The sequence below is a fragment of the Polyergus mexicanus genome, unplaced genomic scaffold (assembly GCF_030449975.1).
Source record: "Polyergus mexicanus isolate NDT 795.1 unplaced genomic scaffold, iyPolMexi1.0 SCAF_9, whole genome shotgun sequence".
Classification (NCBI taxonomy): domain Eukaryota; kingdom Metazoa; phylum Arthropoda; class Insecta; order Hymenoptera; family Formicidae; genus Polyergus; species Polyergus mexicanus.
This window is the reverse complement of record NW_027223329.1, coordinates 5173659-5234606: the sequence shown is the minus strand read 5'-3', so window position 1 is coordinate 5234606 and position 60948 is coordinate 5173659. Positions and strand designations below refer to the sequence as shown.

At 34.0% G+C, this 60948-nt stretch overlaps 3 protein-coding genes and 2 long non-coding RNA genes across 7 annotated transcripts; 4 read left to right on the top strand and 1 right to left on the bottom strand.

Annotated features, from left to right (window-relative positions):
* The first annotated feature begins 12679 nt into the window (after positions 1 to 12679).
* Positions 12680 to 13362, top strand: LOC138936584 (uncharacterized). Its single transcript, XR_011447388.1, has 3 exons — positions 12680 to 12795; positions 12935 to 13082; positions 13187 to 13362. It is a non-coding gene; the product is annotated as an uncharacterized lncRNA (long non-coding RNA).
* A 2237-nt stretch (positions 13363 to 15599) lies between these two features.
* On the bottom strand, positions 15600 to 16440 carry LOC138936630 (uncharacterized). 2 transcript variants are annotated; one of them, XR_011447410.1, is made up of 4 exons: positions 16326 to 16440; positions 16061 to 16184; positions 15775 to 15924; positions 15600 to 15668 (listed from the first exon to the last, which is right to left on the bottom strand). It is a non-coding gene; the product is annotated as an uncharacterized lncRNA (long non-coding RNA). The 2 variants fall into 2 exon arrangements; XR_011447409.1 differs by lacking the exon at positions 16326 to 16440 and having other exon boundaries at positions 16061 to 16302.
* Positions 16441 to 24063: 7623 nt separating this feature from the next.
* LOC138936506 (uncharacterized) lies at positions 24064 to 25599 on the top strand. Its single transcript, XM_070301944.1, has 4 exons — positions 24064 to 24076; positions 24251 to 24618; positions 25225 to 25366; positions 25442 to 25599. The coding sequence occupies exons 1-4, from the start codon at positions 24064 to 24066 to the stop codon at positions 25597 to 25599; spliced, it is 681 nt and encodes a 226-aa protein (XP_070158045.1).
* A 15724-nt stretch (positions 25600 to 41323) lies between these two features.
* Positions 41324 to 45027, top strand: LOC138936095 (uncharacterized). 2 transcript variants are annotated; one of them, XM_070301185.1, is made up of 5 exons: positions 41324 to 41555; positions 41643 to 42311; positions 42933 to 43817; positions 43913 to 44114; positions 44218 to 45027. In XM_070301185.1, the coding sequence occupies exons 2-5, from the start codon at positions 41745 to 41747 to the stop codon at positions 44472 to 44474; spliced, it is 1911 nt and encodes a 636-aa protein (XP_070157286.1). In that variant the 5' UTR covers positions 41324 to 41555; positions 41643 to 41744; the 3' UTR covers positions 44475 to 45027. The 2 variants fall into 2 exon arrangements, with proteins under 2 accessions (XP_070157286.1, XP_070157285.1); XM_070301184.1 differs by having other exon boundaries at positions 41643 to 42617.
* A 3533-nt stretch (positions 45028 to 48560) lies between these two features.
* LOC138936411 (uncharacterized) lies at positions 48561 to 51672 on the top strand. Its single transcript, XM_070301819.1, has 9 exons — positions 48561 to 48715; positions 48890 to 48994; positions 49081 to 49301; positions 49398 to 49427; positions 49502 to 49576; positions 49652 to 49726; positions 49802 to 49876; positions 49945 to 50366; positions 51536 to 51672. The coding sequence occupies exons 2-9, from the start codon at positions 48924 to 48926 to the stop codon at positions 51569 to 51571; spliced, it is 1005 nt and encodes a 334-aa protein (XP_070157920.1). The 5' UTR covers positions 48561 to 48715; positions 48890 to 48923; the 3' UTR covers positions 51572 to 51672.
* Positions 51673 to 60948: the final 9276 nt, after the last annotated feature.

Here is a 60948-nt window from a genome sequence, read left to right as displayed (position 1 = left end):
TGTCTTTCTCTTTTACACCCATCGCGTGTAGCAAACAGCTGATCGCACATACGCACTCTCTCTCTCTGTCTCTCTCTCTCTCTGTCTGTCTCTCTCTCTCTTTCTCTCTCTCTCTCACTGATTCTTACCTTTTATGTAGTAATTCGTTCAACTCATACAACTCAATAAATAATACTTCCGTGTAACACAACGAGTAACTAGCAAACTTTTTTCACTCACAAATTGTATCACTTATCGAACTTTTACGAATTAATCCACGCACTTTATCGATAAATTGAATTTATTAACGATTATAACGGTTAATCACAATCTACCGATTACTACCGATTAATTATTAAAATAACTCGAAGGAAGAAACGCGTTATTCGATTCGAAGACTGCGCAATGACAATATGCAAGTTATGTCGGTACTAGCGTTACCAGCTGCCGGCTGCCGAACGACTGAACGTATCACATTACGCGTGAGACGCTATCATGTGTCCTGTGATCGGCTAAAGCCTCTGACATTGTAGATTCGATAGTTTCGAAAAACAGGAAACTATAAAAAATGAAAATATAATGATATCGTCGAAAGTATAACATCGTTTTTTTTAATAAATTCAGTTTATCGATAAAGTGCGTGGATTAATTCGTAAAAGTTCGATAAGTGGTACAATTTGTGAGTGAAAAAAAGTTTGCTAGTTACTCGTTGTATCACACGGAAATATTACTTATTGAGTCGTATGAGGGCAACGAATCTCTACATATAAGGTAAGAGTCAGTAAGTGAGTGAGTGAGAGAGAGAAAGAGAAAAAGAAAGAGAGAATGTGTATGTGTGTGCATACGCGTATACGTTCTCTCTCACGCGTACACCCCATTGCATGTAGCAAATAGTTGATCGCAGCGAGCGCCTCACGTAATCACCAGCATGGGACAGTGAGTTGCGCCGCTCCTGCCTGCCTCGCGTACGCGGCTCGTAATTCGTTAACTATTTTGGCTTATAATTTAAAAACTAAGCCCCGGAAAAAATTTTGGCAAAGGAAAAATCGTCTTAGAATTGAGTCAAGTGTATGACAGAATGTTAGACAGAAGGTTGTTTTAAATCACCCTGTATATATATATATATATATATGTATATATTTTTTATAACCTTATATGTTTATCTTACACGTAAAATGCTGTTGAAAATATAACCTTAAGACATAATGCATAAGTTTAAAGATACGATGAATACGATTAAAAAATTGAAATTGGAAAGATATTAATGATATCATATGTATGTATGTATATATATATATATATATACAGGGTGTCCCATTTTAAAGGACCCACTCAAATATCTCAGAAACACTGCGTCAAATCGAAAAATGTTTCAAACAAAAGTTGTGTGGCTTCAAGGGAGCCATAAGATGGTGACAATAATTTGACCTTGGAGAATCATTTGAAGGTCATGTGAAAGTCAACTTTAAAATCTTAAATGGAAATCCACATTTTTTATTCAGTATTCTTATAGCTAACATCGAGAGCTTTCCAAAACACTATAATAAAGTATTTTTTTATTAAGTACTTTTTAAGTTATTTTATATTTTAATCTGACATATTTTGATATAAAAAATTAAATATCTCGTAAACTATTTAGTTTTTGATAATCTTACCGTAATACTTCTATGTACAGAATAATAAGACAAATTAATTAGTGCCAAAAAAACAAATAATTGTTTAAAAAAATACATTGTAAATAATTTTCTTAAAAACAATTTTTTTTATATTAATTGATTTGACTCATTATTCTGTACATAGAAGTATTACGGTAAGATTATCAAAAACTAAATATTTTACGAGATATTTAATTTTTTATATCAAAATATGTCAGATTAAAATATAAAATAACTCAAAAAGTACTTAATAAAAAAATACTTTATTATAATGGTTTGGAAAGCTCTCGATGTCAGCTATAAGAATATTGAATAAAAAAAGTGGACTTCCATTTAAGATTTTAAAGTTGACCTTCATATGACCTTCAAATGATTCTCCAAGGTCAAATTATTGTCACCATCTTATGGCTCCCTTGAAGCCACATAACTTTTGTTTGAAACATTTTTCGATTAAACGTATTGTTTCTGAGATATTTGAGTGAGTCCGTTAAAATGGGTCACCCTGTATATATATAGAGTGGCCTTCACTTGGACACAGTACAATTGGACACGGGGCAAATGGACACGTTACAAATGGACACGAGATTGTGCACACGGTTCAATTGGACACAGTGCATTTGGACACAGTAATTTTGGATACAGTAGCTTTTGGACACATAAGAAAATACGCATCGTTTACTTGGACACCGCTCAATTGGACACTGTTCATTTGGACACCGTTCGTTTGGACACAGAAAGATGCGCACCGTTCATTTGGACACCGTTCGTTTGGACATCGTTATTTGCCCACCGTTCGTTTGGACATCGTTCATTTGCCCACCGTTCGTTTGGACACCGTTCATTTGCCCACTGTTCGTTTGGACACCGTTCATTTGCCCACCGTTCGTTTGGACACCGTTCATTTGCCCACCGTTCGTTTGGACACCGTTCATTTGTACACAGAAACATGCGCACTGTTTGTTTGAATATGTAACAGATGGAGAGAAATAAAAATCATTTTGGGAAAATATAATCAGTATTCTTATAACACTTTATACTGGTAAATCTATGTAAAATATGAAATCGTGAAAAGGAGATACATTTGAAGGTTATAATATCTGTCAAAATAAAATATATTCATACTTGTATATCTCTGATACTGATGTCATTAATTTTACATTGCTTTTAGCACTTTGTTTAGCCTTTCGCATATTTGGATGTCATGCATGGATACAGTGGGTTCCGCCCCCCCTGCGGGGGGGCTCCACTTCCGGAAGATATAACCTAATCCAAACCTATTTCTTATTTAAAACAAAAATTTGGTGTGGATTACGTCGTATAATTTAAATCAAATTTTGGTGTCCAAACGAACGGTGGGCAAATGAACGGTGTCCAAACGAACGGTGGGCAAATGAACGGTGTCCAAACGAACAGTGGGCAAATGAACGGTGTCCAAACGAACGGTGGGCAAATGAACGGTGTCCAAACGAACGGTGGGCAAATAACGGTGTCCAAACGAACGGTGTCCAAATGAACGGTGCGCATCTTTCTGTGTCCAAACGAACGGTGTCCAAATGAACAGTGTCCAATTGAGCGGTGTCCAAGTAAACGATGCGTATTTTCTTATGTGTCCAAAAGCTACTGTATCCAAAATTACTGTGTCCAAATGCACTGTGTCCAATTGAACCGTGTGCAAAATCTCGTGTCCATTTGTAACGTGTCCATTTGCACCGTGTCCAATTGTACTGTGTCCAAGTGCACCACTCCCATATATATACAGGGTGTTTCAGAACAACCTTCCATCATTAAAATTACGTATTCCTGATACGATTCTAAGACGATTTTTCCTTTATCAAAATTTGAATTGAAGCGTAATTTTTTAGTTATAAACAAAAATAGTTAGCAAATCACGCGTCGAGTACAGAAGGCAGGCAGGAGCAACACAGCGCGCCGCAGTTGACCGTCCAATTACCACCACATGAGTCGCTAACTATTTTATCTTATAACATAAAATTATGCTTTAAATAAAATTTTGGAAGAAAATGTCTTAGAATTATGTCAGGAATACGTATTTCTTAAAATAACGTCACTTTAGCGAAAGTTGTTTCGGATCGCCGCTCGTCGGATGCTGCAATCAGCTGATTGCTACACGCGATGTGTGTATAGCGGAGTGTGTGCGTAAAAGAAAGGAAGAGACAGATAGAGAGAGAGAGAGGAAGAGAAAGAGAAGGAGCGAATGAGGGAGAGACGTTTATACACACGCACGCACGTACGCATACACTTTTTTTCTCGCTCTCTTTCTCTCTTTTACACAACACTCATACACTCTTTCATTCGGTCACTCATTCACGCACTCACTCACTCACCTGCTCACTCACAGCGTAGCGAATCTTCATGCTACGTATTGTCTTTAACTGCTGCACGATTATTATTTAGCGACGGACCGCGGAGACTGCGCGATCACATTGTTACGTTGCCTGGCCATGCGAGAAACGCGACACGTACCGTGCAAGTTGCGACATGCGTGTGGCGCGTGGCGCGTGATTGACGCGAGATAAAACGATTTTCTAAAACCTTCGCATTACGAATGCGGTAGAAAACATGAAACGTATAATAACGTATTTAAAAAAATTAATTATTTATCATAATTAATAACTATATATTTCTAATTATAATAAATAATTATTATTTTAAAAAGGATGTATTATAGGTTATTACGTTTTCGAAATTATTGCATTCACGATGCGAAAGTTTCAGTCAATCGCAAGATCGCAAGAATAATGTAATAATGTAATAAGTTACACTTGGGAAAATTAATTTTTATTCTGCTCAAATCAGATATTCCAACATTAAAATGTATTGGTCGCTCTGAAAAAAGCGAATCGAGTAAAAAAAATTTTTAGAGCATATGCTCGAAATGCCCGCCATCCATTCTAATGCAAGCTCTCATGCGTTTTAATACATACAATACACCAATACATACGATCAATGCATTTTAACGTTGGAACATCTGATTTGAGTAGAATAAAAATTAATTTTCCCAAGTGTAACTTATTACATTATTACATTATTCTTGCGATCTTGCGATTGACTGAAACTTTCGCATCGTGAATGCAATAATTTCGAAAACGTAATAAAGTATAATACATCCTTTTTAAAATAATAATTATTTATTATAATTAGAAATATATAGTTATTAATTATGATAAATAATTAATTTTTTTAAATACGTCATTATACGTTTCATGTTTTCTACTGCATTTGTAATGCGAAGGTTTTAGAAGATCGTTCGTTTTATCTCGCATCAATCACGCGCCACGCGCCACGCGCTCGTCGCAACTTGCACGGTACATGTCGCGTTTTTCGCATCGCTAGGCAACGTAACAATGTGATGCGCAGTCTCCGCGGTCTGTCCCTGAATAATAAATAGTATGAAGATTCGCTACGCTGTGAGTGAGCAGGTGAGTGAGTGAGTGCGTGAATGAGTGACCGAATGAGAGAGTGTATGAGTGTTGTGTAAAAGAGACAAAGAGAGCGAGAAAAAAAGTGTATGCGTACATGCGTGCGTGTGTATAAACGTTTTTCCCTCATTCCCTCCTTCCCTTCCTCTTCCCCCCTCTCTCTCACTCTCTCTCTTTCTCTCTCTCTCTCTCTCTCTCTCTCTCTCTTTCTATCTGTTTCTTCCTTCCTTTTACGCACACACTCCGCCATACACACATCGCGTGTAGCAATCAGCTGATTGCAGCATCCGACGAGCGGCGATCCGGAACAACTTCCGCTAAAGTGACGTTATTTTAAAAAATACGTACTCCTGACGTAATTCTAAGACATTTTCTTCTTTACCAAAATTTTATTTAAAGCATAATTGTATGTTATAAGATAAAATATTTAGCGACTCATGCGGTGGTAGTCACGCGTCGGACGGTCAGCTGCGGCACGTTGCGCCGCTCCTGCCTACCTTCTGTACTCAACGCGTGATTTGCTAACTATTTTTGCTTATAACTCAAAAATTACGCTTCAATTCAAATTTTGGTAAAGGAAAAATCGTCTTAGAATCGTATCAGGAATACGTCATTTTAAGGATGGAAAGTTGTTCTGAAATACCCTGTATATATATTGTTGCGTCCGCGGATCGAAATCGATATTACTCGAATACGCGCGACACAACCGGCACTCGCGTACCGCGATATAAATAAAGGACACGTATTAAAAAGAACGAAAGGAACTTTAATATAACAACACAGAACACTATTATACAAGGAACACAGAACAATAACGGTTATCGTAATCTCAAATACGTCCGCCCGGAATGACATCCGTCGCGAGACTCCAAGATGGCCGATCTCCTTCCAGATGTCCGCTGTTGTTTAACAACAACCCTTAGCAACGTTCTCCCGGAGACGTGTACAGCAGATTCAGGAATAACGGCCATAGACGACCCGTAGGGACGCAACACTACTCCCCCTCTTCAAAATTGTCGTCCCGACAATCAATGGTAGAAGGGCTCTTCTAAATTAAATGGATTGATCGTTATCCTCTTCGTCCAAGGCGTTGACTCCAGGGTGCCTTAATGACTTCCTGCTATACCCTGAGCTGCTGCTACAGGTTACCGAGCGCCATTATAAATCGGCCCCAATCACACACCCTTCAGGTATATACAGGATACTGCCATCGAACCCGCTTGACAAGAATATCCAATGTCGACTCCAGGATACAAAAACGGTTTTCTGCCCTACCCCGAACTGCTGCTGCAGGTTACCGAGCACCGTCAAAATCCAGAACCCAATACTTCGATAAATCTTGAAATTGCAGTAGCTGTCCCCCGTTCTTCGCCTGATTTTCAGAAATATCCAATGCTGCCGCATCTCAGCATCTCAACATAAAGGAGCGAATCTTCGGACAAGAGGGGGGTATCCACCGTCCTTCTAAGAGGACACCTCAAGTCCCTGTCTCGGCATTCGCCCTTCGTCCCACGGGAAAACCACGGTCAAAAACCGGGGAGAGACAGAGTCTTCAATGATGGTCTTTGAAGAACAAATTTCGAAAGAAGATTCTATATAAAACATCTTCTTCAATTCCTTAAAATAAAAGAAAGAAAATTAACAAATATCAAGTAACATAAACCATTAATCGGGTTTCGGATGTGATTTAAATCTGCCTTTTATGATACGAAGCTAATCGATCTAAATGAACTATTTTATTTCTATGCCTTCCGGATACAATAAACAACATCATTAAGCTTCTTAATTATTTCATAAGGACTTTCCCAATTGCTTTGTAACTTGGGAGACCTACCAACAATCCTACGAGGATTAAACAACCAGACTTTCTGTCCACACTCAAAATGAATTTGACGAGCCTTTCGATCATAGTAAGCTTTTGCTCTTGAAAACTTCATATTTAAGCGTTGCCTAACCCTATCATGAATTCTATTCAATTTTTCTTTTAGTTCCGTCATATAACTTTCTTCCGAAACATCCACTCCAACTTCTGGAGGACTACCACGAAGAAGATCTAAAGGTAGTTTCAAATCTTGACCAAAACATGATTCGGCTGGAGAAATCCCTGTAGTCTCGTGTTTAGCTGACCTATAAGCTAATAAACACATTCCTATCCAACGATCCCAATCTCGTTGATTTTCCGCAACAAACTTAGTCAAATAATTTATAATTGTTTGATGCTGACGTTTGACCAAACCATTGGACTGAGGATGAAATGGAGTAGTTCTGGTCTTTTTAATTCCCAATAAACTCGACAATTCGTGGAAAATACGAGAATCAAAATTCCTCCCTTGATCGGTGTGTAATTCTGAAGGTACACCGTATCTTGAAATTACTTGATTTACGAAGACTTCCGCAACAGTATTCGCCCTGAAATTCTTCAATGGAAAAGCTTCGACTGGATTAGAATTAATGGATTAGAATTATTCACATTAATTTCATGCGCCACCCCATCACAATTTCCAGCCACTATTTCCTCCGAAAATATGTCCTGAAAATCTACCAAAAATCGAGTAAAAATATCCTTCTGTTTACTTGAAAAAATCTTGAGATTCCTTCTGAAAGAGTTCTTTCAAAAATGGAGGAACTTCATCACAATCTTTAATGCGTGAACATAAAAACTTTTCTTTTTTCCCCACACTAGGATTGCCAAAGATTGGCTCAAAAATATTTTCCAAATTAACAATGGACAGAAAATCATTTCCCAATAAACAATCTTCAACTATATCAGCGACAAAAACCGGAAGTTCTACAGAACATTTTCCCAAACTAATTATCACGATTACCTTGAATTTTACGGGGACTTCTTCCCCCGTGGGATATTTCAAAAGAATTATCAAGAGGGATTCGCCGCTTAGGCATTCTAACAAAATTACTCCTGATAAGAAACACATCCGAACCCGTATCAATTTTAAAATTACACAACTGTTCATCAATAAACCCTTCAAAATTAAACAATTTCTTATTATTAGTGCCAGTATTATTGCTAACATTTTTACAATTACATAAATAACTCTGTAATTCTATTAGGGTTCTTTGTTCTCGCGTCGAGCCTGCCCCGAACAGCTCGATAAAATTCAGTTTCCCCCTTTCTTTAGGAATGGACACTCCGCTCGAAAATGGCCTGAGCCTCCACATTGCCAACATTCTTTCACAAATGTTTTATTATTATTTGTGTTAGAACTTTTGTAAAAATTTTTATGTTGTTCCTGTTTCTTTTCTTTAGCTTTATCGCCAAAATTTCCAGAATTTCTTTTATTGTCAAATTTGTTAAAAATATTTCTATTCCCGAAATCAAAATTGTTGAATCTCCTTCCTTTAGCAAAATTATTTTTATCATTATTATTATTGCCGAAATTGAAATTATTATTCCGTCTTTCATAATCACTTTCCTGTATAACCTTCACTGCCATGGCCCTTTGTATGGCCATTTTCAAGGAAGTGATTCCTTCCAACTGCAGAGTCCTTCTCACAAATCTATTAGATAAAGCGGTAACAAATTGCGCGCAAGCAATTTTATCTCGAACTTCGTACGTACATTCGGGATACGCTAACTGCGCTAACTTTCAGAGCCCAAGGTAGCCTCATCTTCCCCCAACTTTTGCCTTCTGTTCGTAAATTGGGAATAATATGACTGTGACAAAAATCCTTCCCCAAACCGCAATTTTAATTTCGATTTCAATTCCGCGTAATCGAGATTTTCAATATTAACGACACACTCCAATACCGCACGCGCCTTTCCTCTAAGACATGATACGAGAGCGACGCTTTTTGCAGCCTCACTCCACCTATTTGCTCGCGCGATTAACTCGAACTGTGAGAAGAACTCCCTTAGCGGAACAGTCCCGTCAAAAATATCCGGCTTTAATTTAAAGCCTAATTCTGTATTAATATTAATTGAATCGCGCGCGTCTCTTTCAAAATTAGGCGTAACATTAGGCATAAAATTTCTGTTAATAGAGCGACTTAGCTGATTGTTATTATCCAGCAGACGAATCCTCTGTTCCATTCCACGTAACGCTTCGTCGCGTTGGCGCAGTTGTGCCTCAAATATAGCTCGCTGCTCATCGTGTTGGCGCAATTGCGTCTCAAAATCGACTCGCTGCTGCAATCGCCCCTCGCGTAGCTCACGGATCTCACGCATCGCTGACTGAAGCGTAACCGTTTCCAATGATGGTCCTGATGTCGTAGCCGCCGTTGAAGTTAAACGACTCCTCTTTCTCGTCGTAACTCCTGCCGGCAGCGAATTTTCCTGTTCCATTTTTATAGACGAAAAAACACACAATTCTCCTGAAAATCGTCCACTCCGTTGTATCCCAGACGAGCCCTCAAAATGTTGCGATATTACTCGAATACGCGCGACACAACCGGCACTCGCATACCGCGATGTAAATAAAGAACACGTATTAAAAAGAACGAAAGGAACTTTAATATAACAACACAGAACACTATTATACAAGGAACACAGAACAATAACGGTTATCGTAATCTCAAATACATCCGCCCGGAATGACATCCGTCGCGAGACTCCAAGATGGCCGATCTCCCTCCAGATGTCCGCCGTTGTTTAACAACAACCCTTAGCAACGTTCTCCCGGAGACGGGTACAGCAGATTCAGGAATTCATCCTATCTTTAAACTTACTTTAGGATTATATCTCAAAGTTATATTTTTAACAGAGTTTGACAGCATTTTACGTGTATAAAAAGATAAACATATAAGGTTATAAAATAAAGACATAACATATATAATATTAAATTAATTAATAAAAAATAATGTGGTGTTTTTTAATTAAGAATTATAATATATAAATATTCAGACATGATGCATTCGATTATGCATGGCTAAACTGAGATTGAAAGATATCAATGATATTATATTATAGATATCAATGATAATATATATATTCATGGTTTTTCAAATCAAATTATATTCATGTTTTTTATAAATTAAATTTTACATTTATTTCTAACAAATTCTTATATTTATGTCTTTATTAGATGGAGGTGTGAGAAGTGGACAAATAACAAATGGAATCCTATATATGATTGCAAAAGATAACTTTTAATACTTTAATACTGTATATATAATACCTTTTAATACTGTAGAGAAAGAAAGTTTCCAGTATCTCATGAAAATGACTATGCCTTTATATATAGTTCCGGAAAGAAAAACAATAACAATGTTAATGGAAGAGAAATATGATTTTCTTACAAATATAATGAAAACTAAGTTATTTACTGTTAAGCATTTGTGCATTACAACAAATGTTTGGACGGATACTCTAAATACCAGAAGTTTGGGGCTGATAACTCATTTTGCTTCAAATGGAAAACTTACTTTTATAGTTATTGAATTGACTGTATTACCGAATTGAGTAAAAGATGCACTTCAAATTATCTTGGACAATGGCTTTCACAAATATGTATTGAATGCATATAGAAAAAGATAATTGTAGCTATCGTAACAGAGCAAAATATGGAACAAATATTGTAAAAGACATTTATGATATATTTGGAAAGAACAAACATTTACCTTGTTTTGCTCACACATTAAACTTAGTTGCAACAACATTATTAAAAAATAATGATGAAGTTGAAACTATCTGCGAAAAGATAAAGACACTAGTTACATTTTTTAAACAATTTGTTACTGCTGCAGATGAATTATGAAACAAAAATATGAAACAAAGAAACTAATTCAATGTGTTCCTACATGATGGAATTCTGTATATTATATGTTAGAACAATTTATCGAATTATCCGAAGGTGTTAGTTTAGCATTATTAAAATTTCCGAAAGCACCTCCAATGTTATTAGCCTCAGAATTACAACTTGCTAAAGAGATAATTCAAGTAATGAGTCCTATTGAAGCTGCTACAAAGGAGATCTATGGCGAAAATTATGTTATAGGAAGTAAAGTAATACCATTGATCAATTGCTTAAAAAAAAATTGATAGTTTAAGTACTGACTTGACCTCATCTGTGGCTCTAAAGTTACTTCAATCATTTTCTGCCAACATTAATATACGATTTGGAGCTATAGAATATGTCACTATTTTGGCCAGATCAACTATTCTACATCCTCGGTTAAAAAAATTACATTTCAACAATTATATTGCCTATTCACATGCGATTAACAGAATAGCTCGGCAGATGGAGAGTTTAAATACTAATGTATTAATAAAAGAAAATGCGGTGCCAACAGAGAATGCAAGTCTTTCGAATAATATATGGTCATTTCATGAAGATCTCGCTAAAACTCAGCTTACTCATGATAAATCTGACGATATTCCAACTGACCTAAAGCATTATCTCAATCAACCAACGATTGGGTTAAATGAAGATCCAATGGATTATTGGATTAATGTTAAATTAATATACCCATCTTTGAGAATTATTGCAAAACAATATTTGCCAATTGTAGCTACATCTGTGCCGTCGGAGAGATTACTTTCTAAAGCATGCAATATTATAACTAAAAACCGAAATAGATTATCGCCGAAACATTTACAGCATTTATTATTTCTAAATTCGTTGTTTTTACATGAATGGAAAATAAAGGAATAATTTAAATTTTGCAACTACAGGACACTTATTGTAATTGTTATTATTGTACACAGTAGTAACAGTTGCGATAAATGATCTGCAATTGCAAAATATAAGTTATTTATTTATTTAAAATTAAGCTAGTTCAGAGATTAAATTAGTTAAGATATCACTAATATAATTTAAGGTAATAAAAAGTTATTTTTTTTTTTTTTAAGTTCGTTAATCATTAAGAAAAATAATGCGATAAGCTCCTAACGCCATAAGGTTTAACTGCTATTTATCATATTAAAAAACATTGTACAATCTATTAAAATTCTATTTATTTTTAAACCTGTTAAGTAATTGATAGCATTAGAACACGTTATGATCCGCTGAAATTCAATACAGCATTACGTATAAGCCAATAAAATACAATTTACATTAATATTCTCTTTTACTTCCTTATTTTAAAATATCATAGCAAAATAATAATATATTAAATTAAATATAAATAACTATATATGAATACAAAATAACTTTGTAAAAATCAATAAATTTTCAAAAATTAAAATAACTAATACGATGCATGTATTTATAGAATATGCATATATATAAATAGAGCAAGAGATAAAAGATATTAAACTTTCTCTCTCTATCAACTCGGTTACCGGATTTTAGTAATAGCGTAACAAGACGTATTCAAATATATAAAATCTATGCTTTAATTGAATCGATTTTCGATAAATCGATCTTTTTAATTCAATTTTTTAAGTAAATCGATTTTAACTAAACCGATTCAAATTCGATTTAGAAATCAATTTTATTATAAGAATCAAACATCCCTACCACGACTCTGATTTTCGGAAAAAATAAAGCTCTCATTGGATATCGTGCGTCGCATCATCGCGCTAATCTGCGAGAGCCATTACACAACGAAGACACGCGCAGGCGCAGGATCAGTGCACATGGTTTTATAATCGTAGTAGCCTAATAATTAACTACCAAACATTGTAATTAAACTACAAATCACCACCAAACGATTGTGGAATCGTTTGGAGTATTTTGTATGACAATGCCGTGACATATATGTGAAATTTTAAGTGTGAGAAAATACAGTACAATTATTGTTTACGGACAGCATGAAAAACACAGGTATGCAACAAAAAATCTGTATATAAATAATAAGGATATTCTAATAGTTTTCTACATTGCCTACTGCACATACGAGAGATTTCCTAATCTCTCGTATGTCACTGTCTTAATCTCTTAATATCTTATAATCATGTTTTAGTATCAAACATATCTGTAAATTTTCGAGATTTTACTCATTCTACAATAACATTGGATAAGTATTCTTTGCTAATATGAAAGAGCTTGGGTACTTTAGCAATGTGGAACAAGTTCTTAGATATATGTAACAAGACACATTACAATTGAAGGCGAGTAATTTTTGTTATATCTTTAATACAAGAATATGTATATGCAACATCAGCGTATGTGTCTAATAATTGTCAAGAAATTAATCGTTCTCTTTTATTTACAGTGGGATCTTTACATTACAAATAATCGATTTGTGTACGCAACATATACCAGTGCTGGGATAACTATTGTGCAATTACAATATGAAATAATGTATTTAAGTATTGTGGACTTATTCAACCTAAAGGAATACTGTCAAAATTGTAATGATGATAATTATACTGGTAAGGTTGCTGTACAAACGATATTATACTGCCTATTAACATCATATCATGTTTATTTTTATTTCAAGCATACGAAATAGATAGATACTAATAGATAAATACTAATTCGCAAACCAGTAGATTACATCGATTGTGGAATACATTTACAAAGGAATACATTTACAAAGCACGAGAACCTTTTAAGCGAGAGTTAAATATTATAGTCTCCGCTAATAGAATCTCGTGATCTGTAATGGAATGATCAATGCTTATTCATTAACTTGCAGTGTTAGAAGATTAAGTACATATGTGCATTACTATTTAGTTAATACATCAAGGAAGACAGTGTTTTAGTATTATTTCAAGCAATTATACTTGTAAGATTGTTGTATAAACGAGAATTTAATGTTATGTTATTAATATTATATCATGTTTTATTTTTATTTTAAGTAGGCGAAAGAGTAATAGATGGGTATTAATTTGCAAATCACAGATCCAGCTTGCATCGAGGGAAAGGAAGAAATCCATTTACAAAGCACCAGAATCTTTTAAGCGAGAGTTAAATATTATAGCCTCTTCTAATAGAATCTTGTGATCTGTAATGGACTGATCAAAGCTCATTCATAACCTTTTGTAGTGTCTATTGAAACTAAATGATTTTGTACTATTGATGTTAAAAAATTGAGTAAACAGTTGTATTGCTATTCAAGTAGTGAATACATCAGTGAAGACAGTGGTTTAGCATGCTATACTCAGCAAATGCAGTATGTTGTATATTATCTGTATTACAAAAGAAAAATCTTATATTTTATTTTTAATTTTTGATTTATTATTATCTTTGTAATTATATTAAAGTGTATATATAAACGCATTATTTTTTAGAAAAATAATCTTGTATCAATATGATAATTATATTTGAAGATCTATATTTATATCTTGTTTTACATAAATGCTCATGCACACTGCATATACATATATTTAAATATGATATTAAAATAAATATATTCATATATTTGTATATTAATATAACTGTGTTTTTCATGGTATAAAATTTTCATATAAAATCACATATGTCAAGGTATTGTACCATATAAAATTTTTTCAAGTACAATTTTCAATACAATTTATAATTGTTTACGGACAGCATACGAAATATACTGATATACAAATATATAAATATATCTATCCTAACCCAGCAAGCAAAATGATGCAAACTTTGCACAAAGTTGCCTTGTCGCAAAGCTTTGGCAAAACGTGATTTTAACATTCTTGGCTATCTGGGAATACTATATTTGAATATATGTATATGTATATTAAGTGAGACAGTACATAAATATAAAAACCTTCAAGTATTATTATTATAAATATATAATTATCATATTGAAACAGGATTATTTCTCTGAAAAATAGTGTTCGTATATTTAATGTAATTACAATGGTAATAAATCGGTTAAGAATAAAATACATGATTTTTCTATTATGAAACAGATAATATACAATATACTGCATTTAAGTATAATACTAACTCCCTGATGTATTAACTAACTGAATAGCAATGCACATGTTTACTTAATATTCTAACACTGCAAGTTAACAAATGAGTGATGTTGATCATTCCATTACAGATCACAAGATTCTATTAGCAGAGGCTATAATATTTAACTCTCGCTTAAAAGATTCTGGTGCTTTGTAAATAGATTTCTTCCTTTCCCTCGATGCAAGCTGGATCTGTGATTTGCAAATTAATACCCATCTATTACTCTTTCGCCTACTTAAAATAAAAATAAAAAATTGATATAATAGTAATAGCATAACATTAAGTTCTCGTTTGTACAACAATCTTACAAATATAATTGTTTGAAAACATGCTAAAACACTTCCTCCGTCTTCCTTGATGTATTAACAAACTAAATAGTAATGCACAAATTTACTGAATTTTCTAACACTGCAAGTTAATGAATAAGCGTTATTCATTCCATTACAGATCACAAGATTCTATTAGCGGAGACTATAATATTTAACTCTTGCTTAAAAGGTTCTCGTGTTTTGTAAATGGATTCGTGACAATTGATGTAATCCACTGGTTTGCGAATTAGTATCTATCTATTTCGTCTGCTTGAAATAAAAATAAACATGACATGATGTTAATAGCCAGCATAATATCGTTTGTACAGCAATCTTATCAGTGTAATTGTCATCATTACAATTTTGACACTCTTTCTTTAGGTTAAATAAATCCACAATACTTAAAAACATTATTTCATATTGTAATTGCACAATAGTTATTCCAGCACTAGTATATGTTGCGTATATAAATACATTATTTGTAACGTAAAGATCTCACTGTAAATAAAAGAGATTGATTAATTTCTTGACAATTATTAGACACATACGCTTATGTTGCATATACATATTCTTGCATTATAAAGATATAACAAAAATTACTCGCCTTTAATAGTAACGTGTCTTATTACATATATCTAAGAACTCGTCCCACATTGCTAAAGTATCCAAGTTCTTTCATATTAGCAAAGAATACTTATCCAATGTCACTTCGTAGCATGAGCAAAATCTCGAAAATTTACAGATATGTTTGATACTAAAACATGATAATAAGATATTAAGAGATTAAGACAGTGACATACGAGAGGTTAGGAAATCTCTCGTATGTGCAGTAGGCAATGTAGAAAACTATTTGAATATCATTATTTATATACAAATTTATTGTTGTATACCTGTGTTTTTCATGGTGTCCGCTAAAACAATTAATAATTGTACTGTATCTTCTCGCACTTAAAATTTCACATATATGTCACGGCATCGTTATATGAAATACTCCAAACGACTCCTTTCTTCCCTCTATCAGAGTGCATTAGTTTTTTTTGTTTTTCAAGGCAAATATGAACCAACAAACGTTTTAATTAGTTTTTCCGTAACCAACAAACGATTGCGCATCGATTAAACTAAGTTTGAAACACAAATAATATATTTCCGACTTACTTCACACAAAATTTTGTTTTCGTATTTTCAAAAAAAATATTAACCAACAAACGTTGTAATTAGGCCAACAATCACCAACAAACGATTCGTAAAAAAAAAATTATAAAAGTGAATGTTGACCGTCTAACTTTATAGAGATCCGCGCGAGGTCTCCAATATTAATCGGAGTTTGGCCGTCACTCCTGTGGACCCTTAGCCCGGATTCACAACTTGATAGAAAAGCAGAAAGCAGAATATCAGAGGCCAATTAGAACTCGCGCTAAAAAAGCAGAATGTACTGCTTATTTTTGCGCGAGTTCTGATTGGCTCCTGCTTTTCTAGTACGAGTTCTGATTAACTTCTGCTTTTTTAGTACGAGTTCTGATTGGCTTCTGCTTTTCTGCTTTCTGCTTTTCTGCCAAGGTGTGAATCCGGCCTTAATGAACAAAAACATATTTTTATATTTTCTATATTCTCGAAATTTAATTCTGAATAATCGTGGTCCATAATATCACTTTGTACAGTATCATTTTTGTCTGTATAGTCTATGGTTATCAGCTATTGCACATCGCGAACGACGAAAGTAGAAACTTGACCAACCTCTTGAGCGACGTCATGCTGAGCCTCGCGACGGATGTGACATTCGGAAAAGTAGAGCTTTTATTGGATATTGCCCATCGCTTATCACTCATCGTACCCAATGTGCGAGGGCCATTAAGCCCATATCAGACTATCCATTGAGATTGAAATTTGACCAATCAGGACAAGGAAATTTTAGCTTCTTTCATCGCGATTGGTCAAATTTCAATCTTCAATACGTAGTCTGATACGGGCTATCGCATACAAATTGACATAGCTGCATATATATAGCATAATGCCCGTATCAGACTACGCATCAAAAATTAAAGATTGAAGATTAAAGATTGGAATTTAACTAATCAAAAAGGACGAAAATTTTTTTGTCCTGATTGGTCAACTTTCAATTTAATCTTCAATCTTAATCTTCAATGCGTAGTTTGACACGAGCTTAACACCATCTGGACCATCGATATACAGAATGGACTGCTGATTGCAGTGGAAGTGGTAACTGTACGAATAGAGTGAGAGGCAGATAACATGAAGTGACATTGCATCTCTTTCTAATAAAGCCTGATCGGATCAGCAGTACTGCTGGTTTCTTGGCAACCAATCAGGCTTCTTTAAAAAGAGACGGAACGTGATCTCTGTGGCAGCTTATTTTAGGTGAAATTACAGGACCAATGAGAAAGACCACCTATGACACCAGCGCCACCGGATTTCCTCTCTCGACAAAAGGAGTTTTCGACGGAATCATTCTTCCGATCTTGGTCTAGGAGACATCACGTTATTAACAACTGTAATAAAGATTTGATTAGTATATAATAAAGGATTAAATAAATTACGAAAGATTCCTGTGCTAGTTATTGAGAAACCCACAGGAATATTATTGATGATCCCGACGTGATCCGTGAGTACGGATTGCGTAAAAACAGGAATTTCTCTCGAGGCTATATTCATGTCACGTACATCATCGCCCGGTCGGTCGCATGAGACGGCCAATCTTTTGTCAGGAACTTCATCCGAGGAAAAGGCGACTCACGAGGAGATGATGGTCTGTGCTACTAAAATGATAAAATTACCGCCATTTTGGAGAGATGATCCAGCACTTTGATTCCTATAAGTAGAGGCTTTTTCGCTATTTGGTGTATAACGAGTGATAAAAGCAAATATTGCTACGTATTAGTCAATCTAGACTTTTCAATACTCCCGTTCATATCAGACATTTAACTGCATATCTGGGTAACTGCATAACTGCGTAACTGCACCATCTATAGCAGGCAAGTATGACGCCTTGAAGAAGAGGATACTTGATTCTTTCGATGAAACAAGTGAGACGAAATTGCGGAAGTTACTAAAAGGTCACGAGCTCATAAACGAAAAGCCATCCAATCTCCTTCAAAAATTGCGGAATATGGCGGGAGGCCAATGCAATGACACCCAGCAAGCAAAATGATGCAAACTTTGCAGCAAACCCAAGCATGCCTTTACAGCAAAATTGTAACAAAGTGTGTCCGGAAAAAGCTTAGCTTTTGCTGGCAAGGCTTGTCGCAATAGTGTGATGCACATTTTACGCAAATAATAGAGCAAACCTTGCTGTGCACGGCATGATAACAAATTTATAGCAAGAATAGAGCAAACCTTACCGTGCACGGGATGACAGCAAATTTGTGACAAGAATAGGGCAAACCTTGCCGTGTACGGCATGATAGTAAATTTGTGATAATTCTCTGTATAGAATGATTCAGAAACTCTGCGACAAACTCTGAGGAACGATAAATCTCGCAGAGAAGAATATTTTTTGTGAAGCAATCCATCATGTTTTCTGGCGCGTCGTTTAAGAATATGCGACCGAGCAGACAAGAGTCTTAGGTTGCATTTATTATAATTATGAGATGATGATAATATATGAATAATTGAAAATGAATTCATAAAATATAATGAATATATGAATTTTATATATATATATATATTTACATTTTAAGTAAACAATAAACGGATGATTTAAACTTTTTTAGACATTTATCTGCCCGATCTAAGAGAGACAATCAGTTCAATATCTTAATTCCCTATGTTTGGGATTGTATCAGTAATAGAACTGATAGAAATAATTATATTTTTAATCTTCTGTCAGTTGCTTTTTGCAAGCTTTATATACTTCTCATGACTAAAAATCAAATACGAGATGGATGCATATAGCGCGTCGCATAACGATGAACAAACGAACTATCGGCTGAATACTATATTTTTGTAAAGTTTGTAATAAAGTAAAGTTATAAATTTGCTGTCATGCCATGCATGACAAGGTTTGCTCTGTTATTTGCGTGAATTTTGCATCTCGTTGTGCCAGAGTATACTTTGTTCTGTTCTTTTCGTAAATATGTTATCATATTGTGTACAATAAGGTTTGCTCTGTTCTTGTCGTAAATTTGCTATTATAGCGTGTATAATAAAATTTGCTACTAATTGATGTAAAGTTTGTGTTACATCGTGAATAGCATCATACATGTTCTTCTTTGCGTAAAATTTACGAGCAAACCTTTTTCTATTATTTACAGCATCGTGAGACAAAAAATTTTGCCGTCAATTTGCGTCAAACTTTTTGACAAACCAAAACAAGACAAATGTTTACTAGACAATTGTTGTCAAAATTAAAGCATACCTTGTCGCAAAGCTTTGGCAAAATGTGATTTTAACATTCTTGGCTATCTGGGCATGGTCCTTCGTTATTCTTGGAACAGCTACCAGATAACGTACGTACCCAGTAAGCAAAATGCGCGCAATATCCCAGCAGATTGTCAACAGATTTCCTCAGCTCTTGCTAGTAATTTGGCATCTGTTATGGCCTCCGCATTAGGCTAATGATCTGGCAGCAGAGCCTGCTCACAGAATTTAAAAGCAGATTGGCAGCAGAAACCAAGCAGGATCTGTTAACATGATTTGACGTCAGATTCATGGCAGAAATCGAGCAGGATTTGTGCGCACACAATCTGACGACAGATTGGTAGCTGAAACCGAACAAAATTTGCAGCTTTTGGCCATTCATATAAAATAGTGCATTTAAATGAATTTAAAGGATCTCAATCCCAAGTGGTGGGACGGTGAATTTTGATCACAAAAATGACGGTGAATTTTGATCACAAAATGAACAATTAGATGTCCTAAGCTAGGTTTCATGAAACCCGAAAATGACGTTAATAGTTGATATGTCACATTTACGAGACGTTATTTTCTAACATTTGTATTAATAACATAAATATATAATATTAATAACATATTAATGTAATATATATAAAAAAATGTAAATAATTTATAAAATTAAAGATTTGTATATCGAATTTAATTTTTATTTTATATCTAAGTAGATAATAACGATTTTCATTTATTCGGACAATTTCTATCCGAATAAATGAAAAACGGACATTTATCTGTCCGATTTTCCAAAAATCAGTTTAATATCTGAATTCCCCTGTATGGGAATCATATCAGAAATTAAACTGATAGAAATAATTACAACATCATTAATCGTATTTTGCAAGCTTCATATACGCTTTATGTACGCTCATGACAAGAACTTGAATACGGGAATAAAAAGTAAATAATGCGCCGCATAGCGGTAAGCAAATAAACTATACCATCTCAATAAATGGGTAAAAGCTGTAAATTCTGCTCGGTTTTTGCCTGCTCGATTTCTGCTACCAATCTGCCGTAAAATTGCACGCGCGCAGATCCTGCTCAGTTTTTGCTATCAATCTGCCATCAGATTGCGCGCGCGCAGATCTTGCTTGGTTTTTGCCACCAATCTGACGTCAAGTCATGTTAGCAAATCCTGCTCGTTTTCTGCTGTCAGATTCTGTGAGCATACTCTGCTTTGTTTTTGGCACCAGTCTGACAATTTAATCCGTAATATCAACTTTTGTATCAAATTTGTATTTTTTTGCTAACGATAATTAATAGCAGGTACTTGGCATGATCTGTTTTTGATAGACTTGGCTATCTGGGGTATCATCTTAGCTATTAGTGAAGTAATTGATTTATCTAAATTAACTCTACAAACAGATAAAATATTTGAGATGTCAAATACTAATATAAATCAAGTCTGTTTAAGCACACGGAGTAATAAGCAGATAATTCAGACAATATCAAGACAGAAATTAATGAACTGAAGGCTACTACAGAAGTTCTAATAGGACAGTTTAAAGAGCTACGTAGTGAACAACGTAGAGTTAGAAACAGATCCAGAAGCAGATCCAGAAATAAATTCGACAGACGCAATATATCTCCAGCACTGATACAGCAGGAAGAGTCAGGAGTTTGTTACTATCATCGCAGATTTGGGAAAGAAGCTTAGCGTTGTCTACTATCATGTAACTTGAATGAAAATTCGGAAAACTAGTCGCATCATGCGGAACGATGGGTATCGGCGACGCGCATTTATCCCGTCTAGTCATTTGCGACAGAGCCAGCCATATACGGTACCTCGTCGATACGGGATCGTCCCGATTACGCACATTATCGATTGGACACGACAATATTTCCCGATCGGACACAGACCCGATCGGACACATATGGTTGCAATCGGACACAGCCCCGATCGGACACAGTATATCAGAAATATATAGGTTTGGGTTAAGTAATATCTTCCGGAAGTGGAGCCTCCCCGTAGGGGAGGCGGAACATACTGCCTGCACGCATATACTTTTTAATGCGTAGTAAGGTTCCACATAGGTTTACAACTTTCCACGCGAAGCGAGGTTCGCGATGAGGACTGTGTCCGATTAAGCCTGTGTCCGATTGGTTCTGTGTCCGATCGCGACTGTGTCCGACCGAGCCTGTGTCCGATTGGGTCTGTATCCGATTGGGAAATATTGTCGTGTCCGATCGGTAATGTGCCCAATCGAAACTCACTCGTCGATACGGGAGCCGACGTTTCAAAAGAGCTTACCAAAAGAAAGGTCATAGCGAATGGATTCAAATTATATGTAGGTAACCATACACTTATTACGACCTATGGAACTAAAGTAGTCAAAGTTGATCTAGATTTACGATGAAAATTAAACTGGACATTTTTCATAGCGGATATAAGACAACCCATTCTAGGAGCGGATTTTTTAACCCTTTACGGTTTATTAGTAAACCTCAAACGAAAAACATTACATGATGCGACGACTCGATTCAAAGCTGCGGGCAGTCTAGCAAACATTGAAGTAGGAGAAATTACTACTACTTCAAGCCCTGTTTCCGAACTTTTATGAGAATACCAAGTGATTACCAATCCGTAAGTCGTAAAGAAACTAAACATAAAGTAATGCATCACATTGTTACAGGACCACCTGTCGCAGAACCTGCATACAGATTGTCTGGTCAAAAACTAAAAACGGCAAGGCAACAATTCCAACACATATTAGAAACTGGCATGATTCAACCCAGTAGCAGTCCGTGGGCCAATCCTCTACACTTAGTACCTAAAAAGAATGGAGAATGAAGAATCTGTGGAGATTACAGGCGCCTCAACAGAATAACCGTTCCTGATAAATATCCAATATCACACTTTTATGACTTTGCACACCGTTTGGCAGGATATAAAATTTTCACAATTCTGAATTTATTGTAGTTCAAGCGTATCATCAAATTCCAATTACAAAAGAAGATCGCGCCAAAACAACGATGATAACACCCTTTGGATTTTACGAATACACGGCTATGTCTTTCGGTTTGAGAAACGCTGCTCAATCATTTCAAAGATTAATGGACTGCATACTTAGCGGATTAGAGTGCTGCCGTTGTTATATAGATGACATCCTTATCGCTTTCCCAGACATTAATACGCATCGGAGGCACCTATGTCAAATTTTTGAGATTACGCCAAAATGGACTCTATAAAAATGTAACCAAATGTAATTTTGCCAAAGAAAAAATTAATTATTTAGGATATACAATTGATAAATATGCTACCCTTATAAGACAGAGTGAAAGCCATCAAGAAATATGAAAACCCGTTGACTAACATCAACGAACTTCGTTGTTTCTTAGGAATTATAAATTTCTATAGACGACTCATCCCAAATGCAGCAGAAGTACAAGCATCACTGCACGAATATCTTTACGACGCAAAGAAAAGAGACAAACCTCCCCCCCCCCCGCCATCTTGTGGAACACGAGATCTGATAAAGCTTTCGAAGAGACCAAAGCAATTGGTTGATGCAATCTTATTGGCCAAATGCTGACGCTACTTTAGCTTTAAAATCTGACGCTTCAGATACAGCTATGGGAGCAGTATTAGAACAGCTCAACCAAGGCGTTTGGGAACCTCTCGACTTTTTCTCCAGAAAATCCAGCTCTGCTCAGAAAAACTATAGCACCTACGACAAGGAATTGCAAGCAATTTATAGTGGACTCAAATTCTTCCATCAATTCATAGAAGAACGGAAGTTATTAATTAAAGATCATAAACCATTTACCTACGCATTTTTCCAGAGATTTTCAAAAAATCTACACCAAGGCAAACAAGACAGTTGAATTACATTGGCCAATTTTCAAGTGAGATAATCTATATTAAAGGAAACAACAACATAGTAGCCAATGCTTTATCACGCATAAATAACATCGTTATGCCCATAATTATTACGACCGAAGAGCTAGCCCAAGAACAAAGCATCGATGAAGAACTCAGAAAAATTCTACAGAATGGAACACATTCTTTACAATTAAAAAAACTTCGTTTGGACAACACAGATACTTCAATCTATCACAATATATCCTAAGATGAAGTACGACTGTACGTTCCTCGAACTTTACGGAAACAGATCTTTGACACAACGCATGGTTTGGCACACCCCAGTGGGCGTACAACAAAACGAATGATAAATCAACGATTCGTCTGGTCGGAGATGAATAAAGACATCGTCGAATGGCGAGACTTACCATGCCAAAGAAATAAAATTCACAGACACAATAGAATTGCCCTTGAACATTTTCCAGTTCCGGACGCCAGATTCGATCATGTACACTTGGGTGTTATTGGACATTACCCAACATACAAGGTCACCGTTGTTGCGTCACAATGATTGACCGATTTACGAGATGGCCGGAGACAGTACCAGTTAAAAACGTAACCGCCGACAGTGTCATCCAAGCCTTTTTCAACGGATAGATTTCCCGTTTTGGCGCACCAAAAACCATCATGACAGACCAAGGTACACAATTCGAATCTTACTTGTTTAAAGCTTTAACTAGTTTGATTGGCAGCCAGCGAGGATATTCGCTTATCATCCTGCTTCGAACGGGATACTCGAACGATGGCATCGTTCATTAAAAGCAATAATCCATTTGTTGCCATGAATCAAAAAATTGGTTGGACGCACTGCCAGTGGTACTCTTAGGATTACATTGCAGTTTGAAAGAAGACATTAAAACCTCAGCAACTGAAATGGTCTACGGCACTGCACACCGACTTCCAGCAAAATACTTCTACGACGAGCAGACACAAATCGATCCACATATCTTTATAAAGCGTTTTTGTGAGCAAATGCGAAACGTCAGACCTATGATGACAGCTCATCATGTCAAACGGCGACACTTGCACGCATGTTTTTTGCGAGTAGATAGAGTAAGAGGAGCTCTAGAAGCTTCATATGAGGGCCCCTTTGAGATAATACAAAGACTAACTGACCGTTTGTTAAAAGTGAGGATCAAAGGCGAAGCAGTAAATGTTCCTATAAAAAGACTGAAACCAGGGGTGCGTTCCGTTTCACGCATGATGCGCATAAGAGCATGGAAATTCGTTCCGTTTCTCTTCATGCGCACTCGCTGCATGCATAGTCCAACCTACTGTTAACTGTGTTGCCCCGCCTCTTCCGGTGCATGAGACTGCATGAAGTACCTCACCTCGCAAACTGAGGCAGCTTATGCAGTTCATGCATTTACGCGCGAAATACATAGATTTCAAGTTGGTCCCGGATCTGCATACTTATCTGTCGTGTGTGCTTGAAAAAAATTGCAGAAAATACTCTGCAAGTAATACTCGATCCTCTTGTTTCTCCCACCATAAATATAACATACAGAGTGGAAATTTTATTTTCTTCATCACTTGAAAAATCACTTTCAGATGAATCATTACTGCTGCTTGAAGAATATAAGTCTTCTTCCGTGTTCATCACGAAAGTAGATGTAATACCAATTATTAAATTCGTCTGTGATTTGGTTAACCTCAAATTTCTGTCCATGTTTATTTAATATATTGCATGAACTGCACAAAAACTGTTCCGTTATTAAAAGCGCATGATCAGTGCATGAAGTGCAGTAGAAAAACGGAACGATTTCTGCACTCCATGCCCTGCATCAGTACCCTATGCGCATCATGCGTGAAACGGAACGCACCCCAGCATTCACGGAGATTCAGGATACTGAAGACGAACCATCAGGACATCAAGAGATAATTAACACGCAAGCTCCAAGAGCCCAAACCCCGAAACCAACCGGCCACCGTAAGAAGGTCACATTTGCAACTCAATCATTAGGCTGAGTCATTCGGCAGATAGCACTGTGGGAGCTTATTCCAGGGGAAATTACAGGACCAATGACAAAGACCACCAATGACACCAGCGCCACCGGATTACTCATCGGATTTCCTCTCTCGACAGGAGTTATTCGACGGGATCATTCTTCCGGTCTTGATCTAGGAGACATCACGTTATTAACGACTGTGATAAAGATTTGATTAGTATACAATAAAAGATTAAATAAATTATAAAATATTCCTGTGTTAGTTATTGAGAAACCCATAATTCATATTATCTGCTTCTCACTGTACTCGTGCGTCTCTCCTTCCACTGCCATCAGCAGTCCATTCTATATGTCGATGGTCTGGACCAATGAGCATGCTATGTAAATCAATATTTTGATTTGCGATTTTATGTTCGATGCTCATTGGTCCAGACGGTCTTAACCACGTATCAAACCACGCATTGAAGATTGATAGCGAATTCGATCATTTGCACTGCGTCGCACTGGTACATATTAAAGACTACTATACATGTGAAGTTCTAAATCTAATAAAAAAGAATAATATAAACATTTTAAGTAATTAAAATCTAATCATAATAAATTGTCATTTTATTTAACGAAACATACATTATTTTTTCATCATCAAAATGTTTAAATATTATATCATTGCATTCATATACTTCATAAATAGCAGCCTTTAATGTGCACTGGTGTGATGTAGCGCACATGACCGATTCGCTATGAGATTCAAGATTCAAGATTGAAATTTGACCAATCAAGACAAAGAAATTTTAGTCTTGATTAGTCAAATTCCAATCTTTAATCTTCAATTTTCAATGCGTAGTCTGATACGGGCTTTATGCTATGCATGTGCAGCTGTATCAATTTGTATACGATAGTCCTTTCACCTGTGTTATTACATCATGATAGTGAGAGAAAAAGAGAATCAATGGTCTAGTTTCCACCGAAGTCGTCAATCCGATTCTGTTTTGGTGCGCATCGAATTTAATGAACTATTTCCATTAAAAGTAGAATAGAAGCGAGAAAAATTGAGTAGAGCCAACTTAACTTTTGCTTGTGAATGTAAATAAACATAATCCTTGACTTTTTTTGTTAATTTTCCGTTTTGATAATTAATACGAACAAACGATAACTGTTACGAACATCGATATATAGATTATATATCAATTATATATTGATGGTTACAAAATAATGAAAAGTAAAAGTTGGCACCATCTACTCTCAACCGTTTCCGCCATGAAGGAGAAGTAAGGAGAGTTATCTCGATAATGTAAAAAAAAAAAGTTGGTCACGAAAAATGTTCCCTATGTGGTCAGGTTTGCCAAATAGAATAATTTGGACCATTTTGTCGCCATCTTGAATATTCGTATACGTATAGTGTTACGTTTAGTTGTGGTAGTAATTAATAAGTAGTGTGTCATCCAACACATTTACTGATCACTAATACAATTAAACATAAAACTATATATGTACGAATACTCAAGATGGCGACGAATTGGTTCAAGTTATTCCATTTGGCAAACCTGGCCACATACGGAACATTTTTCGTGACCATTTCCAATCTAGCTAGATAATTCTCCTTACTCTTTCTTCATGGTTTCCACCGACTAAATTTCGTGTCAATTCGCTGCCACTCCGACAAAGCTTGTAAAACGAAGTGGGAGTGAAATGAACGCAGTCAGTCGTGTTTCCATTGACTTAAATTTGATTCTATGCCACACTAGATGCGAATTAATATTTCGGTGGAAACTAGACCAATGACTACGTTTACACGTCACGCCTAATCGGATTTAATAACAACCGTAGTTCTAAAGCTGGCCAATCACAGTCATTTCATTCTTCAGAGGAATAGCTGTGATTGGCCAGTTTTACAAGTACGGATGTTATTAAATCCGATTAAGGGTGCCGTGTAAGGCTGCGTTCGGAAACATTATCCGTGTGCACACGAGTGTTGTTCTATCTTTTATCGTTCAACTTTTAGTAAATAACAAAGATAAACGACACTCGTGTGCACACGGATGATGTTTCCGAACGCAGCCTAATGCGGGGTCTAGAATGCAGTCGCAGTGTCCTTCAGTTAGGTCGCAGTCTTAAAATCGCAAAGTCGCGTGTCATGATGCTTGTCTACAATAGTTTGTCGCAAGTTGCTAGGTTGTAACATAATAACCAATCAGGGAACAGAATGTTCGTGAAATGAATGATAGTGTTCATGGTAATGAACATAACCTTTTTCCCTTCTTCATGCTATTTTTCTGCTAATCTGTTAAATGCGTAATACATGATGCTTTCTTCTGATAGGTTCGTCGCAGCGACATATTGTAGTCGTAGTCGTTGGAATAGGAATTGAACCAATTCGAGCGACTACGAATACGATTGTCCTACGACCGTTCTCGCGATTTCAAGACTCGCATTGTAGATCTCGCATAACAGAGCTCAATGATTGTGAAAAGCATGGACATAGCATATCTAGAAAGAGCGTTTGCCTTTATTTAATGAATGGGGGTAAAGATGCACGTAGAAAAGGACATACTCTGTTTCGTATCTCTTGCGTTTTCTCTCGCTCGCACATAGCATAGCGTAATCTTTCGCTCAATGAGTAAAGAATCACAGGAGAGAGCATATCGGTGGTGGGGGTAGGTTTATCGCGAACGGTAGCACAGATTAATAGACAGATAGCCAAAGGCTCGGATGAAGACGAGACCGGCATTTCCATGCAACACACTTTGCCCCTTACCGACCCATTTTGCCCCTGGTTTGAGTCTGAGCTAAATTCCGTTGACTTTACCAAAAGACTTTGCCCCTGGTTCGAGTCCCGGCTAAATTCCTTTGATTTTATTAACAGACTTTGCCCCTGGTGCGAGTCCAGGCTAATTCATCATAAGATGAATGAAATGTGAGAGAGGCTTGCCTCTTATTGTTTCACTCGCTCCTGAGATAATGATAAAAGTGAGCGAGACAACGACAATGTCTCATTCCTATACTGTCTTACTCGCATTCATATATTCGTCTTGCTCACTTTCAATGCTCATCTCGTTCGCTACAAGCTTGTTGCCGACAAGCGGCCGATGAGAAACTATGAAAATTTGTAAAAGAGAGATAAATATATTATTAAACAATAAAAGTATTATTGTATTATTATTTTTAAGTGATATATTTACACATATAAAAGAAATTACACACATTTAAAGCGCCCGTATCAGCAGTTTTTTGAGGAACCAACGCATTTTTGTGAAAAATGTTTCGTGCAAAAGTTGTAGAGCTCTAAGTGGCGCATTACATAATAATATTAGTATAACCTTGAATAGCACCGTCAAGGTCATATAAAAATCACTTTGAATTTTTTAAATGGAACCCCCTATTTTTCATTACATATTCTTATAGCTTACCTCAAGAGCTTTCCAAAACATTATAATAAAGTATTTTTTCATGAAGTACTTTTTGAGTAATTTTAATGTGACATATTTTGATATAAAAAATAAAATATTTCGTAAAATATTCAGTTTTCGATAATCTTACCGTACTACTTTTATGTACAGAATAATGAAACAAATCAATTAGTGCAAAAAAAATAAATAATTGTTTAAAAAAATACATTGTAAATAATTTTTTTAAAAACAATTGTTTTTTATACTAATTGATTTGTCTCATTATTCTGTACATAAAAGTATTACGGTAAGGTTATCAAAAACTAATTATTTTAGGAGATATTTAATTTTTTATATCAAAATATGTCAGATTAAAATATAAAATAACTTAAAAGGTACTTTTAATGAAAAAAATACTTTATAGTGTTTTGGAAAGCTCTCGAGATAAGCTACAAGAATATGTTATGAAAAATAGGGGGTCCCATTTAAAAAAATCAATGATATTTTTATATGACCTTGACGGTGCTATTCAAGATCATACTAATATTATTATATAATGCGCTACTTAGAGTTCTACAAATTGCATGAAACATTTTTCACGAAAATACGTTGTTTCCTCAAAAAACTGCTGATACGGGCGCTCTGTGTATATAGGGTGGCTCCGAACGTTCCAGCCAGACTTCGAGATCTTATAGGAAATTTAATTCTGAACGAAAAATTTCCTATAAACATAGGTCGAAAAATGTTTCCTTAAGAAGTTATCACTCAAAAACTTCTGATGCAAAGGAAGAGCAAAAGATGAAAAGGACATGAAATAAAAAGAAAATAAAACTTAATAAATTTCTTGAAAAAACAATAGAAATAAAAAATAAAAATCTTTTTCTTTTATGAAAATAAAATAAATTTTTTAAAACTAAAACAGCACGTAATAGTAGAAAATGAATAAAGACGTGAAAAAAACTAACTGTTCTCAAAATGTCCCCCCTTAGTTCCAATACACTTTTGGTATCGAGAAAAACAACTTTTGTTTCGGTACTTTTTGTTAAAAGACGCACATTTTCCATGATATTTGGAAAAATGTATAAAATAATCACGATTTCAGAGGTTTTGAGCGATAACTTCTTAAGAAAGCATTTTGTTTCGGTACTTTTTGTTAAAAGACGCACATTTTCCATGATATTTGAAAAAAATTATAAAATAATCACGATTTCAGAGGTTTTGAGCAATAACTTCTTAAGAAAGCATTTTCCGACTCATGTTTATACGAATTTTTTTGTTCAGAATTAAATTTCCTATAAGATCTTAAAGTCTGGATGGAATCGGGGCCACCCTGTATAATAAAAAAGTTGTGTAAAATTATAATTATAGTGGCTTTTGACTCACTATAAATTTTATACTTTTTTATTTATTGTTCTTGGTGGTCTTTGTAATGTTTATTCTTGAAAATCGATATATATGAATATCGACTTTCATTGGAGTGTAATTTTGATCATCTGAGTGATTTATCATTTTCTTCACAATTTTTTTACTAACTCTTTTTACTTTTTTTGCAATATTTTTGACATTATCTTTGACAAGATAAGAAATTCTAGTATTTTTTGGAATGTATGATATGAGAGTTTTATCTAATATGCAACTTTGTAAATCTTCTTTTTTTTAATATGGCTTGCACATAATATCCTGCTTTCTGAAGTAATGCCAGAAACTACTTAATAAAGTAAATTTTCATTATTTGTTTTGTGACGTGACGTTTTTGGGACGTCCGTCACAAGGGCCGAATGGCCCGATCGGGGGCGGTTTTTCGGGGGCCTGCGTCTTCCTAATTTAGGGAGAGAGCGGCCCGATGGTCAGATCAGCGGGATCTGACTTTCGGTTAGAAAAATCGAAAGGGTAAGCTCGAGATGAGCCCGCGAATTGGTTGTCGGCACAAGGTCGAGCGGCGGGATCCCATCCGGCGGAAGGGGAGGAAGAGAGAAGAGCGGGAGTCCAGGACACCAAGGACACAGGAGACGTCAGGTCGTAATTGTTAACTATTAAAAGACACTTTTGGTGGCTAGTAAACATCGCTGCCGGTAATGTATATTTCTTACGGCAGGAAAGGAGAGCGGAGGGCCGGAATAATCCGGCCAAAGGGGAGGCCATTCCACCCGCACGAAGCGAGGGAGTCCCAAGGACGGGGCGACGAGCGGACTCTCAATCCGGAACCTATTCCATTAAATAGGGAAGAGAGCCGATCGGGTGCAGCCGTAAGCCCGCACCTTTAAGCCGAACAAGAAAATCTGGGAAACTCCGGGGTGATGAAACCACCAACATGGCCGTGATGACAACAAGGATCGCGAGGACCGCAGGACGGCCCTGCGTAACGCGAAAGCGCCACAAGTGGCGCGATAGCGATTTATCCCGCCGGCGTGTCTCCTGCAGGACTCTCGCTCGGCATTGTTCGGCGAGCTGTACGTGAAGACGCAGGTTTTCCGAGGAGCGAGCGGATCTTAAACCGATTAACGGAAGCACGGAGAACTTCCTGTCAGTGGGACGAGCGTCGTCGACCGATTTTGTTGCCAAATAATTGTAGGTAATTAATTCGGATGAGTCGCGCCCTTAATAGTTGTCGAGCCACGCGTTTTGGTGGATTAACTTGGTGAATATTTTTGGTAGATTAAGTCGCACGGCCGACGGGCACATGTTGCTCATCCGAATTAGGTAAAATATCTCTCTCTATTCACTTCGCCGCCGCCGACAGTCATTAGTGTTATTTTCGCGTTTGTCTGTATAATATGTTGTGAATTATCGGGATTTTTGCGTTCACGCGATCGATATTCCGACTCGCGCAAAGTATTGCGCCGCGCGACTCATACACCACAGTCGTTATCGATAGTTTTCGTATTGTTTCTGTGTATTGTTAGCGCGTGTTTTGTGAGTATTGTAAGAAATTAGAGTCAGGAGGAAGCGAAATCCTAAAAATTCGTACAATAAATCTATCGGGTGTCTTTGAGCCCACTATTAGTTTCCGCGAGTCATTCGAGCTAGAGATTAGGCATTTCAACGCAAAGGTCACCGTCATTGTTATTGAGACGTATATCGGCTTACCGCGAGCCGGACCAACGGACCGATTTGAGTCGTGCAATCTAGTATTTTCTATTATATCGAAGCGGATTCACGAGCGTGCGTAAAGTAGTTACCGGCGTATTCGAGAGATTTCTTTAGCTGTCGCGGCCTAATTAAGTCTCGTACGGCGGAAATCCTCGCGGCCGAAAAGTCGAGTTAAAGCGCGTAAGACGCCCGGTAATTTGATACTGTTGCGCACGGTCGTGCCGATCTCCGCGGAAATAATATATCTTATTCGCCTGTAAAATAATTACTGTCATCCAAGGCTATTATTTATACGAACTGCTCTATACTCTTGTTTCTTTCGTTTTAAATATATTATTGTTATCTTTGTTTTAACCGACCGAATGCTCATTTTGGCTCCCGTGTTCTCGACTCTCAAGATTTCTCCCGTCTCCCCCGAACCCCCCCCCCTCTACCATTTCGGGTATACTGAATGGGAGTGGTGCACTTGGACACAGTATAATTGGACACGGTGCAAATGGACACGTTGCAAATGGACACGAGATTTTGCACACGGTTCAATTGGACACAGTGCATTTGGACACAGTAATTTTGGATACAGTAGCTTTTGGACACATAAGAAAATACGCATCGTTTACTTGGACACCGCTCAATTGGACACTGTTCATTTGGACACCGTTCGTTTGGACACAGTAAGATGCGCACCGTTCATTTGGACACCATTCGTTTGGACACCGTTATTTGCCCACCGTTCGTTTGGACACCGTTCATTTGCCCACCGTTCGTTTGGACACCGTTCATTTGCCCACTGTTCGTTTGGACACCGTTCATTTGCCCACCGTTCGTTTGGACACCGTTCATTTGCCCACCGTTCGTTTGGACACCGTTCGTTTGGACACCAATATTTGATTTAAGTTATACGACGTAATCCACACCAAATTTTTGTTTTAAATAAGAAATAGGTTTGGGTTAGGTTATATCTTCCGGAAGTGGAGCCCCCCCGCAGGGGGGGCGGAACCCACTGTATCCATGCATGACATCCAAATATGCGAAAGGCTAAACAAAGTGCTAAAAGCAATGTAAAATTAATGACATCAGTATCAGAGATATATAAGTATGAATATATTTTATTTTGACAGATATTATAACCTTCAAATGTATCTCCTTTTCACGATTTCATATTTTACATAGATTTACCAGTATAAAGTGTTATAAGAATACTGATTATATTTTCCCAAAATGATTTTTATTTCTCTCCATCTGTTACATATTCAAACAAACAGTGCGCATGTTTCTGTGTACAAATGAACAGTGTCCAAACGAACGGTGGGCAAATGAACGGTGTCCAAACGAACGGTGGGCAAATGAACGGTGTCCAAACGAACAGTGGGCAAATGAACGGTGTCCAAACGAGCGGTGGGCAAATGAACGGTGTCCAAACGAACGGTGGTCAAATAACGGTGTCCAAACGAACGGTGTCCAAATGAACGGTGCGCATCTTTCTGCGTCCAAACAAACGGTGTCCAAATGAACAGTGTCCAATTGAGCGGTGTCCAAGTAAACGATGCGTATTTTCTTATGTGTCCAAAAACTACTGTATCCAAAATTACTGTGTCCAAATGCACTGTGTCCAATTGAACCGTGTGCACAATCTCGTGTCCATTTGTAACGTGTCCATTTGCACCGTGTCCAATTGTACTGTGTCCAAGTGAAGGCCACTCATACTGAATAGCCGCGGAATTTTGCCGTCGCGTTAATTATCGGTCGCGCGATTATCTTTTGGTGTTGCGTTTTTCGTGAATGGTGCGGCCTGCCGTACCTGGCGCCCAACTTGGTTTATTTGTGATTCCGGGAAAGAGTGACCCCAAAAATCGCCTATTTTTGGTCCCGCGATATTGGAACTGAATTGTGTGCCAAATGATACCTTATGACAAGATATCAATCACAAATAATTTTTAAGTTGAGGTGAGCATTGGTTCCAGAGATATGGGAAGTCAAAGTAATTAAAATTCACTAACGCGTCAGCCCATACTTTAAAGCATGAATTTTTATGCTTGAGGGGATGTGTTGGCACATGGAAGGGATGTGCTAGCAGCGCTCGGACGGTAGAAGAGCGCAGCATACAATCTTGTTACAATACATACAATCTGGTTACAATCTTACTTGCTACAATCTGCTGTTCTTTTGAGAGAGCGCAGACATACAATCTTGTTACAATACATACAATATTGTTACAGTCTTACTTACTACAATCTGCTGTTCTTTTGAGAACTACTTCCCGAATTAGGATCTTTTTCAGGATTACTGTTATAATCAGTTCTTTTCAGAACTACTTTCGCAGTTTTCTTCAATTCTGATTTCATCTTTTGATATTTTTAACGTTCTCCATTACATAATGTCTTCAGCCACTTGCTTAGGCTGCAAAGAGCAAAAACGAAGAAAAGGTGAAAAGTTTTACTTTGTTGACAACATTCCAAATTCATTGCTTGTTATTAACAACTTGCGACAAACTTATAACGCGAAAAAACGAAAATTAGTTGAAGTAAGCAATATTCCACCAAAAAGCAGAGTCTGCCACAAATGTTATAAACTGAGTAAAAAATCATGCTTGTCAATGTCCCACTCTGATCCAAATGTACCTAACTTATCTATTTATCGAAAAGGAAACAACTGTCATCTAGGATGTACATTTGGCTGCAAAGATATTGAAAACTTGATTTCAGTTCCAAACATGATTCGTCATGAGCTACTTATGAATTATAAATTCTTAGCTAAACGCGATGCCCGTATGTGTAGTAAGCATTACTAATTATTGGCCACTTGTCAAGCAAGTTTCACAAAAAGTAAGTGCTGAAGAGCAGAAAATAGTCAGTGATCTCATGTATGAATACTATCAACAATTGAAAAATAACGACAAACTTGTATTCAATATTGACAAAATTGATTCTATTGATGATGAGACATTTAAAACATGGTTTTCTTACGATAAAGAGGAATTCCATCAAATCTGTAGTTTCACCAAAACTTGTGAGCCAAAGCATGTTGCTGTTTTCTTATGCAAGTTACGTACTGCCCTTTCTAATACCCAACTAGCTTTTTTATTTGGAGTGTGCGAGCAAACGATTGCCAATCACATGAATTTAGCAAGAAAGGATCTTCATAATAATTTAGTTCCGAACTTCATTAATTACAACGATCGCTCAGTATTGATCGCTCATAATACTCCAATGGCAAAAACACTATTTGATATTCCCGATGATAAAGCGTGTAGTATATTTGATGCCACCTACCGTCTTACACAAAAATCAAAGAATTATGCGGGACAAAAGCAATTGTGGAGTGAGCAGAAAAAAATGCCACTTGTCAAACCTATGGTGGGTTGTTCACCTGACGGTTGGGTACTTTTTGTTCTTGGACCATTTGACGCAACTCACAATGATGCAACTATATTAAAAGATTGTTTCAGCAGATATTCAGATGAAATGAGCATCATTCATGAAAACGACATCGTTTTACTCGACAGAGGTTTTCGTGATGTTGTGAATTTCTTAACTACCAATAAGAAATTACATGTTTATTGTCCCGGGCTTGGTCAACTTGATACCATTGAAGCAAATTCCTCAAGATTTATCACAAAATGTCGCTGGGTAATCGAACAAGTTTTTGGTCGACTTAAAAAGAAATTCAAAATCTTTTCTGTGCCAGCTCATAATGCTACTTTGGCGGACGATTATGAATCTCTTCTGATTGCTTTTGCTCTTCTAAACATGTTCCACATACCAATTCTAAGTGACAAAAGTCATGAAGACATTGCGCATATAATGAAATCTCGATTAAACGTTCCTAATCGTTTGAAAGTCGTTGCTCAGGAATTCAATCTTTCTCAAGTCAAATCACCATATCTTGAGCTTCAATATAGAGCAATTGATAATGAGGAAAATAATCGACAACTTCAATTCCCTCAGCTCACAATGGATGATTTATATTACCTCAGTCTCGGCCCATACCAAATAAGAAATGCGATCTCGTATTATGCAGAGCATCAAAAAGAGGGGACTTTTCTAGTGCGGAAGTTTGAACCAAACCCTAGACATCCAACTGCAGCCTTAGTCTATGCAAGGTATGAGATTTCAGTTGAGAATCCCTTGCTAGTCAAAGCATACATGAAATCTCGATACCGTAGTGGAAAACACCATCACATTTTTGTACTCATAGATAAAACTAAAACAGGACGAGATTCAATTACAGAATATTATTGTACATGTGAAAGTGGTGCTCGAACTGTCGGCTGTTGCAGTCATGTTATGACAATTGTGTGGTTCCTTGGATATGGCCAATATCATGGGATACATGTACCTAATCCTGATATATGTAATATATCCATAACCATTTCCAAGGAACAAAATCAAGGAAACTAAATCTTAGTATGTGTTTTCGCACATACATGTGGATCGATTTCCTTAACAAGTAAAGAAATTAAAACATTTTTTAAATACATAGTCCGCCATATTAAATCGGCCATTATGAATTTTACAAATCTGACTTCAAATTCATTGTCAGCATCTAGGAAAATCTCCGGGTACGAAATTTTAAATTATCGGACTGAAAGAAAAATTCGTGCTTTAAAGCGTACGGGCTGACGAGTTAATGAATTTTGACAACTTTGACTTCCCATATCTCTGGAATCAATTCTCACCTCAACTTAAAAACTTTTTATAATTGATATCTTGTCATAAGGTATCATTTGACACACATTTCAGTTTCAATATCGCGGGACCAAAAATAGGCGAAAAAACCACTGATTTTGGGGTCACTCTTTTGTGGATCGCGAGATCGATATTCAAAATACGCGCCGAAGGTGTACCGTGGACATCGGAGAACCGCCCGCCGAATAAATAATTATTAATTAAATAATTTTAAAAGAAATATACGGTTACAGTTTATACATTAATCTACAATCTACCGAAAAAACGACATACGTTCCAATAACACTAAAAAGTAAACAAATACTTTTAAAAATGTTTTGGAAAAAGTTTGGAAAACATTTTTAAAAATATTAAAATAGTGAGTTAAATCACTTTTTATTTATTGAAAAAGACCTAAATTTTAACATTTAAAAAATGTTTTTTAGATGTATATAAATGCGTTATACAAATAATTATTTTTTATTTTTAAAAAATTTATTTTATATTTAAAACTCATATTTTTTTTAATAAAAAGATATTTATATTAAAAAATATATTTTTAATATATAATAATTTCATACATATAAAATTTTATCACACAGATACGCATGCATTCGCTCACGCGTGTGTAAGACAAATATAAACTGTTACATATATTAAATCATTAAATATTAAATATTAAAATTACATTTTTTAAACATAAAAAAATCATGAGTTTTAAATGTGAAATAAACCTTTTCAGATATTTTGCACATATTACATATTTCTTATTTTATTATTTAATACGGTGTACTTTAAAAATTTTTAATTAAATTTTATTTAAAAAAATTATTTAAAATTTTTAAAACTTAACCATTTCTTTAATTTTTACAAAATTCAACTTATTTATTCGTAAAATCATTTTGACATTTTCAAGAATCCGATTTATGTCGTATTTGATATTATTTCAATCGCAAAAATCTTATGAATCCATTAAAATTATTTTTAAACGGATAAAATGTAAAATATAAAAGTTTTTAATGATTTATATGAATTTAAATATCTTCTCATACAGCACAGAACATTGCAATTACATTGCAGTAATATTACAATCTTGCAAGTTGCAATGTATTGTAATATTGTTGAGACATTATTGGAACATATAATTGTAATATTTTATGAGAATGTTACAGCAACATTTCAAAAACATTACAAAAAACAGTTTTCGGTAATCGCAAGTTTGTTTGTTTACCGCTATGCGGCGCGCGTTGCGTTATCTATCCCGCATTTAAGTTTCAGTCACGATGATTACATAAAGCTTGCAAAGAGCGGCTAATAAGATTAAAGATATAACTATTTTTATCAGTTTAATTTATCCGATACAATCCCAACACAGGAAATTCAAATATTGAACTGATTGTTCAGTAATCGGATACATAAATATCCAAAAAAGTTAAAATTATTCTACTTTTTATTATTTGTCTACTTAAGATGTAAAATAGAGTTTAATATCTATATAAGTAAAATTTTAACTTTTATGAATGAAATTATTTAATCATTACTATTTTCTTAAACTTGTAAATTATTTATAAAATAGCGATGTTAACTAGATAACAGGAAATTGTTAAACAGTTTCCATTCCTATATAAAACCAAAAATTTCATAATAATTTTTTAATATGCACGATATTGCAGATTTTAATAAATAAACTTCGTGAATATATAAAGACATCCAAGAGAGAAAAAACTCATAATTGCGTAAATTCACAATCTTTTTTTCTTATTTCTCTTGGATGTCTTTATATATTTTCAAAGTTTATCTATCAAATTTAAAACGTTCTGCATATTTGTAGCAACGCATTTTAATATTACAAATACATTGCACCGTAACATTACTGTAATACTATGTAACGGGGTCACTTTTCGCGAGTGCGTGGATGAGCTCGGTCGGGATCAGGGTTCGTGAAAAGGTGAGACACACGAAAGATTTAGTTAACAGATATCGTCTTTATTTGCCTCGTTCGGCAATGGTCGATTTACAATAGTGAGCGCGCGGCGGATGATGCAACGCGCTAGATGCAATGCGCGTTCGTTATTCGGTGCGCGATGTTCGATATATCGAACCGCTTATAATATTCGTAAAACCGTGTTTATTTTGACGGCACGAGAAACGCGCAAGAAATCGGGCGCGGTCGGTCGGCGCGTGTACGGCAAGGCCGTGTTTTATTTTGACGGCGCGCGAGACGCGCAAGAAATTGGGCGCGGTCGGTCGGCGCATGTACGGCAAGGCCGTGTTTATTTTGACGGCGCGCGGAATATAATGAAATATTAGGTGATAGGTCAAATTGCTGGAGCTCGAATAGCCAGCGAGCGAGTCGTCCCGTCGGGGTTTCGAGCTTTTGCAACCACCGTAAAGACTGATGGTCTGTGATGACGGTGAAGGCGTACCCTTCCAGGTAATTTCGCATTTTCCGTATGCCCCAGACGACCGCCAGACATTCGAGCTCCGTGGCGCTATAATTTTTCTCGGCGCCGGATAATGTGCGACTCGCGTAGGCGATGACGCGTTCGCCGTCCTCGTGATATTGCGTGAGGACGGCTCCGAGCCCGCTGGTACTCGCGTCTGTTTGTAAGAAGACCCGGCGGCTAAAGTCCGGGCATGCGAGTACGGGCGCGGTGGTTAACGCATGTTGCAGTTGTTGAAACGCGGCGGCTTCTTCCGCTCCCCATGCCCAGCGGGCGTTCTTCTTAGTTAACTGCGTGAGGGGTGCGGCTAGCGTCGAGAAATTTTGGATGAATCGGCGGTATCACGACGCCATCCCGAGGAACTGTCGGATTTGTTTCACCGAGCGCGGTTCGGCCCAATTCGCGACCGCGCTGACCTTGTCGGGGTCAGTGTGGATGCCGGTACGGTCAACAACGTGCCTCAGGTATTTCAAGTTGTCGACGCAAAATCGACATTTGTCGGGGTTTAACCGGAGGCGGGCTTGACGGAGGCGGCGGAATACTTCGGCGCGGTGATTATAATTCGCAAGTATTAAAATAGCGTTGATCGTGGTCGCGGGATTTATCGCGTATTCCCAGTAGTAGGGGAGTGCGATCGGAGATCGAGTACCCTCGACCGGGCGGAGAACTCTCCGTCCCTGCTTCCGTTCGCGGAGTTGCGGATAGCACGGCGGTGTCGAGAAAACTCGACGGGGCAGAGAACTCGCAAACCCACGGTCCGGCTGGCTGGAGTGGTCGGATGAGTGACCGTAAACTAGGAGAGCGGCGAACACTCCGCTCTCGTTGAGTTAGTCGGATTTGTGTCAGGAGTTCGGAGACTGCACGGAAACCGAGAATGCTCGGCGGAGGCTGCGAACACGTCAACCTCACGTTCCGTCGTTGCTGCGAATTTCAGGATCGGTTCTGGTATCTCGGAGCGTACTGCTCGAGCGGATTCAGGAATCGTTCTGGTCCTAAGCTGCCGAAACGCTGTCTTTTTATACCTGAGCGTCTATCGGTAATTGCGTCGTTCGCCCCCGGGTGGGGATAACGACGCGTTGTTTTCGGCGGGTAAATTACGGTAAACGCGTCGCTTCCCCTGGGCGAAACGACGCGGCGTTTCGGCGGGTGACGCTCGGGATCTTCCGGCAGCGTTCGACTGTGCTCGGGCTTCGGCGTAACGGCGGCCGTATAACGGCCGTATGGTTGTTTATCCCAACCGCGGTGATTGAAGTCTTAAAAAAGGGCGCTCGGCGCCTCTGCCACTGCCCGGCTGGTGTTCGCCGGGCGGCAGACTTCCGGCTGGTTACGTGCCGGGTAACGATGGGGGGTGCATCGTTACATCATATTGTAATATTTCTAAGGGCGGACATTTCAACGTTGCCGCAGACTTGCAGTAACATTGCAAAAACATTTCGCAATTTCCATGCAATATTACAATGTTTCAATGCAAGGTCTATGCAACGTTTCTGCAATCTTTCGGTGCTGTATGGGATAGGGCATCCAACCGAATTTATAAATTAAAAAGTTAATTAAAATAATAATAAGTAAAAATAAATTAATAATAAAAAGCTATAAATTAAAAGCATAATTTGATTAAAATGCATGATTGCTTAAATGCTTGATATTTTTGTTCTAAGAATATGAAAGAAAGTAAAAGTAATTTAAATATTTTGCAGATATTTTCTACATTATATTCAATTAAGACTAAGAAAAATTTATTTTAGAAAATTTATTTCATTGCACATGCGGATATACCTAAAAATACTTTACTTAAAATAAAGTATTTTAAATAAATATTTTAAATAAATATAATTATTAAATACTTTACTGCAAATTTGCTAAGTAAAGATTGAGAACGTAATTACTGCATTGGCCGCTAACCACGATATGGCACTGAAACCATTGAGAAATGCCGGTCTCGCCTTAACCCGGGCCTTTGGCCATCTATCTATTAATCTGTGACGGTAGTACGTCATCGCAGCCATCTTGAGCGTCCACTTTTTTCGACGTTTTTCAGGGTTATGTACAGCCACTTGTTACCTATTCCAATCTGCACTTATTTTGCACACGATCATCGATTCTAAATAAATGAGAGGAAGATCCGATATTAGGCTAGAAAAATAGTATTAATAAATTTTAATTATAAGATGATGGTGCATTGCCAGGCCTTTGAGGTACTTCCTGTATTTCTGTCATGCTGCAATTCGTCCTTGAGCGGCCATCTTGAGAATCCACTTATTAATCACTTCCGTCTGCTGGCTTAGCACCAAATGTTCTCTCCTGTGATTCTTTACTCATTGCTTTCGCTATGCTACATGCAAGTGAGAGAAAGCGCAAGGGGCATGAAACAGAGTATGTCCTTTTCTACACGCAATTTTATCCCCATTCCTTAAATAAAGGCAAACGCTCGGTCTAGATATACTATGTCTATGGTGAAAAGTATTGAAGCGTTTTATCCGAGGGATGTCCCCTCGTGTCGCGGAAAATTCGGTAATTCCTGTTCACCTTAATGTGGCATTCACGTATATATGAATAAATCTCGTCAAATCATTCGTATCGAAGTCGGTAAGTTTAACATTTCAATGAATTATTTCGGAGTGATACGGTGAGAAATTATATCAAGCATGTCTATTTATTACTAATCGGTTGCAGGTTATATTAAGAAGGGGTTTTCTTCACCGTGAAGAGTGTGACGCGAAGCGACACAAATAAGCTTCATGTGTGACAGTTGTTTGACTGATTCACTATCTATAAATGGATAGTCTGACGGAACCCACGCCGGCGAAAAAGAGATGCATTACAAGAAACGATAATAAAATGCAATTAATAGAATGTGTACGAGAATTTCGACTACCGCAACAGTTCCCCAGTACATTGAAACAAGCGATGAAGCAGAGTATTGTGAATCCCGTGGAATCCCCGCCATCAGTCTTAACGATGCCCGAGAATATGATAACGTCGTTATCCGGCGTCAAGTTTCAAATCCCATATAAACTGCAGAAATTAAGGATCTTGTCTCCAAACGGAAAGGATTTAGGAGAGTTCAATATCGAGTTGCGGACTGATAAACCATTGAAAGGGAAGATGATTACTCTCAGGCCTATTAAGAAACCTGTTCTGTTTCCGCTCTCGCATAGCAGGATATTTCCACGGATACTTAAACATGGCACCGCAAGAATATTGAAGAATAATTCAATTAAGTCCTGTAGTAGATGTGATTCTGAAACGAATGAAATTAATGCATCACAAGAATCTACAACTCTGCGGATAAATAAAATGATTGAGAAACAGGATATTGAGACCAGGAATAAGGAGGCACAGGCATGTAATAGCGATATTAATATTGAAATACCGATTTCTATGAGCGAGACAAATCCTAAACAATCCTTGTATCAAACTATTGATAATAACAATCAAAAACATATAGTATATAATGGAATAAACAATGTAAATAGCCATATAAAAATTCCAAAAATTACAATAACAGAAATTAATGAAATTACTTCTGCTACAAGAATATCATTGCATGAAGAAATTATTAAATCAACATTTCCTGTAACAAATTTAAAGCTTGCAATAAACTCAAGCGATAGTAATAATGTATATAAATCTAAAAAGTATTTCAAAGTAAGTAGTGAAAAATGCATTACTAGTGTAAAAAACACAGAAAATGTAAAAATAGTCACATCTTTAAAAAATGCAGTAAATTTTGCTCAACATAATCAGATTAATAACAATTTAATTGAAAATAGTTTAGATAGCAATGGCAAAGAGAACGTCAATAATCAAAAAGTTATGAATAATAGAAATAAATTGTTTCGAGTTAATCCTGATGTAGTTTTCTTAGATAATCAAGGATACAAAACAATGCAAAAAAATGTTATGACAGTTATACCTAATAATGAAACTTTTTTATTTAATCAGAATACAATTTCAATACAGGAATATAATATTGCTGTATCACCAGCAAGTGATAAAAATGTAATTAATGTACATCATAGTAAAGTTTTGCACGATACAAAGTCTGAAAATATGCAAAGTAAACATGTTTTGAAGAAAGGTCCTGGAAACGATTATCCGGCTGTTGTGGTCAACAATCCTGTGCAACGCATTCCAGAATCGCAACCAATCACAAATACTACTAATACAATCGTGCAATTAGATGTACAAAATTATCCCATGGATTCAACTCATTCAGACTTATCAGATCAATGGAATATTATCAAGAAAGCAATGGATAGTGTGAAGGATAACAAGTTGCGTGCACTAGCGTTGAAAGCACTAGCAGATTGTGGAGTTGGAATAGAGAGATATGTTCCAATACATTTACCAGAGGAACACAAAACTGTACATGACACACAAATACAGACTATGGTATTTGGCTTATTGGATCCTACATCTTTTATATTCATAAACAAAGACTTGGATAGCATTCAGAGAATAAAACAAATTTCTCTTTATGATATGCCTACTAATCAAGATCAATTGTTAACAAATGGTTTACACTCTAATGATTCCCTATCCAAAACTCCTCTTACAAATGAACAAGAAAACGATTTCGATATAGATAGTTTTATTAAACAAATTTTTGAAGACAATTCCGATACTACAAAAATGAAGGAAACTTTATCAGCAACAAAGATAAGATGTAAAAATCTTATAGAGCATTTGAAAAGAGACTTTGAATCGGTTAAACATTATGATCAAAGTGGCATGTTAAATATACATAATGCTGTTATAAGCAATAACATTCATCTTGTTCAGAGACAATTAATGATACTTGAGCGATGTAAAGAAAGTGTTGATATATTGACTGAGGATGGAGCAGTAAGTTTAATTTTCATTTTATCTAATCTTATAAATTTCATTTTATCTAATCTTTTATAAAAAAACTATACGTAATCTTTTGATGCATTTTGCAGACGAGTTTAGAGTTGGCAATCAAATATGATGCACGAAGCGAAATTGTGAAACTTCTACTGAAGGCAGGAGCACAACCAGTGATACCGAAGTATATACACGAATCGGCATTGATTATAGCCAGTAAACGATCATCACCCTTATTGTCAATGCTTATTGATCAAGTTTCGGAATTGAAATTACTCGATCAAATAGATTCGGAAGGTGAGATTACATTGATGCTATGCAAGAAGCATTTGTTGAATCGATATTATATTAAGTTAAAATTCTCATTAACATCATCATAAATCCATTTTCGTTTTTCAAGGTTTTGCGGCATTACATTATTGTAGCATGCGCGATAATTTACAAGGGGTGAAAGCACTTTTATCAGCCGGTGCGACTATAGATGTGAAAGATATGAGATCAGGACGAACGCCTCTGTTTCATGCACTGGACAATGGTCACACGATGTTGGCGCAGACATTATTAAAAGCCGGTGCTATTGCGAATGTTACCAATTACGCGGGACAAACGCCTCTACCTATAGTGTCAGAAAAATTTGTCTTTCAGAATATTAATTAAAAAAGAAATAACGTAATCACTTTTGTTTCTAATAAAGGAAAAATACAAGACTCTTAGAACTACAACATATGATATCAAGGCAAAATTGTTTTATAATCCAATTTCTGGAAATTATTTATTTGCTGGAATAATTCTAATTTTATTTCTAATTCAAAGACTAGTCAAAATGATGTAACTTATTGAATATATGTATTTATTGACTATCAAAAATTTATTTTTAGTTTTTGACATATGTGATTGATTTATTATCATAAAAGAATTATTTTAAAAGGAATCTTTTTTTAATAGAAACATTTAGAATAAGGGGAAATATAAATTTAAAATATTTTATTAACATAATGCTGTGTAGTAAAATTTAAATATTTATTTATACTTGCCATCTTTATACATGTATAATCAAAAATGTTTGCTTTACTAATGTGTAAATATTAGGATATTAATAATTGATATTATTTTTATCTTTTTTTCAATTGATAATTGAAATTCCTGCATATATTGTGCTATACAGAACGATTTGTATCATATAATTGATAAATTGGCTTTAAATTTTACATGGGTGTGTGTATGTAAAATCATTATTTTATATTTATGATATTAGAATTTTTATTAGCAAAGCTATACACATAATTCTCATACAAACATATATTTTAAAAATATATTTTATAGAATATTACTTTTTAAGATATTGGAAAAATAATGCTTATCATAATGTTACTCAATAATTTTTAAATTCTAAAAAACTTCAATATAGTGACATTTAAGTAAATTATTATGTAGATTGATTATAAGATTGAATATTTATATTGATATTGTACTATATAATTAGCAATTTCTTTAAAACTTGTATATAGTAAATATATTCATATAAAAAATATGATTAAAAATAAAATAAGATTGATAAAATCACAAAAATAAAATATATATAATATAAAAATGTATATGCATAATTTTTGTACTTCAAATAATGTAATTAAATAATTTTATTGTTTTGATATAAAATCTCTATTCTCTAAAACTCTTTTCTACATCTCCTATTTAATAGAAATTTCTAATTTAATGCTTATACAGCTTCTAGTGTCCGGTAAAGATTATGCCAACGTTCGTGAGTGGATAGAGCACAGTAAACTGAACAAAAAAGTCCTACATTTTGTTATTGAAGAAAGTCTGGTCAATCAGCGCCGATCGGACGCATGTCGGTGAGACCCTCGGCTGGTAGTGTGCACCGCCGACGGAGTGCTCACGTATACTACTATAGGCTCGCACCGGAAATAAGTTGGCGCTGGAAGTGCATATTTTTTAATAATTAATAGCTCAAACGGTTGCTACCTTAATTGCTCTGTCAGAATCCACAATTGCTCCCCTTTTAAAATTAATAGTTTTTGAAATATTTACAAGAAAATATTCAAAATTTATCATTTTTACTTAAAAACATATTTCTAATAGTTTTCTGCAACTATATCCAGCATGAAACGATTGCTCTTTAATTACTCCAATTGCTCCATCATTATTTTCATGATTTATTGCCTTTTTTATCGAAAATTAACAAATTAATCATTTCCCAAATGACGCCATTGCCATCTATCGGCCGCCTATCGGAATTATATAGCTCAGCAGCCAACGGCGAGAATATTCAAACATAATATAACAGCTCTATTGTTTATAACTATATCTCAAAGAGTTTAATCAACGTTTCTTATTTATTTTTTGATAGAATAATTGCACTTTGCTTGCTCTATTATGATATTCGCGATCGCTGCACTTGTATAATTAATCTTTTTATGATATATTAGCACAAAAAACTAATAATTTTCTTGGAAAAACATGTTTTCCGTAGTCAAACAATCACGCTTCCTCTAGCGTATCGCTTTACGGCCAAGATATGGCCTGAAAATGCTTTCTGGCCTCTCGTAGCAGAAAGCAGTAATGCAACAAGATTAACGGACGCCCATTTTCGAAAATTTTTTACTTGCATATATACATATGTGCATATATATATGTTTAAATTGTAGTTAAAACTGTACGTGTAATTAAATATTGTATGATGGTCAATAATAGGATAATAGGTAACAAAGTGAACAAATATACAATATGTAAGACACGGGTGCCTGTTATTTTTTAACAGTCGTAATTACAGTTTCGTAGATTAAAATTATATTATCTTTTTTCAATTGTACCAAGAATATAATAGCTATAAGATAATAATAGCTTTTCATAGCTATTATTGGTTTATTACAAAATACACAATAACATATTACATAAGATAAATTTTTTTATAATGTACATATGTACAATGTATAGGGTATCCGATAAAGATTGTGCCAACGCTTGTGAGTAGGTAGAGCACAGTAAACTGAACAGAAAAGTCCTGTAACATTTTTTTCTATAATGTTTAATAAAGAAGTTATTATTGAATAAAGTCTGCCAATCAGCTTTGACCTTTAGCCGCACGCCTGGCAGTGTGCGTGAGCGCTCCATCGCTACGGCGACGTACACTATCAGGCGGGTGGCTCATCGATGTGCGTCCGGCTCAAAGTCGCTGATTGACCAAAATTTACTCAATAATATCTCCTTTATTAAGCGTTATAGAAAAAAATGTTACAGGATTTTTCTGTTCAGTTTACTATGCTCTAACCGCTCACAAGTGTTGGCACAATCTTTACCGGAAACCCTGTGTGTTACAACATGGCCACATATTTTCAAAATTTTAACAATTGTTTTAAAATATAATTCTCACACAAAATATAATGTTTATAACAAAGAGTATTATAAAGAATATATGTGCAGATGTCTGTGAAATCGAACTTGAGTCTACTGCTTAATAGACTGAACATCTTGCACTTTGCCATTACGTATTACTTATATATACATATACTTCTTTCATGCTATTAGTACTTATTATGTATCTACGCGATATCGGTGTGAACATCAATTGAAGAAAAATAATATAATTGTTAATCTATAAAACTGCAATTATATAAAACTGTTAAAAAATAATATCAAACAAGGATTGACAATCGTACTATTTCATCCCCATACAGCACCGCAAGATTGCAATAACATTGCAGCAACATTTTTCTGCAAGATTGCAACATTGCAGAAACATTGCGAAATGTTGCTGCAACGTTGTTATGATATTGCAGCAAAATGTCCGCCTACAGAAATATTGCAATATAATATTGTAGCAACATAGCAATATAATATATATGCAATAATGCTTTATGTATATATTTATCGATATAATATCCATAACATATGAAAAAAATAATAAGAAAATAGGCCTATAAGAGTCAGGATCTAGCGTGTATATAGATTTTCTGTATTATAATAATAAGGAAATTATAAAATGTAAATTTTTCAATACACATTCGACTTTCTTCAGTGACAGAGAATATTTAAGAGAAATAAGAAAAAACTCAATTTGCAATTGGGTAAATTCACAATTTCTTTGTGTCCGAAATATTCAGATATCCGGATGCAAAAAGATTGTGGTGAATTTACGCATACAACGAGTTTTTTCACATCTCTCTTGTCTTTATATAATCTCAAAATTTATTTATTAAAATTTGAAGTATCTTTTGCATATTAGAAAATTATTATCAAATTTTTGATTTTATATAAGAATGGAAACTATTAAAAGAATTCTTAGTCCAATGTCTGAGTCCCCTGTGTTGGGGTTATATCATACAATTTAAGCTAATAAAAATAGTTATTATATTTTTAATCATATTAGTCGCTCTTTGTAAACTTTATATAATCATCGTGACTAAAAATTAAATGCGGAATAGATAACGCAATATGCGCCGCATAGCGGTAAACGAATGAACTAGCGATTATCGAATACTTTTTTTGGAATATTTTCGGAATGTTGCTGTAACATTGCTAAAGTTATATTGCAAAATAATGTCTTTGTAATATTTCCGCAATATTAAACTGCAATATGAAATATTACAATGTTGCAGCAATGTTGTTGCAAGCTTCAGTGCTGTATGGGATCTCTATCCCTCTCTGATATGATCACAGACTTCTATATAATACACTGTTTTATGCCACAGACTTCTATATAATACACTAGACTGCGAGCTTCTTATATGCTAGTTGTATATTCGTGTCCCGAAAAAGTATGTACTAAAGTGCTGTATTGCACATGCACCAAATAAGCTTACAAAGAATGTTGTTTACATTCACGTATATGGCCGCATATGACAAGAGAGAAATTTAAGAGAAGAGAGAGAAATAGAAGAGTAAGTATGCATATAATACATTAAAATTTATATTAAAATTAAAAAATATCTTCTTTATATAAAAGATTAATCAAAAGATTAGGTATATATTTTTTTAACTTAACTAAAGCAGCATTTTTTGAAGTAAAAGAATTATATAACCTAATGTTAAAAAGCAAACGAATAAAATTGCAGCGCATCAAAATATTGGAGATGAACCTAGGTCAACATGCCGCAAAAATGTATAATAAACGAGTGCCAAAGTGTACAAAGAAAGAATTGTGGAATTTCTTTTTTTAAGTAAGTATATTGAGATATATATATTGTAATGTTTTATATAGAATTGTAATATATACATATAAATATAATATTTAAAAATGTTTTAGATTTCCATTAAATGACAAAATTTTATTAGAAAAATGGACTGTAGCTATTCATAAAACACACTGCCCTGTAACTGCTTGTAGCAGAATTTGTGAACGGCATTTCAAGAAAGAATTTCTTTCTGGAAAAGAAAGAAAAAGATTAAAAATAAATGCAATACCAACAGAACTTTTAACGCTGCAAGTAGATCCATTGCAAGAACTAAATGCTCTAATAAATTTATGTATGAACTTATGATATAAATATTATATTTTATTAATACAAATAATCTTTATTAATATATATTTTCAAATTTCCAATTTTGAAATAATGTTAATAGATGGACAAGGCAAGACTGGTTGCAAAGAAAGTATGTGTACACATATATATTTACTACAAATATATTTTGTAACGAAAATGTTAACGAAGTACTTGTTTTGACAGAAATGGCTGCAAGAAGAGATACAAGTTCCAGCATTTGCAACATGGATGCACACGTTGCACCTGACCCTGTAGAAGGTATGTACTTTGTACGTATATTAATATGCTACGAATTTTATAATGAAAATATTAACGAAGTACTTGTTTTGACAGAAATGGCTGCAAGAAGAGATACAAGTTCCAGCATTTGCAACATGGATGCACACGTTGCACCTGACCCCGTAGAAGGTATGTACTTTGTATGCATATTAATATGCTACGAATTTTATAATGAAAATATTAACGAAGTACTTGTTTTGACAGAAATGGCTGCAAGAAGAGATACAAGTCCCAGCATTTGCAACATGGATGCACACGTTGCACCTGACCTCGTAGAAGGTATGTACTCTGTACATATGCCTACAATTTTGGTTTAAAAAATCCTAAAATATTATTTGTTTGTGTAGAGATTATGTATATAAATAAATGTGCTCCTACAAATGAGGCAGATGATTCCGAATCACAAATTAAAACTCTCAAAGTAGAAAATAAACGTTTGACAGCTCTTGTGCAATCGCTAAGAGATAACCATATAAAGCAATTACAAAATCAGGCAGATATGTTTCAGCATTTGTTACGAGAGCAAAAGGATTTTATGAAAAATAAATTAACAGCTGCTTTAACTAAAGTAAAATTATTGAATCGACAAAAACAAAGATTAAATGTAAAAATGATCGACTTATTAAAAGAGGCCAAGAGCAAGAAAATATTACATGAGGAATCTTATGACATTTTAAGTAGTGAGTTTGAAGCTACATTTAAATATATTATACAAAATGAAAAATTAAACAAAAATAAAGCATGTTACGGCAGACGTTACAACGAAGAGGTAAAGAAATTTGCAATAACGTTATATTACCATTCTCCTAAAGCCTATGATTTTTGTAGGTATGTATGCATGTTTCTTTCCTTTCCCCATGAGCATTTTTAGACTCTTCTAGTAAAAGGTCTGCATTTCTTCTAATAGCGAATTCGCATTTGCATTACATCACCCTAATGCATATTAAAGGCTGCTATTTATGAAGTATTTGAATGCAATGATATAATATATAAATACTTTGATGATGCAATAATAACATATGTTCTATTAAATAAAATGACAATTTATCATGATTGGATTTTAATTACTCAAAATATTAGAAAAAAATATTCTAAAAAAAGAATGATATAATTCTTTTTTTAGATAACTTCACATGTATAGCAGTATTTAATATGCACTTATGCGTTGTAGTGCGGGTGACCAAATTTGCTATAACATTCCAGACAACATGTACGTCTGAAAGATGTGTATTTTTAGACATCTTTAAGACTCATAATGTTGTCTGAAATGTTACCTACTGTTATTAATGTGATGGTTTCTTTCTTTTTGTCTTCCATATTAACGTTTACGTTTGCACTGTTTTTTCAAAGATATTAATCGTATTACGTGAAATATAATATAATGTCAAATGTCATTAGTATTATGAACTTGTACATATGTATATGTATACACATATTGCATGTATATTTCTATCTCTATAACGTGCAGGTTTGAATGTGTGATGTAGATGAACATAAATATGCACATATTTCCTAATATATTGTTAACCAGATTCACAATTGCTGTATATAACATCAATACCCAGGCATGTCCTCCGACCTTTCTTCTTAACATTTTGTATACAAGCACTAATAGAATTTATTATCACATTAATATTTCATGTTTAAAATGAAATAAAAAGGTTTGAATTTGAATTTTTAATCACTGTAATCACATGTTATATTATTTGACATTATTACTGTGTATTATTATTGTTAGTTACATTTGAAATATTGGTAAGTATTAATTTGTTAGTATGTTTTTAACATGTGATTCATGTCATAAAGAATAACGTCAAGTGGAAAAGTGTATTATTTTATGATTCAAATCATTTTATATAGTTCATTATTTAATGTGCAGTACTTTTACTAGAATCATGCAATATTGTTTATATTAATATTACTATTATTTCTTTACAGAAAACACTTTACATTACCTCATCCAAGTTCACTTAGGACTTGGACTTCTACAGTAAATGCAGAACCTGGTTTCCACAAAGAAATTTTAGAAATATTAAAGAATAGTACTCCAAAAGAAGATACAGATTGCAGCTTAATTTTTGATAGTATGTCAATTCGAAAACAGCTGTTATGGAATGAGCAGCAGAAAAAGTTTGTTGGATATTACGATTATGGACATGACATCCACATGGAGAGGAATGACATCGAAGCTAAAGAAGCATTTGTGTTTCTATTGGTAAGTCTGAAAGGAACATGGAAATGGTCAATAGGGTATTTCCTTAAATGTCGAATGAGTTCCTCTGTGTTAGCAGAGTTAATAAAAGTAGCATTAACTTTAACATCACAAGCAAATGTAAAGGTACGTTCAATAACTTGTGATGGGGAAAGCACTAACCGTGGTGCGTTACGGGAACTTGGCTGTAACATTTTTGCTGATACTTGCGATAATATTATAAATTCTTTTCAACATCCAATAGATAAATATAAAGTCCGAGTAATTTTAGATGTATGTCACATGTTAAAATTAGCGCGCAATGCATTGGCAGACTATAAAGAATTTATAAGCAATGAAGGTAATATAAAATGGCAATATTTTATAAATTTATATAATATGCAAAATAAACTAACTTTTAAGTTTAAAAACAAACTTAGTTCGCAGTGTATAAATTATATGCAAAATAAAATGAAAGTCAAGTACGCAGCACACACATTAAGTGCATTAATTGCTAATGCAATTGACTTTTTGAGAACAGAGAATATTCTAGAATTCCAAGATAGTAAAGCTACCATAAAATTTATTCACGTTATTGATAGATTGTTTGATTTTATGAATTTTAGAAACCCCTTCGGAAAAGGTTTTAAAAAACCTATCGTGCGTGCAGATTTAGAATTTTTACATTCGATGATAAAGCAACATACGGAATATTTGTTTAGCTTAAAAACGAAGGATGGAAACTGTCTCATAAAAAGCGGTCGAAAGACTTTTATTTATGGATTGGCAATCATAGCTAAATCTATTTTGGAGATTGCTTTTGATATTTTTAATGAAAATGATACGTATAAATATTTATTAACATATAAATTTTCCCAGGATCATCTGGAGATTCTATTTGGAAAAATTAGAAGTCGTAATGGATTTAATAACAATCCAAATGTTTTACAATTTAAATACGCTATGCGACACATATTATTGCGTAATAATATCAAATGCAGTGACAATATTAATTGTTTTGCAATAGACAATGATGCCAGTGGCTCAATACTTCCTTTTAGATGGAAAAAAAAGAGACAGGATTCATTCTTCAATAATATAGAACATGATAATGACTGTGATGAATATAATGATGTGGAAGTTTCTACAAACATACCAGAAAATTTGAAAATTTTGCAAGATAATATTATCTATTATATAGACGGATATATTGTTAAAAAATTACAAAATATTAAATGTTACACATTTGCAGTCAATTTGATTGCAGTTCCAATACATCATAATTATGCACATAGCAGTGAATTTTCAAAATTCTTAAACTTTAGTAACAACCCAGACAGCACAAAACATCCTCAGGATCATCCTGAATATGTCCAGGACGGTTCAGGACATTTGTAGGATGTTTTAAGATATTATTATAAATATATTTATAAAAGTTTAATATGCATACATAATTATTTTTAGTTGTGTCGGCTATTTTATATAATTTAAAAATCTTAAGTATTATAATAAGTATTAATGTCCTATAAATGTCCACTGGATAACCCCTGGATGTCTGTAGGATATATCTGCCCTGTCTATTATATTGGATGTCTTTTGGATTTCCAGAGGACATATATATGTGCAATTAATTGTTAACGTTAATATTAATAATTGAATTTGATGCGCACATTTTCATATATCCAAAATTATTATTTATTTAATATTTCATGAGAAATGTTACTGTTCGCAACATTCCAAAAACTTTACAAACAATAGTATTCAACCGTTAGTTCGTTTGTTTACCGCTATGCGACACGCGAACTCGTATTTGAGATTTGGTCATGAGAATTATATAAAGCTTGCAAAGAGCAACTGACAGGAAATTACAAATGTAATTATTTTCTATCAGTTCAATTTCTGATGCAATCCCAACATAGGGAATTCAGATATTGGATTGTTTAGAAAATATTACACAACTCAAACCCAGGAGCCAAACTTATGGTAAGATATTCATGTACAGCACGAAAGCCTCAAATATTAAAGAACGGTGAACTATTTTTGATATTAGATTTTTAATATTGGCAGTAAATAACAAAACATAATTTTAATTTATATTTAAATTTTAAAATTTGCTCCTTGAAACATACGAAAAATATTCCTAACATATCCTATAAAAATCCTTAGGATGTTCCACAGGATCTCCCTGGATTCTCCAGAGGTTAATATACGGCTATCATTTACTCTTCCTCAGGACATCCAGAGGAGATCTGAGGATTACAATGGGATATCCTGAGGATATCCTACATATATGTCCTGGATGCCCTTTGGACGTCCTAAGGACATCCTTGTGCTGTCTGGGAATGGTGGATTAATTAAACCTTCCTCAAGTGTATATAAAATTATAATAACCACCGAACGTTTAATACAAATATATACGATTAATTTAACTAATTTATGTATTGATAATTTAAATATAAAAATTTTAAATAAAGTAAAAAGTATATTAGCTTCAGATGCAACTATTTTTCCAAATTTAACATGTGATGATACTGATTTGCTGGAAGTTCCACATAAACTTTTATTAATTACTTTGGTAGCATCAAAATATATAAATATAAGGCTACATTCATTTGCAAAATTTTATATACAAGAAATTATAAAACCTATTAGAAAGAGACATTGTTTAACAAAATTAATATTATTTTCAAGTGAATACTCAGTGAGCAATATATTATCAAAAGAAATTCATAAAGTACTCAAGTTTAAAAGTCGGGCTTCCGAAAACACCATCAAAATGATAATATTATGATATCAATAAGTCCTCCAATGCGTCGATTTTAGAGGAAAGAAAGACATCATATAATTGACATCTAAAAGAATTCCACAATCTGACTTCTTTTAAATATCAAAAAAATGTCACCGTTAAGAATCGTTCTATTTGTAGTATTATATTTTTGGGCGAGTTTTTTAATTCATCGATTGATCAATCGCATGATGTGCAAGGACAGCAAAGTTCTGGATTTGCTACATTTGTGCATCATGGGATTAATCAATCGATGAATTAAAAAACGCCCTTTACATTTTTTTATTTAAAGAAAAATATAACTCTTAGTATACATTTTTTAATAACATTTTATTAGAACTTTGCAAAATACAACATTTGCTAAATTATTTTTGTATAATAAAAATAACTTTTTATAATACAATCAATTTGATAATAAAATAAAAAATTTGCCATATAATTGCACATAGATTATTATTGACAATGAAATGCTTTATTCTATTTAAAATGAAAAAAATTTATAATATTGCATGAAAGAAAAACAAATATAAGCATATACATATACCATATATGTACTTTAATCGCTAAAAAAATTTCAATTTTATCTTTATAAGAAAAATGTAAGTATATCTTTATGAAAAAATGTAAAGTAAATGAAATAAATCGTCCCAGTAAGCAATTTGATAACAAATTGTTGCCAAATTGGCATCAAATTCGCTCAAAACTTGGTAACAAATCCAGTGCCATCTGTGTCCGCATTAAGCTTGTGTTTTGGTGACAAAGCTTGTTGACATAACCTGACAGCAAATTGACGGCAAAAACCGAGCAAAGCTTGACATGATTTGATGTCAAATTGATGGCAAAAATCGACCAAGATCTGCGCAAGACAATCTGATAGCAGATTGTCAGCAAAAACCGAACAAATTCTGCAGCTTTTGGCCATTCATATAAAAGTATATATTTAAATAGATTTAAAGCCTTAACCCTAAGTAACAAAATGATGATAAGTTTTGGTCATAAAATGACCATTAGATAATTAGACATTATATAAAATCATATATTAATATGTTAAAACATATAGGTAAATTCAAATAACTTAATTTATAAAATTAAAGATCTTTTTGGACAGAAATTGTTTGAATAAGTGAAAATCGAACAATTATCTGTCCGATTTGCCAAAAATCAATTCAATATCTGAATTTCCTGTATAAGAATTATGTCAAAAATTGAACTGATAGAAATATATATATTATAATATTATTAGCATTTTGTAGGCTTTATATACACTCATGACAAGAATTTGAATACGGGTATAGATAATGAATAACGCGCCGCATAGCGATAAGCGACTGAACTATTTTATAATACTTTGTAATAAGCTGCAGATTTTGTTCGGTATTTGCTGCCAATTTGCCATCAGATTGCGCACTCTAGATCTTGCTCAGTTTTTGCCGACAATCTGATGTCAGTCATGTCAACAAGCTTTGCTCGGTTTCTGCCGCCAATTTGCTGTGTAGTTATGTTAGCAAGCTTTGCTTGATTCTTGCCGGCAATCTGCCAGCTTAATCGGTAATAACAACTCTTGTACCAAATTTGTAGCCTTTTTGCTGACAATAATTTGTAGCAAGCACTTGGCAATATCTGTTAGAACAGACCTGGCTGACTGGGGTTATTACAAAAACTAAATTTGAGTATGCGAACATGCTGCTTGACGTTAAAAAATAATGTACGCATTTATATAAATATTTATGAAAAACAATATATTAAATTGAGCAGCCTTCAATCAAATAATAAAGGAAAATAATAATTAATATCACACAGAATACGTTTTCTCGCCTTAGAAAAAATCTTTTTTAAGTATTTTTGAAACTTTTTTCTTCTTCTATTTCTTCTTTTCACTGGCGTGTCTCTTGGAGTTTTTATTAATCCTATCTCCAGCATGCTGAAGCCAATTTTTTATTACGTTTTGGACAAAATGCGAAGAAATTTTTTCTCTAATATCGATGATTACTTCTGAAAAAATTTTCTTACAAAAATTAAATGATAAAGTGATTAAAATAAAATTATTAAAATTATAAATTATAAATTTTGTTATACATTTATTATATATTTTCAGTATAAATATATTTTCTTGCTATTAATAATCAATTTTTATTTTCATAAAAACACAATGACAAAATAAAAAAATAGCATTACATATGTGCGCGCGCGCGTGAGTAATGCTTTTTAATTAAATAATATTAATATATTATTAATTCTGATATATTAAAATAAAATATAAGAAAACAAATACCGATAATGACGTCAACAAATTTCATACATCTCGTTTCAACAGTTTTTTTCTGTCCTGTCCATGAAAGTTTGTACGCCAAATTATCAGTTAAAGTAAGTTTCAGTGCGTTTCTTACATGTTGTTCTGCATCTTTCCCTCCTACAGTTTTAAATTAATTTTTTCTGTAAAAACATGTAATTTTATTATTATACATATATACATTTGTTTTTTAAAAATTGTACTTACATATTAGATAAAGTGTACTTACATATTGCAACAAAGATACGGAGTCTTGTATTAATAATTTGTTAAATTTCTCTAGTGCTTCTGGTGTTGCAATTGGTAAGTTTAAATTTGTAGTATTTTTTTGTGAAGAGTGTGAGTGTTCATCTAATAATAATTGTTGGATCGTAATTAACAATCGTATAATCTTTTGAATGTCATCGCGACAACCATCTATATTTAACAAAATTTATAATATTTAATACATATGCATATTAATTATATATATATATATATATATATATATATATATATATATATAGAGAGAGAGAGAGAGAGAGAGAGAGAGAGAGAGAAAGAGAATCAACTAATATGCACAAAGAAATAATAAAATTAATCTATTTATATATTTTCAAAAGTAAAAAATATGAAGAAAAGTTGTCTAACACAAAAATTTATTGAAAAAAAAACACTAAATACATTTTAAATCATATTTATTATAATATTAAATCATATATTTATTAAAATATTAATTATAAAACAATTATCTCTATACTTACTGCAACACAATACATGCAATTCTTTTTTTCCCTCTCTGTTTATATTTTCTGCGTTCTCTTCGTAGATAATAATTGGTTTTTGTCGATCGATTAGATGAAATATTGATTGTAAATAGTTGATTGGTTGTGCATCTATTAAAAGAAACAAAAATTATAATGAAAATTATATAAATATTATAAAATACAAACATTTTATTTATAATCATTTTATTTATTATAATCTAGATAAAATTTAAAATTTTATTAATTGCTATTTAACTTTAATCTACAAATTGTATATAATTTTACTTGCAGTATTTATCTAAATAAATAATACTAAAATAAATGTAGAATATTTTCCATATCCTACAATTAAAAAAAAATTGTAATATTTTATTTTTAAACATTAACAACTAACTTTATACAATATATTTAACAGATATTTTGCAATATTAACAAAATTATAAAAGAAAAATGTGTAGAAAATAAAAGAAATAAAAATAGAGAAAAATTTGTAATAATTTAAAGGCATTGATAAAATCTGTTATATACTTAATAAGCCTGTTATATACAGAAAACAATAATAATTTTCTCACTTGTTTCTTTTACTTGTACATCCAAGTTAGATTCCATATCGAAGCTACCCAAGTATAATATTTGACTTTCTACATGTTCCTCATAATTGTTTATATCATTATTTAATAATTCAGACTTTCCTGTAAATAGAAAATATTCTCATTTTTATATACAAATTGTAGTTTGTGCAAAATTTTTACATGTACTATTTTCGAAATTTTTACAACAAAAAACAAAATTAAAAATAAAATTAAAAAGATCTTATTAATGATACTAATCGACTTCATTAAATTTACATAATTACAAAAAAATAATTATACCTGTTCCAATAATTTGTCTTTCATTTTCTAGTTCGGAACATTTTTGCTTTTCATATATCGCTCCAAATTCGCAATCAACTGTAGATTTTTTGGATATGTTGTGTTGAGCAGAGCTTGTTTCAACAACTTTTTTCATTGGTTTATAGCTCATAGGAGGTTTTGGAATACCTATTTTATTTTAATATTAATATTTCTAATATATTTGTAAATCAATATGTTGAATGTTTTCAATATATTTGTATATCAATACTTACATAGTTCTTTTAGTTCATTAATTTTAGTAGATGTATCATTTTCATGGTACATTAATAATTTATTCATTTTCTTTTCAGCTATATTATCTATATAAAAAAATACATATGTAATATATAAATATTGAAAATGATACAATTGTTTGCAGTAGAAACTAAAAATTTAATGTTTACCTAAATTTTCATTTTCTTTTTCCTCCTCGGAAGATGAACAGTAACGAGATGGTTTATTAATTTGTCTTTTTTGTAAAAATGCTTTATCATACATTTTTTCTTTTATAGTTAACAATGTTTCTTCATCATTCGTAGAAATATTTGTAATTTATATTTCAAATTCTCTAGCTTTCTTGTAGGTATCTAGAAAAGATTAAATTAAATGAGCAATTTATACTTTATATATGTATATTAAAAATAATATATCTGAATATATATTTACCAAAAGGTCCTAATAATTTTTTATAGTTAATAACCTTCCAATCATTATTAGTTAACGAGTTCTTTCTAGACTCAAAACTAACGTTTTTCGGTGGCCATTTAAAAGCTTTAGATATTAATATCAACCACGATGATGGTATGGTCGCAGACCATTCATCCCACAATACGACGAAGTACATTCCTTAGAAGCCTTAAAACATTTCTGCTATGAACTTTTTACAAAATATTTAGATAGAACACGAAGTCAAAGTAATGTTAATTTAACGTCATATAGATCAAATCATGATCAAAATATGATGTAAATTAGTTTAAATTTATATATTTACTATGTAAATATATAAATGTAATTTACTCTCTATTTATCAAGACTATAAAATATTATTAAAAAAATGTATGTCTAGAAGATTGTTAACATATTTAAAATATAAAATTCTATGTTAAGCAAGACATAAAACTAAAAGAAATAGAATAAAATGATATTAAATAAAAAACTATATGAGCATAGATATTAAAAATGTAAAAGCTAAATAATTAAAAAAATTAAAAAATGTTAATAATGGGATTATGTAAGAGAAATAAGTTAAACAAAATTTATTTTTAGTTAAACAAAATAAATTCTTAATTTATTATGGATTATATGTACACGTTTAAGACACAATATATAAAACTGGAAGAAATAAAATAAAATGATATTAAATAAAAAACTATATGAGCATAGATATTAAAAATGTGAAAAATAAATAAGTGAAAATTAAAAACTGATAATAATGGGATTATGTAAGAGAAATAAGTCAAACAAAATTTATAAATTTGTAGTTTATTGTGGATTATACCCAGACAGCACAAATCATCCTCAGGATCATCCTGAATATGTCCAGGACGGTTCAGGACATTTGTAGGATGTTTTAAGATATTATTATAAATATATTTATAAAAATTTAATATGCATACATAATTATTTTTAGTTGTGTTGGCTATTTAATATAATTTAGAAATCTTAAGTATTATAATAAGTATTAATGTCCTATAAATGTCCAGTGGATAACTCCTGGATGTCCGTAGGATATATCTGCCCTGTCTATTATATTGGATGTCTTTTGGATTTCCAGAGAATATACCCAGTCAGCCAGGTCTGTTCTAACAGATATTGCCAAGTGCTTGCTACAAATTATTGTCAGCAAAAAGGCTACAAATTTGGTACAAGAGTTGTTATTACCGATTAAGCTGGCAGATTGCCGGCAAAAATCAAGCAAAGCTTGCTAACATAACTACACAGCAAATTGGCAGCAGAAACCGAGCAAAGCTTGCTGACATGACTGACATCAGATTGTCGGCAAAAACTGAGCAGGATCTAGAGTGCGCAATTTGATGGCAAATTGGCAGCAAAAACCGAACAAAATCTGCAGCTTATTACAAAGTATTATAAAATAGTTCAGTCGTTTATCGCTATGCGGCGTGTTATTCATTATCTATACCCGTATTCAAATTCTTGTCATGAGTGTATATAAAGCCTACAAAATGCTAATAATATTATAATATATATATTTCTATCAGTTCAATTTTTGACATAATTCTTATACAGGAAATTCAGATATTGAATTGATTTTTGGCAAATCGGACAGATAATTGTTCGATTTTCACTTATTCAAAACAATTTCTGTCCAAAAAGATCTTTAATTTTATAAATTAAGTTATTTGAATTTACTTATATGTTTTAACATATTAATATATGATTTTATATAATGTCTAATTATCTAATGGTCATTTTATGACCAAAACTT

Excerpts from the sequence above, each read along its gene's own strand:
- LOC138936506 (XM_070301944.1), top strand. Across the intron at positions 24,619-25,224 it reads TAAAAAGACTGAAACCAGGG|TACCCTATGCGCATCATGCG; the intron begins GTGCGTTCCGTT and ends GCCCTGCATCAG. Across the intron at positions 25,367-25,441 it reads CCCGAAACCAACCGGCCACC|GGGAAATTACAGGACCAATG; the intron begins GTAAGAAGGTCA and ends AGCTTATTCCAG.
- LOC138936095 (XM_070301184.1), top strand. The coding sequence starts at position 41,745 with ATGGATAGTCTGACGGAACCCACGCCGGCGAAAAAGAGATGCATTACA. Across the intron at positions 43,818-43,912 it reads TATTGACTGAGGATGGAGCA|ACGAGTTTAGAGTTGGCAAT; the intron begins GTAAGTTTAATT and ends TGCATTTTGCAG. Across the intron at positions 44,115-44,217 it reads CGATCAAATAGATTCGGAAG|GTTTTGCGGCATTACATTAT; the intron begins GTGAGATTACAT and ends TCGTTTTTCAAG.
- LOC138936411 (XM_070301819.1), top strand. The coding sequence starts at position 48,924 with ATGCCGCAAAAATGTATAATAAACGAGTGCCAAAGTGTACAAAGAAAG. Across the intron at positions 49,428-49,501 it reads CAAGACTGGTTGCAAAGAAA|AAATGGCTGCAAGAAGAGAT; the intron begins GTATGTGTACAC and ends TTGTTTTGACAG. Across the intron at positions 49,577-49,651 it reads TGCACCTGACCCTGTAGAAG|AAATGGCTGCAAGAAGAGAT; the intron begins GTATGTACTTTG and ends TTGTTTTGACAG.